The sequence below is a fragment of the Delphinapterus leucas genome, chromosome 3 (assembly GCF_059928025.1).
Source record: "Delphinapterus leucas isolate spDelLeu-1000000601 "Yukka" chromosome 3, BTC_Dleu_Yukka2, whole genome shotgun sequence".
Classification (NCBI taxonomy): domain Eukaryota; kingdom Metazoa; phylum Chordata; class Mammalia; order Artiodactyla; family Monodontidae; genus Delphinapterus; species Delphinapterus leucas.
The window spans coordinates 35,964,262-36,036,350 of NC_143131.1; the positions used below are offsets into that span (position 1 = coordinate 35,964,262).

At 38.8% G+C, this 72,089-nt stretch overlaps 1 long non-coding RNA gene across 1 annotated transcript; it reads right to left on the minus strand.

The window, feature by feature from the left end:
- Positions 1 to 19,557: 19,557 nt before the first annotated feature.
- On the minus strand, positions 19,558 to 53,492 carry LOC149749539 (uncharacterized). Its single transcript, XR_016392635.1, has 3 exons — positions 52,429 to 53,492; positions 48,981 to 49,059; positions 19,558 to 25,962 (listed from the first exon to the last, which is right to left on the minus strand). It is a non-coding gene; the product is annotated as an uncharacterized LOC149749539 (long non-coding RNA).
- Between the last annotated feature and the right edge of the window lie 18,597 nt (positions 53,493 to 72,089).

Here is a 72,089-nt window from a genome sequence, read left to right on the forward strand (position 1 = left end):
GTGGTCCAATGGTTAAGATTCCACACTTCCACAGCAGGGGACACGGGTTTGATCCCTGGTTGGGAAACTAAGATCCCACATGCCGCATGGCATGGCCAAAAACAAACAAACAAACAAAACTTAACCAAGGATGTAAAAGACTTGTACTCAGAAAACTGAAAAACATTTGTGAAAAATTAAAGAAGACTCAAATAAAAGGGAACACATCCCCTGTTTGTGGATGAAAGACTTAGTGTTGTTAAAACACCCAAACTACCTAAAGTAATCAGATTCAAAGCAATCCCTGTCAAAACCTCAATGGCATTTTTTCTACAGAAATAGAAAAAACAATGCTAAAATTCATATGGAACCACAAAGGACTCCAAATAAACAAAACAATCTTAAGACAGAAGAACAAAGCTGGAGGCATAAACCTTTGTGTTTCAAAACATATTACAAAGCTAAAGCAATCAAAGCAGTATGGTACTAGCACAAAGACAAACGTATAGACCAACAGAACAAAATGTAGAACCCAGAAATAAACCCACACATATACAGTCACCTGATCTTCGACAAGGGTGTCAAGAGTACACAACGATGAATGTTTAGTCTCTTCAACAAATGTGTTGGAAAAATGGATATCTACATGCAGAAGAATTAAACTGGACCATACGTCATACACAAATAAGCTCAGAATGAACTAAAGATCTAAATGTAAGACCTAAAATTGTAAAAGTTCTAGAAGAAAACATGAAGGGAAAGCTTCTGGACATTGACCTTGGCAATGATTTCTTGGTTACAACATGAAAAGCACAGACAACAAAAGAAAAAGTAGACAAGTGGAGCTATATGAAACTAAAGAACTTCTGGATAGCAAAGGAAGCAATCAACACAGTGAAAATGCAACCTATGAAATGGGAGAAAACATTTACAAATCATATATCTGTAAGGAATTAATTTCCAAAATATATCAACTCCTACAACCAAATACCAAATAACCTGACTAAAAAATGTCAAAAGACTTAAATAGGCATTTCTCCTAAAAAGACATACAAATGGCCAACAGGTACATGAATGGAAGTTCAGCATCACTAATCATCAGGGAAATTAAAATCAAAACCACAATGAGATATCAACCCACACCTGTTAGGATAGTAATTATCAAAAAAAACCCCAGAAATAACAAATGTTGGTGAAGATATGGAGAAATTGGAACCCTTGTTCACTGTTGGTAGGAATGTAAAATGACGCAGCTGCTACAGAAAACAATATAGCATTTCCTCAAAAAGTTAAAAATATAACTACTATATGACCCAGCAATCCCACTTCTAGGTATTTAATCAAAATAATTGAAAAAGGCTATTAAAGAGATATTAGCCCTCCCATGTTCATTGCACCATTATTCCCAATAGTCAAGATACAGAAACAACCTAAATGTCCACTGACAGATGAATATATAAACGAAATTGGTATATATACATGCAATGGAATATTACTCAGCTGTGAAGAAGGAAGGAAATCCTGACATATGCTACAACATGAATGAACCTTGAGTACGTTATGCTAAGTGAAATAATCCAGTCACAAAAGAACAAATACTACATTATTCTACTTACATGAAGTAGGTATCTACTTCATCAAAGTAGAAAGTAGAATGGTGGTTGCAGGGCCTAGTGGGAAGGGAAAATGATGAGTTGCTATTTAATGGGTATAAAGTTTCAGTCATGCAAGATGAAAAAGTTATAGGGATCTTCTATACACCTTTGTGCTTATAATTAATAATACTGAACACTTAAAAAACCATTAACAGGGTAAATCTTATGTCATGTGTTTTTTAACCACACACACACAAAAACAGTGTCTTAAGAAACCAAAGGAAGAACATGTTTCAAGAAGAGGAGTGTGGTCAGTCACATCAAACGATGCTGAAAAGTCAAATAAGATGATAGAGAATTATCCATTAACTTTAGCAAAAAAAAAAAATCTTTGGCAACCTAGATAAAAACTATTTTAGTGCAGTGGTGGGGAAATAATGAGATTAGTATGCAGTAGGCAGAGGAAAGGAAATAACCTGAAGACAGAGGGGATATTTTTACAACTATCAGAGAAATAGTGCAGTGGATAGAGACACAGGTGTGGAGTCAAGGGGGATTTTTATTTCTTTAAGAGAGGTAATATTGATAGTAATATATGTTTGTATAGCGACTGAAATGATCCAGTAGTGGCAGGAAAGAGAGGGGGTAAATTTGAGATCAAACGTAGATTTGAATGAATGGGATCCAGACCATGAGTAGAGAAGCTAGACTTAGGTAGGATCAGGTCATGACTTCTTCTTACCTAAAGAAAATACAGAATATGCAGAAATAGATGCAGGGGGGTGATGGGTTAATTGTGGGAAACTGAGAAAGTTCTTATCTGTTTGCATCTATTTTTTTCCTGTAAAATAAGAGGTGAGGTCATAAGTTTAGAGTGAGGTGGGAGGGATATATTGATTTGAGAAGCAGAAGAGTGTGAAGTTATTATCTCAGAGAATAGGAAAATGAATTTACTAGGTATATGCAGTCAGATTACTAGGGATATGCAGTAAGATTACTAAGGATGTGCAGTAAGATTCATGGTCAAAAATGTCTAGTTAATGGAGCCATCCAGGCTGTGTACCCTTTCTTCAAAAATATTTAGCCACTGAAGTTTTCTGGGATTGGAAAATGTAGAAAGATGAGTTTAACTGAGTTGGAGTTTCTTCCAAGTAAGCAGAACAAGAAAGAGTAAGATGAGAATTAAGGACATTTTCAAGAGTGAAACTCTAATGCTAGACCCAAGGAATTTGAACTGATGCAAAGAGAAATGAGGACATGAGGGGTGACAGTTCTGCAGCCTTCCTTTCTAGCAACTTTCAAGGTGATACCTTTATATCTCCTTGACCAATTTTTTTTTCCTGAGAAAAGCCCAGAGCAGGTCATGGCAGGAGTGTGTTTAGGGCTAATTCTGTACTGAGACAGCCCTGTTCCTCCTTCTTCTCATCTTCCTCCTCCTCCACATGGCAACAGAGGAGTATAGTCAGAGTTGTGTATTGAAATAGGTTCCCATTTGCCCATGAAGGCCCCTTCAAGTACATCTTCCTCTTCACCAGCCAACAAGACAGAGGGGACCTCCAGGGAAGCCTACAAGGCAACTAAGATTGTCATTCATTCATCAGAGTCCACTTACCTTCATGAAGAACAATTCTCCAAGTGAATCAAGGAACACAACCATCATTTATAATGTTGACCAAGGATAAACATGGCTGCTTCATAAAAATTAATTCACAAGAAGAATTCTTCTATGTGAAACGTAACATTAGCTGACATTTAAGATAGAGTGGTGTAAGAGTTGTCCACTCCCAGGATCTATAATGAAATATAGGAACATAACAAGAGCACATCTAACAAATCAATGGACCATCCATTTCAGTACCTGATCTCCAGAGGTGACTAATCCTGGCAGCTTCTCAAGCATGTTTAACTGTCTCCTTCTGACCCATTTTCCTCTCTTAATAGAGCATAATAAAAGCATATGGTGCTGTAGAAAGCTTCTGGTTGCCGAATTTCATTTGAACCATGGTAATTTTCTCTCTCACTTTCCCCTGCCTTCTAGAATATATGATTTTTATAATTTTCTGGTCCCCAATCTTCTGAGACTGATCCTAACCCTACACAGAGAAAGAGAACTAAGAGAATCTATAAGCTTCTTGAGGATAACAAATTCCATGATTGTACCTAGAAGTTCCTTGAGTGCCCATGGGTAATGGTTATGGATAAACCTCATCGGTGGTAATAGGTAAAATTTCCAGATTAACAGAGCTGACCCCTTTAACCAACAATAGTTAAAATGTGTGCATATGTGTGTATGAGATTTAACCTTCTCTTGAAGGCTCAGAACACATCAATTACTCTATTAATGTGCTTTAAAGCAATGAAGGTGTTAATAACTACCTTAGGTCTATCAGATTATTTGGCTCTATTTACATTGTCCCAGGCTGTTCACTGGGAACAGTATGGACCCCAGCTTCTGTTCCTACTCTGGGCCTGTCTGGAGGAATGATTAATTAGGTAGCACCAGAGGTCTACTTAATGGAAATATCAAGAAGCTTCTTGGAAAAGCAGTTATCTTAAGAGAAAGTTGATACACCTATGGGCATGCACACACACACACGCACATGCACATGTGCATGCAGAGAGTGAATGAACATTGAGAATGATGCAGAGTACAGAATAAAACCTATTGTCCTCTGTCCGGCCCTCATACCTGAGTCCTAGGGCAAGGTGGCAACACCAAAAGAATCAACATAAATTCAAAGAGCTCTTTTGTTGGCATCCACACAAAAAGCAAAAGGACTGAAAGGATCTGGCAGTGTTGGCACTCATGGCTTAAGCAGTGACAGCGTAAGCAGTAGAACTGGCATCAGCACCTTCCACAATGGGGGAAACCCAGTTCTGAGAGCCTTTGACCATAGTGGAATCCAAGGCCCTTGTTACTCATTAACATCCTCAGTGTTGGGCCTCTGCAGACTTAGCACAAGCCCTGGTGGGTCTGCCAGCAGCAGTGGTGTTTTGGGTATAAAACTATGGAAGTACAGTTCCTCTACATGTCAAAGCAGCAAACATGACAACTTCCCATAGGTTCCCCCAAAACAGGAAAGAAGGAAAATTGCTGATACTATGTGTGTTAGCCCACAAAATCGGTTCATAAAACATATTTAAGAATTTTTCCAGAGATTTCTGGAACTATTTGGGGTTTTTAAATTATTTTATTTATTTATTTATTTATTTATTTATTTATGGCCACGTTGCGTCTTCATTGCTGCTCATTGGCTTTCTCTAGTTGCGGTGAGAGGGTCTGCTCTTTATTGCGGTGCGTGGGTTTCTCATTGCAGTGGCTTTTCTTGCTGTGGAGCACAGGCTCTAGGCACAAGGACTTCAGTCATTGTGGTGTGCGGGCTCATTAGTCGTTCTAAAGAGCAGTCGTTCTAAAGAGTGGCCCACGGGCTTAGTTGCTCCGCGGCATGTGGGATCTTCCCGGACCAGTGTTCAAACCCGTATCCCCTGCATTGGCAGGCTGATTCTTAACCGCTGCGCCATCAGGGAAGCCCTCTAGAACTATTTGGAAGTCCATGAAGGAGGTACTTGAGAGCGGTCAAAACTGACAATGAACATGACTCCGATTTTACTTTGGGGCTGATAGAGTTTAGGGACCATTACATTTTGTGTCCCTGTATCCTCATTTATTAGTCTTTCCTCATAAATATTTCCTATTTTTATTGCTGATGTATGTCACTCAACAGTTTTACTCCTCCTCTTTGTAACTTATTCTTTCTATTTTCATTAGGTAGGGTTGGAATTAAATAGGATACAAGAAACTAAGTAATGATATGAGAAATCTTCATATGAGTAAAGTGTGTGAGCCTTAACATATAAACGTATCTATTTTAACAACTTGAAGGTTCTTTTTAAAATTTTAACTCTTTTAGCACACTGATTATGCTAAAATAACTAAAATTCAAGCAAGTGAGTTATAACCACATTTATGCATGTTTCTATTCCATATAAACCGTGATTTAAATAAATGAGGTATGGTTTGCAAATACGAAGATTGATCTTCTTTCCATCAAAACTCAAGTTACTGTTGACCTTTGTGTCTGAGATCTTTCTGATGCTGATTATTACTACAGTTTGCAGTTATGATGCCACTATTACTTCAGAGCAATATTGAAAAGTTTTAGTTTATAGATAAGGTGAACAAATCTGTGACCTATAAATATAACAAAAGTAGCTGGTCCTGTAACACGCACAAAAAAGTGGGATTAAATGGACAAGAAACCAATATGGAGTGTCTCCTAAATTGTCATTAGTGACCAGTAGCATCACCAGATGGTCTGATTTTAAGTGCTGTTGACGGCTGGTATCAATGAGCATCAGGACTTTAAGGAAATGAGGGGGAAGATTTTACATTTATCACAGTGACCTAATTTGAACACTTAGGTAGCAATTAAATCACTTTTATTGTGATTTTATTGAACTGTAATGTCAGTTATCAGAAATGTTCCCAACCTGGGCCATTAGCCTTGAGTCAGATATGGGGGCTCTGGATCTAAGCCTGATTGTAAATTTTAACACTCACAGATAGACTGCATGGTCCATTAGAAAGAACTTAGTCAAAGATGTATATTTAAATTTGGTTCTGCCACTTACATAAAGGTTCCTCTTAGAGATACCCTAAGCAGTGTTTCTCAAACTAAATGGGTATATAAATCACCCGGGGACCTTGTTAAAATGCAGACTGTGATTAAATCGGCCTGAGGGCTGGGGTCCAAGACGCTGCATTTCTATCAAGCACCCATGTATGCTGATGCCGCTGGTCCCTGGATCAACGTTGAGTAGCAAGGCCTGAGGACACTATTGATAGAACGTGTGAAAAGCATGTGTGTTCATGAGAAAACACTCTGTAAATTGTAAAATGACGGAAGTGTCATTTTATATTGATTAGTAATAGTTGGTGATTCCGTTCAATTCATCAAGAAAGAGCCCCAGTACGATAAATTATGTTCCAGATATTCAATTTTTTTCTTTTTAGCAAAATCAAAAACAAAACTGGGAATTGGAAAGGCAACACAAGAAAGATAGTCATTCTAAACAATTTTGTTGTTTTTTGATTGCTTTGAAAAATTAACTTCCATATCACTATCAGAACTAAAATGATGAAAAAGAATGCCCTGTGTTTTAAAAGAAACTTGTACAATTAGACCCAGTCCCAGATTTGCTCTGTAGATTGTCTCATCCTAATCAAAATAGAAATAGTAAATTATAAGGAAAAGGAAGATAGTTGGCTCCAGGAACAACAAGAAGAGATCACTGTGAGGGAAGAAATTTAAAACTAATAAAAGCCAACACAAGAACACAGAAACCGGAGCTATATAAACATCTAGTTTCCCTAAGTAAGACGGTTCTTTTTCATTGGTGTTAGCATTTTCTGGAAGAGTGTACAAAATCTACAAGAACAGTGATCGATTTCTAAAGCATTTCTGTGTCCCTTATCTAAAGTACAATTAACAATTCCTGTTCAAGTTTTGATTTGAAAACTGGCAAGGGAGAGACCAAAGAAAGGCATATCACTTCCAGATTGGTAGGTGGCAAGTTTAATAAGCAGGGAACTTACCTAAGAAGCTTGTTTTAAGGCAGCTGCAAGATGACTGGATCTCCGCACCTACCCGCCAGAATCTTAAAAGTTTATATAGAGGCCTTAAAGAGGTTCAGCCACTTACACTGTCCAGATGGTCTCAGTAACACATTGCTCTCTCAAGGCTGCATCCTTGAAAATGGTTCCCACTGTGTGAACAGTGGGCAGAAAGTACATTCCAAAGACAGGGGATGGGGTAAGCAAACTCTGCCCGGGTCCAGCTCGAAGGCCAACTGGTGGTCAACTCAGTAATCAACTCTGACACCAAGGAAACATACACTCTTTCTGAGATTCTAGTCCCACAACATTTTAGCCAATCTTTCATTATTACATGGTCAATTTACTGTATTATGTGAAGAAGACTTTCATCACATATCAGAAAATGCATAACGGACCCCTCCCATGGAGTAAAAACCCTTCCTGATCTTTTAGATTTTGGACAGAATGACTCCCTGTCATAGATCCAGATCACCAACAAATTACAAGCAATAGCTTGCTTGCTCCCATGATGGATCTTTTTACAATGGTTCTGGCAGCACTCTGATTATAGAGTTAGAACTCGGCTTCAAAGATGCCAGAAATTCATCAGACCTCACCTGAATTTGATACTTTGTCTCCCTGCTTCCATCCCTGTTTATCCTCTCTCAACTGTTTGTGGTGACAGGACACATTATTCATAAACCAAAATGCCAGGATATTGTTAAGCAAACATGTATGAATGAAAACTTAGCTTGGTGTCATCAGAGATAGGAAGAAAAGACAAATGAGACCGAAATCCGAATAACTGTCAGTGTGTTACAACACTACCATTCCTTTGAAAAATAAAGTGAAAGTAAAACTACTAATACCGATTACTAATTTAATTCCTTAGGCCAGTCAATACCAAATCATGAGGCCATTTCAATGCAAAACAGCCACTGAGAAATTTGGTTATGAAAGCAATCAAGATGCAGACACTTGAGAAACATTTAAAGATGCCAGAACTGCACACCTGGTGGGGAATATCACACACCTGCAGATTGTTCTTTGCACTAGCTCTGGGTGATCCAGATCAGCTGCCCCAGGTGGATGGCTTCATAATTAGACAGCTCTTCTCTCTCCAGTTGCTCCACCTAAGAAAACCTGAAGCTTTGAGGATGACCGAGCAGCCGTTCCCTTCTACAGAAAAACACTTGTGTGGTACATCAGGAGTGGTTTTAAATGGTGGAGATAATTACTTAATTCAAGCTGTAGCAACTGGCCAAGTAAACAAGCAGCAGCCAGGAAGCTATTAGCATGATTTTAAGGCAATTATTCCATTAGTGTTTAATAGTCTCCAATTAGTCTTCCCTGACTATCGAAGTTTGAACGTCTTTTTTCCTCCAAAAATTCTCACAAGTTGAGTAATGCGGAAAGGTACCAAGCCCATTTTTAAACCTGGATTTATATGTGCGGATCTGCCAAATGTACATTACAGAATCATGGAGAAATTCAGGCGTGTAGATTGGTGAAATAGGGGTTTATTTTTTCTCAGAAGTATTGAGGGTGAGAATGGAAGGCTTTGCAGGGGATCCACTTTGAGTATAAAACTAAGAGGAGTTGGGAAAGCAGTGGAAATTCCCACTGCATCCAATGCCATCATCAGTATGTCTCTGCTGTAGGACTATCAGAATATCAAAGCCTCTGACCTCAGGTTTTCACTTTGTCCTGTGGAAAGAAAATTCATCCTGTTCCTGCTAATGCCTATTCCCTTGTCCTCTCACCCTGATTAGTACTTGTTGTTGCTGAATCATCCAGATACAAACCCCAAAGCATTTCCCTCCAAAATTCCTAGGAGATTTTTTCCTAAGGACCATTTTAAGGGTTATATCACTGAACTGATTGTAGGTCATTTCCCTTCACTGAGGTGCAATTTTCACATCTGTGAAATGGAGTTAATACTTATCAGCATCGACTGCTTCACAAGGTTTGGGGAAGGATTATGTGATCTGGGTTACATACTAGGGCTTTGAAAAGTGAAGTATTATAAAAAAGTAAGTTAGGTTCAGACATAGTATCATACCATCCCTCAGAACTTGCAGTGTGAACTTGCGCTTTTAACCTCCCTGTGTCTCTGGAAAGTCACCTATCAGGAGGCTGGCAACAGAGTCCTTGCCCTTCTTACCTTTTATGTGAACACAAATTCTCAGGTGAGACCATGTAAAAGTAACCTTCTAAAAACCAAAAAATAAAAAGGAAGGAAGGAAAGAAGATAGGAATGCCTGTGGAAGTGAGAGTGGAATTTTCCCAACAAAGTTCTGTGCTTTCTATGGTCTCCTTCAAAAGAGCGATCCCCAGGCTCACCCAGGGAGCAGGGTAAGTGCAGAGTGGAGAAGCTGTCTTGTTCTTGTCCTTGGAGACACCTGGGCTCTTGGGAAACTACCTCTTGAAGAAGGACAAAAGTAGATGAACCCTCCCCTTCCAGGGTTGGCTCTCAGAGTGTAGCCTGTGCCTATAATAACCACCAAACATCCACTTGATGAACGACCATTGATTTGAGTTACTGATCAATTCCAGGGCTACTGGTTAGAGACTCTTGGGATTTTCAAGAAAACCCATCTTTTCCTCTTTTTTTTTTTAAGTATGATTTCCCCCAGTGGCTGAGAGGGGGCGCCGGATAGGGCAGATCTAGAGAAGGCAGGCCAGAAGGTTGAACCTGATAACACGGCACAGCTTGGGGCAGGGTATTTTGCCCTCTAAGCTGAGTCCTGGAAGGGTCAGGCACCTGCACCCTCAGCCCAAGCGAAAAGTCAACGAAGTATGGCTGTGTCCCCAGCTGCCACCGTGGTACACCGTCCTGAAACGACCCTCCCTCCTGCACATCCGAACTAGGGTCTGCTGCGCTGCCGTCCCAAAAACCTGCCTCGTCCTCTGGTCCCAGTCGTGCGCGCTATGCTGAAGCCTCTGGATGCCTCCAGTCTCTTCCTCGCTTTGCCCAGGCTTCCGTCCTGCTAGCCTGTCCGGACACCGCCGCAATCATCTTTTCCCTAAGATTTGCCTATTAATCCCACCCCTCCACCGCAGCTCACGCAGGTTCCCCTGCCCAGCTTCTGTCCCGAACAACAAATGCACGGTCCACGAGGGTTTGCTTTCCTGACCCGCGCGCTGTAGGCTGCTAACAGCCCTTGGACCAAAATCCAGACGGCGGCCACCCGGCCAGGCCCTCTATGTCCACGCAGATCAGGAAACTGCTCCCTCCTCTCCTCTCCCCCTTCAGCTCCCGGTCAAGGGCAGCGATCACGCCGCCGCCGCGGGTCCCTGAACTTTCATCACTCTTCGGGAAGCGCTTTGTCTCTTTAAAGGAGACTAGGGACGAATATTAATGACTCGGGTAAGGTTCTAACAGAGAAATCCACCAGATCCGCTTGATTCCGTGACAGGGATGGAGTGGGAGGTCCACGGGCCGGAGCCGAGCCCTTAGGACAGCAGCTCGCTCTCGCCGGTCACTATCACCCCACAGCCCCAGAAATCGCCCCCAGCCCCAAGTCTTCGGGGAAAACGTGGCAGGGGGGCACGAGGGGCCGTCCTGGAGCCAAGCCTTTCCCCTGCCCCAGCCCTCTCACACAACCTGCTTCAAAAACCCATGGGAAATCAGTCACCTTGACTCCCCGCGCCGCGGTCCCCAGACGTTTGGAAAACGCCAGGAGCCCGGAGGCTCCCAGGTACGCACTCTCCTGGCCGAGACCCACCCCTGGAGACGAGTTTCCCTCCCGCGGGCATCGTGGCAAGTTACCACTTCGTGGCAGATAAAGCAGGGCGGGGCAGGTGGAGCGGACGCCGAGCGCCCCGTCGGCAGCCTCAGCGCGCCTACCTGGGATGGCTAAATTGGTGAGGGGGATGCTGTGGATGCTCTCGGGCAGAGTGGCCATCCAGTCGGCGAATTTCAGCTCGTTCTTCCCTTGAGACGAGGCCATCGTGCGGTCGCTGTGCCGCGCGCTGGTCCTCACGCTCCTCGGGCAGGCTGGCAGGCTGCTGCCGCTAATCGAATGTTTGCTCCAGCCCCGCTAGAGTTTACACTCCGCTGCGCGCCACACCCACAGGATGGCGCAGACACATGCTAATTTTAATAATTATTCAAAACACCCCATGCTCCCTTAGTGCCTCCGCCAGACTCCGCTGGAGCTTTTGTTCCTGACGTCCGCGCTCAGCTTTCTCCTCTCTCCCCGCCCTCCCCGACTCCCTCCTCCTGTCTTATCCCTCCTATGCGTCTCTGTCTTTTCTCGCCATTTCTGCAGCGTTCCTTGGCTTCTTACTGTATATTTTTTTCCTTTTTCTTTTTTTAACTTGGGTCACACAGCTGCTTTGCCCATGACCTTGCACGGTCCTCTGATGAGACTTCCTAGCCCTGCTTGTATAAAAGACAATCTTGTGGCTGACCCTAAAATCCTAGTAGACTTTGGGATGCTATCACCTCCTGGGGAGCTGACTCTCATACTGGCTTTCAGGACTTTCCATTCTTACAGAAGAGCTTTTCTTTTTGTAAGCTACAACAGGTTATTTTCTTTCCTCAGTCGGGACCTAGAGCCCTGCTTATAACAAAATGGTGGTCTTTCTTCACCACTTTGCCTCATTTTTGGAGAAGTTGACAAGTGTGCTGTCAGCAAAGAACAGTAAGTTCCAGGTGGTTCCTACTTAATCCCTGGCACCCTGTTCTAGACATTTCAAGGTAAGGAAGCACATCAACCCCTTCATTTCCCTGATTATGAGAACTGTATGCTATATCTATGGAGAAAGCTGTTTATGTCCTCTCTGTGTCATTTTCGTGGCACCCAGGACAAGGCTGAAGCCTGATGCCAGAAGAAAATCACCACATTTCCCAGTGACATGTTGTAATTATTGCCAGTAGCATTTGGTGGAATTTACTTGGCAGCATTCAAAATGATCTATGTGATTGTCTGAATTTTCATTCCTTGGCAGACTAGAGAGGTGTGCCTCTCTCAAGAGAAATCACTTGTCGAGCCTCCAAAGAACTGTCTTGGTCCACCTGCTCTCAGATGAGAAAGAGGAGAAAAATCAAATCTCACAAATGTGATGAGTCCAGGGATGGCCTGAATAGGAATGATAAGCAACGGACTGAAAATGTGCAGGGTCTTTGCAGCCCAGTGAATGTAGATGCAATAAAGGTGCCTCTGTTCTTTGCGCCAGTGATGTAAAATCCTTTTCCTAAAGTAAATGCTGTTAAGTTGGGAAAATGAAACCCAAGGTAGGAGAGAGAGCTGTAAAATATGGGGATTTTTTTTTCAATTCAGTAAACCATATAGCATTTTTTAAAAACAACCACAGCTAAAGCCTGCTTATTGTACAAGGATGCAGAACTCAAAGAATATTCACTCCAAATAGGGAGCACTGTGGGAAAGGTGGAGAGAGGAGAGAGAATACCTTATCCATGTGATCAAACTTTCTGTTCTCCCATAGAATCAATTCATAATTGCAAAAGAGCATGGTAGGGTTATATTTAAGAATGAGAAAGGATGTACTGGGATTTTTTTTCCCAAGGTAAATCTTAATATTCCTGTTAGCACAGTAGAACTCACATATCCTTTTTTTTTTTTTGTAGTACGCGGGCCTCTCACTGCCGTGGCCTCTCCCGTTGCGGAGCACAGGCTCCGGACGCGCAGGCCCAGCGGCCACGGCTCACAGGCCCAGCTGCTCCGCGGCACGCGGGATCCTCCCGGACCGGGGCACGAACCCGTATCCACTGCATCGGCAGGCGGACTCCCAACCACTGCGCCACCAGGGAAGCCCCACATATCCTTTTGATTAGGGTGAGAATTCAGCTCACTATAGGATTGTTGGTCAAGAGACCTACAAACCACCCTCTGGCTAATGCTGGTGCTCTGTGGGCATCATTGCAGGGCAATGAGGAGAGCTCAGATCTGGGAATTGGCTGCTCTGTCTCTGAGTCATTTAGGCAAGTCTTCTAGTCTCTGTCAGCCCTGGTTGTCTCCATCTTAAAATGGTGAGAGTAACTCAGAGATTTGTGGTGAAGCTTCCGGAAAAGAGTGTAATGAAAGAGCTTTGTTATCAGCACAGCATCAGACAAAATGTGAGACCTATGTTTATTAAGATAACAATGTGTATTATCTCTCTTTGTCACTTCTATCTTTATAAAATATTCATTTTCAAGAGGATGAAATAATTATTGAATCTTGGGATTTTGTTTTTTAGTAAGATGCACTTTAAAAACATGCCCTGTTCAATTGTGTTGAACCTATGTGTCCCTGAAAGTTTACAAAGCATTTTTAAAAAATGAAACCACCTTAAATGTTGAGGAAATATGCCTCTCTAAAGAATAGTACACTTTATCTTTTGGTAAACCAGCAAACAATCCCTCCCCTGTTTTATCTGCTTTGAACTTCAGATTTTTTACTGTATTGGTTTTTCATGAAACTTTACATTTCTCTGCATGCGAGCCACTAAAAAGGACGGTGCTGAAAGTGGATAGTTTATGAATTTCTTTCCCAGAATTATAATCAATATTTTAGGCAATTTATGACCCGGTTTCCCCATCTTTCTATTATAGCTTGGTCACCATTTACTAAATGATATTAGAAAAATCATATAATTTCTCTGGGCTTTAGTTTGCCCACTGTATTAGTCAGGGTCTCCCAGAGACACAGAAATATGGATATAAATATAGACATATAGAGAGATTTATTTTAAGAAATTGGCTCATATAATCATGAGAGCAGGCAAATCTGAAAGGCAGGCCAGCAGGCTGGGAACCCAGGTAGGATTTCTGTGTTGCAGCCTTGAAACAAAATTCTTCTTCGGGAAACCTCAGTCTCTGCTCTTAAGACCTTCAACTGATTGGATGAGACCCACCCACATTATAGAAAGTAATATCTGCTTTATTCAAAGTCACATAATTACATATGCTAATCACATCCACAAACACCCTCACAGCAACATCTAGACTAGTGTTTGACAAAACTATTGGGTATCATAGCCTAGCCAAGTTGACACATAAAATTAACCATCACACTATTATTCTACCTTTCTGTTTCCTTTATGATTATTTCTTAACATATAGCTGCTGGCAATAGCAGGAGGAGGAATGAAAATATTTAGTTGTTTTACTCTATTCAGAGAATTCAAGGTATGGATCAACATTTTTATCATTACAACAGAGATGAAAAAATACTAATGATTTTTAATTGTGCTGTTGAGAAAAACTTAAAAAAACTTATCCTTAAAAAAAATTTTAAGCATAAATGGAAAGAGGAGAAGGACTTATTGCAGTGGTTTCCTGCTCCTATTAAAACTTACTCATGTAATCCTCAGCTCTCGATGAAAATGACACTATACACAGTTTATAAACATTCTACTCATTTGGAACATTTCCTTACTTCATATCCTCCTCCACTCAAAAATACATGGCTCTTTACTACATGTTTTCTTTCATTAGTTCATAATATTTCTCAATTGTTGGAGATATATACTTTTATTTTTTATATATTTTTTATTTTTTCAATTAAATTGATGTTGAATTATGTTCCGAAAAACAAGGATTCTTATATTATAGCTCAGAAAACTTTAGAACACATTTCAGCTGAATAATATTTTTAAAGAGGAGCTCTGTTTAAAACAACTCAGCCAAATCATTAAAAAACATGGTGTTCATAAATATGTATTATAGTCAAACTTAAAGAAAACGCATACAAAAGGGGAATAAAGAATCTTTGTAAAAACTAACTACTAATAATCAATGCTTTCTGATCATTCTCTGCAACCTCTACCCAGATCTTACATCATAAGATGGAATTATTGTATTTTAAGCATATAAAAATGCTTTTTACACTTAAATTCAAAGTAGAAAAAAGTGACAACTTCCACTTCCCTCCACCATTTTAACCCTGCAGAGTTTTTGGTTGTACCCCTCTCTCTTCCTCTACATCTACATCTTATATACAAGTCCAAACTAAGCTAATTAATACTCACTAAATACAATCTAGTGGTCGGAATCATAAGCTATGGAATCTGAAGGCCTGGATTCAAATTCAGGTTTCCCCAGTTAACTATTATGTGTTTTTTGATTTCCTTAACTGAAGCATGAAGAATGATTATTCCCTCCTGAGGGTTAGGAAAACCGAAGGTGCTATGAAGCTTAAGTCAAGTGAGACTTTAAAGTTTATTGAACAGAATGGAAGCTCTATAAACTATAGTTCATCCTTATGCTTCTTGCAACCACCAGGCCTTGCTCATGCTATTAACTCCACATGGAATATACTTTCATGCTTTCACCTGTAAAAATCCTTTCCATTCTAATTCATCTTTGCAACTTCTGTCACTATTCATAAGCAGAAGTAATTTTTCCTTTTTCTGAACACCCATTACAGTTTGTTTATAGCTGTCTTGTAGTGTGTTTCTAATTCCCTAGTTAGCCTTAAAGCATTATGTGGACAGTGATGGTGATATTTGATACCCAGTCATGCCTCTCACAGTGCCTAAGACATAATAAGGACTCATTATTATCATTCATTTACTTATTTCATAAGTATTTATTGAGTGTCTATTATGTGCTCTGTCCTAGAGAGGGAAGATAGAGCACAAGTCCCTGAACTCACTGAGTTTATGTTTCAGGCAGAAAGTGGCAAATGATAGCTTAATGTCTGAATAAATAAATGACTTGGCTGTATCTCTCACCTCAATGTCAAAAGCCCTCCTTTAGCATGCTTGATTTTTAGTACTTCACTATGTAGCAAACAACTTATAACTTAATTTTGAAAATATATTTTGAAAGAAAAATTGTTTTAGAATTGTTTTGCCTGTCTATACTGGCTCTTCTAATTCTTTCCATCCTATTGCTATTTTGGTAAAGTCAGTGATCACACTTGGAAATAACATGGTGTACTCTTCCAGATTTCCAGAGGTCATCACTAGCAAACTGTTTGATTTCTCAGAGCATGAGGATTCCTGTGGGTGGAGGTTAGCCAGGGAAGGAAGAAGGAAAATGTTTTAGGTTTACTTGTAGAATCAGAAAAATCCTGGAACTATTCTACTTCTCATTGCTAAAAAAATTATGACCAGGGCTTCCCTGGTGGCGCAGTGGTTGAGAGTCCGCCTGCCGATGCAGGGGACATAGGTTCATGCCCCGGTCTGGGAGGATCCCATGTGCCGCTGAGCGGCTGGGCCCGTGGGCCATGGCCGCTGGGGCTGCGCGTCCGGAGCCTATGCTCTGCAGCGAGAGAGGCCACAACAGTTAGAGGCCCGCGTACAGCAAAAAAAAAAAACAAAAAAAAAACAAAAAAAACCTCTGACCATAATTATACCAGTGCTCATTATTCACAATGGCAAAAAGGTGGAAACAACCCAAATATCTATTGACAGAAAAATGGATAAATATAATGTGGTATAATCATACAATGGAATATTATTCAGCCTTAAAAAGGAAGGAAATTCTGATAACTGCTACAACATGGATAAACTCTGAAAACATTGTGCTAAATGAAATGAGCCAGACATAAAAGGACAAATATTCTATGATTCCACTTATGTAAAGTACCTAAAATAATCAAATTCGTAAGGACAGAAAATAGAACAGTGTTATGAAGGGTTGGGAGAGTGAAGAATGACATTTTAATTGATGCAGAGTTTCAGTTTAGGATCATAAAAATTCTGGAGATGGATAGATAGTGGTAGTAGTTGTACAATAATGTAAACATTATTCAGTGTCACTGAACTGTACACTTAAAAATAAGATGGTAAATTTTATGTTATGTGTATTTTGTCACAATTTTAAAAACTAATGACTCAATTGGACAGAAGAATCATACTTGTTTTATCAATTATAAGGCTCCCATTGTAACCCTTTAGTACTAGTTTATCCTCCAGCCAGTGATCGCCAGAAACACACCTGAAATTATACAAATTGGATTTATCACTTTTTGTAGCAAAAGAGAATGCAAATCATGGGAACCCTGGGCCATATCAGTAAGAAGATGTTAGCAAGACATTATTATAGGATTTGCCCTTATGTTTTGTGATTTGGGGAGGATTTAAGGAAGTGGGGCTTTGCTCTGATTTGGATGCTGTTAGGAAGTGGTATAAGGGGTAATTCAATGAATATCTTCATAAATCTTATCTAGAAGGAGGAGAGACTATACTAACGCTAGAGCTATAAGAAGTAAAGAAGCAGGAGTCACTCATTAGAGTGGGGTATATAAGATCATTTTTGTGGCATGGACAATACTGATGTTTTGTCCATTTTCAGCCATGATTACAGAGGGCTTATGTTGTTTTTTGTTGTTGTTGCTCAAGGTCTTGGGGTGACCTTGTATAATGTTGATGTTCCATGTGTTTATGTTCAACAGATGAACACCAAGGCCTGGCTGATAATACCAGAAATCCTAGATGTCAGGGGCTATTTTTCTCTTTCCCACCAATAAGTAGAAGGACACAGCCCAACCTAAGTTTTCTGGAGCTCCAAGAGTCCTAGCCTTGTAGACCTTTGCAAATGATAAATGTCATTGGCAACTTTGATATGTACACCCCATCAATAAGATTTTCACTTACATTTTATGGCATGAACAGATTGGCGCAATAAAGCAAATGATACACCTGCATGTGCCACCTCATGAGTGTTCATGCACAGTTATGCCCTGAAAAACCATTTGTGTCCTGCCATTCTCAAATACTTCCCAAGGTACACAGAAACAATGATAATCCTTGTTGCAGAATAACTCACTCAATTTGCATTTCTTTTCAGTCTCTTCTTGCAAACCCCAAAGGCAATCATCTGTAACTAGGGCTGTCTGACAGGCAAAGATAATGCTGTGGTACACCACTAACACCTTAGAGAAAGAGATTCTGAGAAGAAAAGTCAAATAATGAGCTCTCAGTCTAGCCGTAGCCCTAGAACTGCAGATCAGCTGTGGAAGATAGTGTCAGAAATCTGGACACAGTGTGTGAGGCAGGACAAATATCTGACTGTTCAGGGAGCTTTGAGCAATGCTCAGCACAGAAAAACAAAGAATTAGATACAATGACTATTTGTGCTTATTCATCTTTCTGACTACCATTCTAGCATCATTTAAGACTACACCTTTGTCCAAATCCTGCATTTGTCTTAGTCAATGCATAAATTTAGGGGATCCTGCATCTAAGCCATAAACTACATTCGCTCAGAGTAGCTGTCCGTAACTTTAGTGCTGAACATGAACAGATGCATCATTTGCTCTGAGTGTATGTTTATGATGGCTAGCTGTTGTAAACCTGTGACTATACTGTTCTGGTGGTAAATAACAAACATTTTTTGGTAGTTTACAGCCACAGCTATCTTCTCACTTGGTTTCTTTTAAAACATTTCATCATAAAAAATTTCACACACTTGCAAAATTGGAGAGAACAATTAATAAACCTTCACATACTCATCCCTCAGACTCAATAATTATCTGCTAATGGACAGCTTTTATTTTTACACACTGCTCCTTCAAATTGAATGATTTTAAGTAAATTCCATATGTGATAATATTTAATCCATAATATTTTGATATGTTATTATCTAATATAGTCAATCAACCACTCAATTCAGATTTTAAAAGTCACCAATTAATGAACGAATTAACTGAGATTTTTCTCAACTCACTGATTAGTAGCCTAGATACAATATAAATTGGATGCTTTAAATTCTGTTATTTAACTCAAGTTGTATGTAGGGAAATATATATATGTATTTGTTTATACAACTTGTAGGGAAATTGTAAAAAGTAAAATTAAAACTTTACAAACATAGACTACCTTAAGTTAAAGGTAACCACACCCTCTGGTTGTATAATTACTATGTGAATACACTGTTGAAGAGAGAATTAATTTCCTTGAAACTATATGTGCTGTAATCACTGCATTTATTCTTTATAGTCTAAAGACTTTATCTTTTTAAATGATTGAAGTTTGTGTATTTTTTTATCAAAATGTTAGTCTTTTATTTTGAAAAAGCTAAAGAAAATGCATATATCTCTAATAAAAAAGTCAAGCCTAAGACCTAGGCCTCATTTTGTCCACTACACACAAAGTAACCCAAATGACTACTAAATTATTTTATTATGTACCACATTTATATAAGACATATTTTTTTACCTTCCCATAGAGGCAATACAATAATATAATTTCGGGGGTTCCCTGGTGGCGCAGTGGTTGAGAGTCCGCCTGCTGATGCAGGGGACACGGGTTCATGCCCCTGACCTGGAAGATCCCACATGCCGCGGGGCGGCTGGGCCCGTGAGCCATGGCCACTGAGCCTGTGCTCCGCAACGGGAGAGGCCACAACAGTGAGGCCCGCGTACCGCAAAAAAAAAAAAAAAAAAATAATAATAATAATAATAATATAATTTCATTTAATTATTACATATAGTTTGAAAATACCATTTGACAAAAATACTAAGAACACTTTCAGATGTCTCTGCAAATACATATAAAGACTTTTACAGCTACTATTGAGAAATAACATAATTCTAAGATATAAGAACTCTTTCTATTTAATAATTATCTAATATTTGCACTGAGTGCTAAATGGCTATGTATGGAGTCAGAGTATCTTTGAAAGCTTATATACAGAGCTTGTAAATAAACATGACTTTACAAGCACTGGAGAAAGTGTTACAAAATTTACACTACATAAAATAAGGACAAATTATCATTAATACAAAATGGCTAAGGAGCAGCCTTCCTGGCCCAGCAAAGACAATTGTGGACCTGGAAGAGATGAATGCCAAAATCTATAATAAGTCACATAACAACTGATAAAAATTTCTGGAAGGAGACTGCAAATGCCTAAATGCCTTATTTCCCAGGCTGAGTGATTCTAATTTGTAAAGCACATGGAAGAGAATAGGAGCTAAAGAAATATAATCCAAGAGGACACCCACACATAAATATCACTGGGGAATGAGAAATTATAGTGCTACCTTCCTAAAATAGAAAAATTAGTAAGCATGCAGCCTCCAAATTAATGGACTTGGCAGAAAACCTATGTGGTCAGGACACTGAAAAATGGCCCAGTTCTCAAAGTAAATAATACTGGTTTGCAGACACAAAGAGTCACAAGACTAATTTTGATTTTGTGTGGAAATTCAAAAATGCAATATTAAAAGTTATGGCTCCATTGTATATTCTTTTTTTTTTTTAAGATGTTGGGGGTAGGAGTTTAGTAATTTATTTATTTATTTTTGCTCTGTTGGGTCTTCATTTCTGTGCGAGGGCTTTCTCTAGTTGTGGCAAGCGGGGGCCACTCTTCATCGCGGTGCGCGGGCCTCTCACTATCGCAGCCTCTCTTGTTGCGGAGCACAGGCTCCAGACGTGCAGGCTCAGTAGTTGTGGCTCACGGGCCTAGTTGCTCTGCGGCATGTGGGATCCTCCCAGACCAGGGCTCGAGCCCGTGTCCCCTGCATTAGCAGGTAGCTTCTCAACCACTGCGCCACCAGGGAAGCCCTCCATTGTATATTCCTGCCTCCTTTGTCAAAGATTAATTGACCGGTGCTGTGTGGGTTCTCTATTCTGTTCCACCGATAAATTTAAAACCTCTCTCCTTTGAGCCAGAATCAAACCAGTGACCCAAGGATGGCCACAGACAGGCATCTACAGTCCTTCGCTTTACCAGCTGAGCTACCAAAGGGAACACACATTTGATTGAATATATAATGAATATACTATAGAGAAAAGACAGTCTCTTCAGCAAGTTGTACTGGGAAAGCAGGACAGCCATATGTAAATCAATGAAGTTAGAACACTCCCTCACACCATATACAAAAAATAAACTCAAAATGGCTTAAAGACTTAAATATAAGACATGGCACCATAAAACTCTTAGAAGAGAACATAGGTGAAACATTCTCTGAAATCATAGCAATGTTTTCTTAGGTCAGTCTCTGAAGACAATTGAAATAAAAACAAAAATAAACAAATGGGACCTAATCAAGCTTATAAGCTTTTGCACAGCAAAGGAAATCATAAATGAAACGAACAGACAACCTAGGGACTGGAAGAAAATATTTGCAAACAATGTGACCGACAAGGAATTAATTTTCAAAATATAAAAACAGCTATAGGGCTTCCATGGTGGCGCAGTGGTTGACAGTCCGTCTGCCGATGCAGGGGACGCGGGTTCGTGCCCCGGTCCGGTAAGATCCCACATGCCGCGGAGCGGCTGGGCCTGTGAGCCATGGCCGCTGAGCCTGCGCATCCAGAGCCTGTGCTCCGCAACGGGAGAAGCCACAACAGTGAGAGGCCCGCATACCGCAAAAAAAAAAAAACAAAAAAAAAACAGCTATACAACTCAATAACAAAATAACTAACTAACTAAATAACCCAATAAAAAATGGGCAGAAGACCTAAATAGACATTTCTACAAAGAAGACATACAGATGGCCAAAAGGCACATGAAAATATGCTGAACATCGTTAATTATTAGAGAAATATAAATAAAGACTACAATGAGGTATCACCTCACACCAGTCAGAATGGCCATCATCAAAAAGTCTACAAATAATAAATGCTGAAGAGGGTGTAGAGAAAAGGGAACCCTCCTGTATTGTTGGTGGGAATGTAAATTGGCACAGCTACCGTGGAAAACAGTATGGATGTTCCTTAAAAAACTAAAAATAGAGTTACCACACTCCTGGGCATATATCTGGAAAAAACTCTAATTCAAAAAGATACATGCGCCTCAGTGTTCATAGCAGCACTATTTACAATAGCCAAGACATGGAAGCAACCTAAATGTCCATCAACAGATGAATGGATAAAGAAGATGTTGTACTCATATACAATGGAATATCACTCATTCATAAAAAAGAAAGAATGCCATTTGCAGCAACGTGGGTGGACCTAGAGATTATCATACAAGTGAAGTAAGTCAGACAGAGAAACACAAATATCATATGATATCACTTATATGTGGAATCTAAAAAATGATACAAATGAACTTATTTACAAAACAGAAACAGACTCATAGACATAGAAAACAAATGTATGGTTACCTAAGAGGAAAGAAAGATGGAGGAAGGATAAATTAGGAGTTTGGGATTATCAGATGTAAACTACTATATATAAAATAAACAACAAGGTTTTACTGTATAGCACAGGGAAGTATATTCAGTATCTTGTAATAAACTATAATGGAAAAAAGTATGAAAAAGAGTATATATACAACTGAATCACTTTGCTGTATACCAGAAACTAACACAACATTGTAAATCAACTATACTTCAATAAAAATAAATAAATAAAGTTATGGCTAAGTAATGTGGCCACCTGCAGGCTGTTAAGGAAGAATGTCCCAGTATGCGCTGGCTAATAACAGGGAAGTAAGTTACTTTCTAGTTAAAATTATTTATAGCACAGAAATTATTATCCAGCATAATCTTATACTCTTTGTAGTTATAAAACTTAAATTCTTCATACATGACAATTGTTTGTATAATTTTCCATAAGATATTACTCATTATTCCTCATTATTAAATTGATTAGTGAGATTAAAAAGAATACATCCATTATGATTATTCATGCCTTTCTTATTTTGTTTCACCAATATTTTAAAAAGCTGAGATGTGGCTCCTGGCTTATGCCTAAGAAACCCAGGATTTGGAAAATTCAGCATTTGAAAAGAATGGGTTTGAACTGACTAAAGTTTATTACAATGGCTCTAAAGGGGATTGGGAGGCCTTCACCTAGTTAAAAATGATTTTAAAATAAACTATACAAAATAGCTGTTGGAAACGATAGTAAGGTAATATGAAATAAACACATTTTCACCTGTAATGTATTTAGTGGTTTGATTTGATGGTAGGACATTTGCTGAAGTTAATAGTTATAGGAGTAATTGAAATATAAACAATTTAAAAATTATGCAGACAGATGCCACGTGAAGCAAATATTGGCAGGTCAGCTAATTGGTCACATGGAAAAATGGTTTCAGACTAACAAAGGATGATTTTAAGTATCCGTCACTGATAAGTATTAACCATTTGAAGATTAGGCTATAGACAAGTCTGTATAATCTATTCTGCAAGCAATGAACAAAGAAGGAGAAGAAAAGCAGAAACCATCATGGGCTGAAAGTAGGGAAAGCTAAGAAGAGAAACAAAAACAAAAGTTAGATGAAATTTGGAAATTATCCAGTTAATACAATTACTGTAGAAAATTTGACTGATTAATTTGGATGAAGATACCAAAATTGGCACATCTAGACTCTTGTTTATTTGACAATACTAATTAGCTTGTTCCTCTTCACTTCACTTTCTATTGCGTAGTTGTGCCTAAAGCTACCCTCTAATACAACACCAGATGAAAACGGGGTGATTTATTCAATTATTCAGATGTTTTGTCTATATTAGTGAGGTTTGATTTTTTTCTTTTTTCATTTAACTATTTTTGCAGTGTATATCATTTCAATAGAAATTACACCCAAGTGGTAGATTTTTGTTTAATCCCCAGGGACATAAGCCAGGCCAAAAGATAATGAAAAATAACATTTAAAAAATAATTTAAAAATTTTTAAAAATAGTGTTGGAAAATACATCTTCATCTGACAATGATTAAAAGAGAAATTAGGGATTCCCTGGTGGTGCAGTAGTTCGTGCCCCGGTACGGGAGGATCCCACATGCCGCGGAGCGGCTGGGCCCGTGAGCCATGGCCGCTGAGCCTGCGCGTCCGGAGCCTGTGCTCCGCAACGAGGCCCACGTACCGAAAAAAAAAAAGAAAAATTAATAAGCCACATTTCTCTCAGTGACTCAGACTCCCTACCATCTATTCCCTGAAAATCACTCCCAGAGAAGAGGGCAGGCACAGTAATAATATTAGGTACAGTTGCTGGGTCGTTAGTACATACTGTAGGCACAGGGATAAGCAACACATTATGTATATGATTCTATTAGATCCTCACATGAGGATTAAGATGCATTAACCCATTAATGCCCAAGGACCCCTCTTTAGGTTTGAACTTTCAGTTGAGTCATCAGAGAAATGCAAAGGTTCCAATGAATAAATATATATCCATTCAAACTGATTTGTCATTTGGCTCACTGTAGCCATATTCTACGTCTTTCTTCTGCTGATGTACTAAGTATCCTCAGATCTTCTCTCCACAACCATAGCCTTTTTATATCCCTTAATATATGTTATTCCAATAATTCCACTTTTCCCATGCTCACTGTCCTGTGACATTAAGGTGAAGGACTTATTGGAGTCTGGGCCCAGCACAAAGGTTGCCAGTTAGACCTTTGCCCATAAATTTGAATCATGAATCTGGTTTATAAAGTTAAATTTAATTTCTAATGGGTTTTGCTCTTCTGTCATTTGATTCCTCCTTTTAATCCAGATATCTTTAAGTTTGATATTATTCCTCCAGAATTTAAACTCCAAGGACAATTCTTGTTCTTACTTCTATATTTTCAAGTTAAAATTACTATTTTTTCATAGAATTTCTCTTTTCTAACTAGCATATATTTGAATCTCTTATATTGCACAATAATTCAGACTGTTAAAATAATTTCTATGGTGGGTCAACGTATTGGACAATGGCATAACTAATTTTATCATAAGAGCCCATTAAGTTCTCAGTAAACAAGCCTTTCTCAGGGTAAGGAGAGCTCTCTGTTAACCCTGAGGCTCTGTGCTTTAAGAAGGAGGGTACAGCAGAAGGATGGGCAATGACTCACTCAGCAGCCAGTAGGAAAGAATCTATACATCTGAACCTCTATTACAGTCCCTGGGCTTCTTACTACTAGCGCTAGACATCAGATTGGAATGCAAGAATATTATCCACCTTCTACACCACACACACACACACACGCACACACAAACACACACATCACTTCAGTTTTTCCTTCCAGGAAATATTTTTCCCTTTAAACTCCATTGTTCATGTAACCCATCTTTAGATATATGGTAACTTTCAGTGTGACTTGCTGTAGGTTGCAAACTCCTTCTACCCAACCCCCAAGGTGTTGTCTTTTTATTGCATGTACACTTGATTGTTTTGACTTCTGGTAGACTGATATCACATCACCTCCTCCCAGTGTCTTGATGACCTTAAAGAGCTCTACAGACCACTGAGGGTGAGCAAGGGGGTGGGGAAGAAGGGGATTGTGGTCAGGATCTGGACATTTGTAAAATAATTATATTAAGTCCATTAAGAGAAGTGCACTCCTAAACAAACATCATTCCTATCTGATGAATAACCTCTTCAAAGACTGGGTGTGGAGGTTTAGAAGGGGCTCTGGGTTGCTAATTAATGTCAGAGTATAAAAAGCAGACTTAAACAGGATTAAGATCACATTTCCATGATTGAAACATTACTATTTTATGTCGAGTGCATTTACTCTCTGGCAAGAGTGTAATCGAAAGGATATTCAAACATGTAACAAATGAGGTCATAAATTGTGAGTGTGGTTTTACTATAGCACACACATCTAGAAATTCAGATGGATTGCTTCTGTTGGCAGCTTATTTGAAGACTGTAAGGTTTTATGACATAAATCTCCCCCTCTCTCTCTCATACACGTGTGCACACGCACACATGTGCCTATGAAATTTTATTAAGATCTTCACTGAGATGGACTATTAAACTACTGGTATTAAACATTACATAGTTGAGAGTCCGCCTGCCGATGCAGGGGACGTGGGTTCGTGCCCCGGTCCGGGAAGATCCCACATGCCGTGGAGCGGCTGGGCCCGTGAGCCATGGCCGCTGAGCCTGCGCGTCCGGTGCCCGTGCTCCGCAACGGGAGAGGCCACAGTGGTGAGAGGCCCGTGTACTGAAAAAAAAAAAAAAAAAACAAAACATAAATATTGAATTAAATCTGGCCAAACTAAACCATTTTTTGCATATTTTTAACTTTAAGATGGATTAAGATTTTCGAGTAAGCCAGTATCTTATTCCTTTAAATGATTTTTCTGTTTCCAAAAAAAAAAAATCAAAACCAGTGTGAATGTCTTTTGGGTTTTTGTTGCTTCACATTAAGAAGAAAAATTTAACCTTATAATCCTGTGAAATGATTTTGTTGGGAAGATAGATTTTTCTTTCCATACCATAATGTTTCCTACAAAACAGCCAGCATCAGACAGGCTTGATATCATTTGTCTTCCCTCACAGCTATTCCTATTCATTTCTTCAAAGGCTATTATCACTCTTTAATTTCATACCCATTTGTTAGGAGATTTGAAAAACTGATCACAGTGCAAATATGTCGGGGAACCAAAAGTGTACTGGGTATTCCAAACAAGAGATTTTAATGTAGGGAAATGGTTAAACAGATGTTGGAGAACTGAAAAGTCTAAAAATGAACACTGTAGTAATTATTGCAAGAAGTACTGTCATCTCTAGGGTTGGAGAAACAAAGAAAATAATTTGAGGTTATCAGGGAGCCCAGATGCTTGGAGCAGTGGCTCTGATGAGTTGAGATTTGAATCTATGAAGAGGTCCATTGCCCAGCCTCTGTGGGTAGTCTGAGGGTAATGAGACTGATTCTGAAAGTGTGGCCATTCTGGAAACGTGGAAAAAGGCTGTGATCCTCACCATCTGCTGCTCCCTGTAAGGACCATTGCTGGAGCAATGCCAGTAAGAGCATCAAGCTGTACAGAAAGAATTCAGTCCCTTCTTCTTCTTGCCTTCCGATATCTTTTAATGCCCCCCATTGGCATAACCTAACAGAGAACCAGCTACTAAAGCAGAAATATCGTGTGTAAAGTCCATTATCTCAAATCGGCGAAATAGAAAAGTGGGTTTGTCACCAAGGAAAAAGCTTAGCAACTGGCATATCGGGTAGACAGACTAATGGCTCCCGCGAGGTTATCCACATCCTAATCCCTGAAACCTGTGTGTGTACTACCTTATATGGCAAAAGGGACTTTGCAGATGTAAATATGTTAAGGACCTTGAGATGAGGAGATTACCTTGATTTATCTGAGTGGGCTCAATGGAATTATGAGGGTCCTTACAAGAGGGAGGCAGGAGTACAGGAGCATCAGAGTCAGGGAAGGAGATAGGAAGACAGAAGCAGAGGACAGAGAGAGCTACTTAAATATGATGTACAGTAATAGATATAGTGTTGGATTCTTTTTTTAAGTTTTTTTTTTTCTGATGTGTACCATTTTTAAGGTCTTTATTGCATTTGTTACAGTATTACTTCTGTTTTATGTTTTGGCTTTTTGGCCACAAGGCATGTGGGATCCTACCTCCCCAACCAGGGATCGAACCCACACCTCCTGCATTGGAAGGCGAAGTCTTAATCACTGGACAACCAAGGAAGTCCTTAGTATTGGATTTTAAGTATACACTTATGAGTAGTGAATAAAGTTTTCATTCTTTTAAAAGCATATTTGCTCTACTAACAATTTCTCTAATATTTTGTAATCAATCAGAGTTTTAACCCAAGACAATTTAGAAAATAATACTTTCCATTCTCCTCTTCAAAGACAGGCAGTATGAAGCTTAGAGAAAATTGTACAGACACTGTGCGTCAAGTGCTCAGTAAATATTGTCAACTAAATAATACCACTTTTTACATTGCCATTACTTCCTCTAAGAAGGTTGAGTTTAATGGATTTTTTTTTTCAGGAGAGTTCTGCTCACTAAACTCAGTAACATTGTTCCCTGCTGTTGGGAGAACAGAAACATATCCATCATAATCCTTCAGTTCTGTCGCTTGTGTGGGCTGATCCTTGAACCAACTCTAGAGTCAGTTCTTAAAGAGAAAGGAGTAAACAGTCATGTGATGGCTTTTAACTTTGAAAAAATGTGCCTGTATAGGAAGTAGGAGAAATGCAAGAGAAGTAAAAAAAAAAAAAAAAAAAAAAGTTACATTGAATTAATTCTAATTGAGGAGTTGACTGGTTTGTCAGCAGTCTATGTCTTTTACAGGAGATGTTATTTCATGTTGTTGGCACTATGTTACTTTCAGCCAAGATGGTAAAAAGAAAACAGGATACTCTAGATTCCTCCACCCAAAGAAAACAAAAGGAAGGAATCTTGCTCTATATTCCTTTTCTCTCTTTTCGTCCTGTTCCCCTACCACTGAAGTCCCAAGTAAAGTTCCCAATGAATATTGGGTCAATTTTCACAATCTGATATGGACCATCTGGAGTCTGAGAGAGATTGGGCTTTACTGCATTCACGTAGGTGGTCTCCTTTAATATTTTAAATTAGTTTTATAATTATCAATATAAATATTACATTCACAAAGCAACAACAGGGGACTCTACCCTGTGGAGTTAATTAAATACCTATAAATTAGCTCAGCTCATCAGCTAAGTCTGCATAACTTCATACTTAAGTGTGTGCTTTAATTGCAAATGGAATTGAATTCCTTTGAGTTTTACTTTCACTATAAATTTCTATCTCCTTTTTCTTCTGATATCCAATGGATAACTATAATTTTCATTTCATCATTGTTATCATGTAACTCTATCTTGGATCTAATGGAAATATTTATGTAATCTATGGTTCCAAGGAGGAAAAAATGACATTAAATCTAACTTTCAGAAAAATTTACTGTATTTTTAATGGACAAGGGACGGTGCCTCTTGGCTACTTTATTAGCACTTTATTAAGTATTGTGCGGTATGCTTTTCTTTGAACTCTCAGCGTGTCACTGCAGATTCAGGAAACAAGAGCGGACCCCACAGCATCATCCCTTTAAAAGGGAATTTTTATTGACTAACGTTCAATCAAGGCGAGTGTTCCCAGCATGTTAAAATATAATGATGCTTGCTCTACACACAGTTGGAGGATGCCAGAAGCAGCAAATTCTTACTTGTCCGATTAATCATCCCTTCTTCCTCTGTGGGGTTTCAGTCCAGGATAGCTTGCTCATTGATAAAATTCACATCCCTTACTTTATGGCCAAGTTGCAGCTAGAATCATAGAATTGTGGAATTAAGCATTTCTACAAGTACAGCACAGTTCTGTAAATTCTGTTCTGTAATAGATTTCTCCTGTAAATCTAAGAGCAGTATTCATACAGGGGAGAAAAATCTCACACTGGGCTAAGTCAAAAATTATTGATGAAGGGTTTGTGTTGTTGTCAAAGAAAAGAAGAGCAATATATTATTTCCTTATAGCCAGGGAGCTGGAGTCCACCTGCAGCAGGTTCCACTTTCCTGACAAAGGGTCTTTCTTAGTTCTCTCTCTATAGGTTAGGGTATTCCTTAGCTTTATAGCTCCAGACCTCAACCATGTGTACCCTGGAATAATGGTAAGAGTTACAGAGTCTGACAGACATAGCTCCACACCACTTAGGGAAATTATTTACATATTTAGCATATGCACACATAGCTTAACTTCTGTTACTGGATTTCATGGTTTGTCAACACATTTTAGGTAATTGTAGAAAGTCATAAAACATACATGATATAGGACTTTAGGGGGTGATAGCATTATTCTATATCTTGATCGGGTGGTTGTTATAAATTGCATGTGTTAGCCAAAATTTGCAGAACTGAACACTAAAAAAAGGAGGAATTTTGCTAAATATAAAATTATACCTCACTAAAACAATGGAGAAAAATAACATGGATAGTGTAGGAAATAGTGACAGTTCATGAATTGTATTTTTAGTCATTTCACATGCTGAATGAACTTACAGAGCGCTTAATTTTTCTAATTAGCCTTCTTCTTAGAGTTAAGTCCTATATGTTACACTTTGTAAAAGAAATTAGGGACACTTATGTGTTTGAGATGGCAGCTCTGCATTTGTTTGCCTGCTCTAATGATTTAATAAAATTTTGTCTGACACTCTCTAAACCTAAAGCAAAATGTGAAGCTTTGTTTATCTTTTTTTTACAAGCTCCCTACTTTCATCACAGTGTCTATTTGTTTGGGAAAATATAACAAGATCTCCGTGTGGTCCATGCTCCTTGCATGACCTACTTCAGAGAATGGTGTGTTGAACACCTCCTGCATAAATGTCAAGAATTGAAAAGTTTTGTGCTAATATGAGAAGAAAAAAAAAAGGGAAAAGAACACTTGCTAGATCAACCTCTCAAGTTTGAGAGCTCAAGAGCAAAAGACCTCACTTGTGAAAGTCCAGCCTTACCAATCACAGAAATTGCAGTAGAGCAACTAAAATATATGCATTCTAATTTCATCTCCACTCACTTGGTGACCTTGAGTGGATCCCCAGTGGATATGGCACCTATTTTATAGAAATTTATGAGGATCAAATGAGACAATCTGTACAGAAGCATGTTGAAATTTTAATGTCTTATATAAATAAAGATAATATTAGTAAGTATGAATGTATGCTGGGCAAAAGAGCTACCTATTACAATGCTATATCACTCTTTCCAGTACCTCATCTCTAAAAATCATTTTTTACTTACTTTTGAAAACAATCTATGAGATTTCAGTTGGTCAACATACGACCACAAATACTAACTGTGCCTCCCTTTACAGCTTGTGATGAATAAAAGGCTGAGATGGTCACTATCAAACAGAGCTCTTACTTTAGTCATTATACTTTATGAAACCAAAGACTAGAAGTTTTTGGTCCAGCTCAGCATCTGGGCCAGCATCTACACAGAGCAAGCTTAGGGCAACAGAAAGCAATGATTTAGACAGAGCTCTTTGTTAATCTCAACTATTTTACACAGAAAAGTTTGAGAATATGATAAGAATTCCAAACATCAGGATTGAAATAGTCTTTCAGTTATTGAACAAATTTTTCCATCAGAATGGATTACAAGTAGTTTTCCAATGTCCTAAAATAGATTACCTAGTGGTAGTCTACTGACAATGCCTAAAAACCCATCATGAGAAACAAGGATGGAACTACTTTTTTGTGGATAATGGACAAAAGGCAAAGGATGGTGACTGTACTCCAGGGGTATACTCCAGGGGTCTGCTGGTGAGAAAAAGAAGGTCTAAATGCCAAAAATTCTCTTCTGGTTGCCACAGGCTACTGGACTGCAGACAGTTCAGCTGGGTGCCTGAGGCTGCTTAGAGCCCTGCTCTCTTTGAGGTGTTAATGCCTGTTTGGTACCAGTTGACCCATCCACAGGAGCCAAAGGGCTGGTATCTCTGAAGCCTGATGCTCAGAGAATTAGCTGACCTCTAGTGAACCTAAATTCTGCACAGACCTCAGTATACACTGCCTGCTGTTTCACTGCAGGGAGCTGTAACCTAGTGGTCTGCTCCAGAGATGTGAGAATTTGTGACCTGTGTTCTCCTAGTTGTTGCCTTACCTCTTATTATTTTATCCTATTTGATTATGTTCTTTTAACTGATGCCTTTTACTTTCACCAAAATCTAATTTTTAATTTTGCTTACTTTTGAATTTGTACTATAACATACATAGAGTGCATTCATCTTAATACAGCCGGATGTGTTTTTGCCTATGTATCCACCTGGGTAACCACTACTGAATCAAGGCATAGAATAGTACCAGCACTGGAGGAATTTCTCTCATGGTCTCCCAATAATTGCACTCCCCCAAGATAAAAACTATTCTGACTTCTGTCACAAATACATTGGTTTTACCTGTTTTGGACCAAATGTAAATAAAATCAAAACTATGTACTTTTTTTGTCTGGTTTCTTAGAGCATAATTATTTTGATTTTCACCCCTGTTATTCACCAGTACTTGATTGCTTTTTATTGTCTGTATTAATTCCATTGTATGAATGCACAATGGTTTTTTATCCATTCTCCTGACATTTTGTGATTTCTTGTTTTTAGCTATTATGAATAGTAATTCTGTTAACATTCTTGTAGTGGTTTTGGTGAACATATGTATACATTTCTATTTCTTATGTAACTAAGAGAAAAATTCCTGAATTATAAGAATGTAGATTTCATAGAAACTGTAAGTTTTCCAAAATGTTTGTTTACCCTTCCACCAGCAGTATTTGACAATAAGACTTCATACTGTAAATCCTCTAACTTTTTGCCATTTTAGTGGATGTAAAGTGGTATTTTATTGTGGTTTGAATTCACATTTTTCTGGTGAATAATAATATCGATTAGATTTTGATATGCTTATTGGTTATTTGTATATACTATTTCATGAAATGCCTGAAATTTTTAAAAATTTGTATGGTTTGTTTATGTCATATTAATTTACATGAACTCTCAATATATTCAGGATACCAGTCCTTTGTCAGATATATAAATTACAAATATCTTCTTCCAGTACGTGACTTGTCATTTTATTCTTATAACGACTGATATCTTTCGATGAATCAGCAGTTGTAATTTTATTGAAGTCCAGAGTATCAGGGTTTGAGGGATTTTTATTGAAGTATAGTTGCTGTACAATACTATATAAGTTACAGGTGTATAATATAATGATTCACAATTTTGAAAGGTTATATTCCATTTATAAAATATTGGCTATATTCCCCATGTTGTACAATATATCCTTGTAGCTTTTTTTTTTTTTTTTTTGCGATACGCGGGCCTCTCACTGCTGTGGCCTCTCCCGTTGCGGAGCACGCTCCGGACGTGCAGGCTCAGCGGCCATGGCTCACGAGCCCAACCGCTCCACGGCATGTGGGATCCTCTTGGACTGGGGCACGAACCCATGTCCCCTACATTGGCAGGCGGACTCTCAACCACTGCTCCACCAGGGAAGCCCCTTGTAGCTTATTTTATACCTAATAGTTTGTACCCTTTACTCTCCTACCCCCATATTGCCCCTCCCTTCTTCCCTCTCCCCACTGGTAACCACTAGCTTGTTCTCTATGTCTGTGAGTCTGCTTCTTTTTTGTTATATTCATTAGTTTGCTGTATTTTTTAGATTCCACATATAAGTGATATCATACAGTATTTGTCTTTCTCTGTCTGACCTATTTCACTTAGCATAATGCCCTCCAAGTCCATCCATGTTGCAGCAAATGGCAAAATTTCATTCTTTCTTATGACTAAGTAGTATTCCATTGTGTGTGTGCATGTATATATATACATATATATATATATACACACACACGCACACATACCACATCTTCCTTTTTTAATTTTAATAATACATTTTATTTAATGTACATATAAAACATGGTATTTCAACATATATCAACATAAAAAATTATTAACAGTACGTTTTATATTCTTTTTCTCATTTGAAGTCTTCAAAATCTGGTGTGTATCTTACACTTTCAGCATCTCTCAGTTAATTCTGGCCACAGTTCAAGTGATCAATAGCCACATGTGGCTAGTACCACATCTTCTTTATCCATTCATCTGTTGATAGACACTTAGATTGCTTCTATATGTTGGCAATTGTAAATAATGTTGCTATGAACATTGGGGTGCAGGTATCTTTTCGAATTAGTGTTTTTGGTTTTTTCAGATATATACTCAAGAGTGGAACTGCTGGGTCATGTGGCAATTCTATTTTTGTTTTTTTGAAAAAACTCCATACTGTTTTCCATAGTCGCTGCACCAATTTACATTCCCACCAGCAGTGTACAAGGGTTCCCTACATCCTTGCCAATATTTGTTGTGTTCTTTTAGATGATAGCCATTCTAACAGGTGTGAGGTGAGATCTGATTGTAGTTTTGATTTGCATTTCCCTGATGATTAGTGATATTGAGCCTCTTTTCATGTACCTGTTGGCCATCTGCCCTTCTTCTTAGGAAAAATGTCTATTCAGTTCCTCTGCCCATTTTTAAATCAGGTTGTTTGTTTTGGGGTGTAATTTGGTTTGATTTTTGTTTGGGGTTTTTGGTGAGTGTTTTATGTATCTTGTTTAAGAAATCTATGCCTACCCTAAGGTCAGAAACATATCTTCTATTTTCTTCATGAAGCTTCATTTTTCTATCTTTCACATATAGACCTATACTCCATCTTAAGTTACTTTTATTGTATGCTGTAATATAGGAGGCGAGGTTCATTTTCCATATGGATATTTAAAACTATAGCACCATTTAATGCAAAGGCCACCCTTCTCCCACTGAACTGCAGTGGCACCTTTGTGATAAATCGAGAGACTGTATACATGTAAGTCTATTTCTGGACTCTTAATTCTGTCCAATTAGTCTATTTGTCTCTCCTTGCATAATTCCATACTGTCTTAATTACTGGAGCTTCATAGTAAGTCTTGAAATCTGAGAGTGTCAGCCCTCCAGCTTTGTTCACCTTCAATATTATCTAAGTTTTTTAAGGTCCTTTCATTTCCATATAAATTTTAGAATCAGCTTGTCAATTTCTACACAAAAACGTGCTAGAATTTTGATTGGGATCACATTGAATTTATAGATCAATTTAGGACAAATGATACCTTAAAAATATTAACTCTTCCAGTCCACAAAATTGATATGTCTCTTTATTTCCTTGTCTTCTTTAATTTCTTTTAGCAACACTCTGTAATTTTAATTATAGATGTCTTATACATCTTTCGTTAAATTTAATCCATAAATACAGTTTTACGGTGCGATTTTAAATGGCATTGTTTTTCTAAATTTTTTCTTTAATTTTCAGCTGATGTATAGAAAAAAGTACTTTTTCTCTATTGATTTCCCATCCAGCAAATTTGCTAAATTACTCACTAATTCTATAGTTCATAACTTCTTTTGGAATTCTCAAGTGGCTAATTATGTCATTTGTATATACAGGCAATTTTATTTCTTTTATTCTTAAATATGTTTATAATTTTCACTCCTTTCTTCCCTATTGACTGAACCTTCAAAACTACATTGAGTAGACATGGTAGCAATGGACATTCCAAGACTTAGGGGGAAAGAGTTCAATATTACACCATTAAACATGTCAGCTCTAGATTTTTGTAGATGCCTTTTATCACATTAAGTTCTCTATTTTCCCAATTTATTCATATTTTTAAAAATCATGAATGGTGCTGAATTTTGTCCAATAACTTTTTTGTATCCATTGAGATATGATTTTCTCTGTTTTACAGTTATTTTTGAAATTGTATCGACTAATTGATTTTTTTTTTTTTTTCGGTACGCGGGCCTCTCACCGTTGCGGCCCCTCCCGCTGCGGAGCACAGGCTCCGGACACGCAGGCCCAGCGGCCATGGCTCACGGGCCCAGCCGCTCCGCGGCATGTGGGATCCTCCCGGACCGGGGCACGAACCCATGTCCTCTGCATCGGCAGGCGGACTCCCAACCACTGCACCACAAGGGAAGCCCCGACTAAATGACTTTTAAAGATTAAAACATCATTGTATTCATTAAATAAACCTTACTTGGTCATGAGGTATTATGCTATTTCTATATTGTTGTATTCTATTTATTAATATTATGTTTAGGAATTGTGAGCCTAAGTTCATGGAAGATAAAGGAATATAATTTTTACCTATAATGTCCTTATCATGTTTCAGTGTCAGGGTTATACTAACCTCACAATGTGAATTGGAAGTGTTCCCTTTCTTTATTCTCTGAAAGAATGTGTGTAAACACAGCATTATTTCCTCCTTAAATTTTGGAGAGATTAGCCAGTGAAGCCATTTACACTTGAAGTTTTCTTCATAGGATTTTCATCATGGATGCAATTTCTTTGGCAGATATAGACCTATTCAAATCTTCTATTTTGTGTCAGCTTTGATAAGTTGTGCTTTTAAAGAATTTTTCTACTTCATCTAAATTGTCAGCTTCTTCACATAAATTTATTTACAATATTCTTATTATCATTTTATTGTCGGTAGGGAAAATCTTTAGGGCTTATTAGGGATGTGGATTTCCTCACCTTGGGAGCAGATATCAGAATTGAGTCCCCTAAGACCAGAGGAACCATGTACAGCAAGTGCAACATCTTAGACTGGAGGAATGGGGAGAAAGAGAAGGAGGAAAGAAGAGAGGAAAAGATAAAGGGAGAGAAAACTAACAAAAAACATAGCACAAAACCATAGAAACAAGTTTATGGGGGGCCAACACCTGAGGCTATATTTAAATGAAACAAAGTTTGACTTAGCAGGCATAACTTACCTAATATAAACATATTTTTTAAAATTTATTGCCAGCTTTATAAACGTTTTCACACTATACTGAAAGATATATATATATATATATATTCATTTTTTAAAAATCTTTATTGGAGTATAATTGCTTAACAATGGTGTGTCAGTTTCTGCTTTATAGCAAACTGAATCAGTTATACATATACATATGTTCCCATATCTCTTCCCTCTTGCATCTCCCTCCCTCCCACCCTCTCTATCCCACCCATCTAGGTGGTCACAAAGCACAAATTGATCTCCTTGTGCTATGCAACTTCTTCCCACTAGCTATCTATTTTACGTTTGGTAGTGTATATATGCCCATGCCACTCTCTCACTTTATCCCAGCTTCCCCTTCCCCTTCCCCATATCCTCAAGTCCATTCTCTAGTAGGTCTGCATCTTTATTCAGGTCTTCCCCTAGGTTCTTCTGACCATCTTTTTTTCTTTATTTTTTTAGATTCCATATATGTGTTAGTATACGGTATTTGTTTTTCTTATTCTTACTTCATTCTGTATGACAGACTCTAGGTCCATCCACCTCACTACAAATAACTCAATCTCGTTTCTTTTTATGGCTGAGTAATATTCCACTGTATATATGGGCCACATCTTCTTTATCCATTTATCTGTTGATGGACACATAGGTCACATCCATGTCCTGGCTATTGTAAACAGAGCTGCAATGAACATTTTGGTACATGAATCTATTTGAATTATGGTTTTCTCAGGGTATATGCCCAGTAGTGGGATTGCTGGGTCGTATGGTAGTTCTATTTGTAGTTTTCTAAGGAACGCCCATACTGTTCTCCATAGTGGCTGTATCAATTTACATTCCCACCAACAGTGCAGGAGGGTTCCCTTTTCTCCACACCCTTTCCAGTATTTATTGTTTGTAGATTTTTAGATGATGGCCATTCTGATTGGTGTGAGATGATATCTCATTGTAGTTTTGATGTGCATTTCTCTAATGATTAATGATGTTGAGCATTCCTTCATGTGTTTGTTGGCAATCTGTATATCTTCTTTGGAGAAATGTCTATTTAGGTCGTCTGCCCATTTTTGGATTCGGCTGTTTGTTTTGTAATATTGAGCGCATGAGCTGCTTGTAAATATTGGATATTAATTCTTTGTCAGTTGCTTCATTTGCAAATATTTTCTCCCATTCTGAGGGCTGTCTTTTCGTCTTGTTGATGGTTGCCTTTGCTGCACAAAAGCTTTTAAGTTTCATTAGGTGCTATTTGTTTATTTTTGTTTTTATTTCCATTTCTATAGGAGGTGGGTCAAAAAGGATCTTGCTGTGATTTATGTCATACAGTGTTCTGCCTATGTTTTCCTCTAAGAATTTGATGGTGTCTGGCCTTACATTTAGGTCTTTAATCCATTTTGAGCTTATTTTTGTGTATGGTGTTAGGGAGTGTTCTAATTTCACTCATTTACATATAGCTGACCAGTTTTCTCAGCACCACTTATTGAAGAGGCTGTCTTTTCTCCACTGCATATTCTTGCCTCCTTTATCAAAGATAAGGTGACCATATGTGCGTGAGTTAATCTCTGGGCTTTCTATCCTGTTCCATTGATCTATATTTCTGTTTTTGTGCCACTACCATACTGTCTTGACTACTGTAGCTTTGTAGTATAGTCTGAAGTTTGGGAGTCTCATTCCTCCAGCTCCATTTTTCTTTCTCAAGATAGCTTTTGGTGTTCGGGGTCTTCTGTGTTTCCATACAAAGTGTGAAATTTTTTGTTCTAGTTCTGTGAAAAATGCCAGTGGTAGTTTGATAGGGATTGCATTGAATCTGTAGATTGCTTTGGGTAGTAGAGTCATTTTCACAATGTTGATTCTTCCAATCCAAAAAAAAAGTATATCTCTCCATCTATTTGTATCATCTTTAATTTCTTTCATCAGCGTCTTATAATTTTCTGCATACAGGTCTTTTGTCTCCTTAGGTAGGTTTATTCCTAGATATTTTATTCTTTTTGTTGCAATGGTAAATGGGAGTGTTTTCTTAATTTCACTTTCAGATTTTTCATCATTAATGTACAGCAATGCAAGAGATTTCTGTGCATTAATTTTGTATCCTGCTACTTTACTAAATTCATTGATTAGCTCTAGTAGATTTCTGGTAGCATATTTAGGATTATCAATGTATAGTATCATGTCATCTGCAAACAGTGACAGCTTTGCTTCTTCTTTTCCAATTTGGATTCCTTTTATTTCTTTTTCTTCCCTGATGGCTATGGCTAAAAATTCCAAAACTATGTTGAATAATAGTGGTGAGAGTGGGCAACGTTGTCTTGTTTCTGATCTTAGTGGAAATGGTTTCAGTTTTTCACCATTGAAGACGATGTTGGCTGTGGGTTTGTCATATATGGCTTTATTATGTTGAGGTAAGTTACCTCTATGCCTACTTTCTGGAGTGTTTTAATCATAAATCGGTGTTGAATTTTGTTGAAACCTTTCTCTGCATCTATTGAGATGATCATATGGTTTTAACCTTCAATTTGTTAAGATGGTGTATCACATTGAATAACTTGCATATATTGAAGCATCCTTGCATTCCTGGGATAAACCCCACGTAATCATGGTGTATGATCCTTTTAATGTGCTGTTGGATTCTGTTTGCTAGCATTTTGTTGAGGATTTTTGCATCTATGTTCATCAGTGTCATTGGCCTGTAGTTTTCTCTCTTTGTGACATCTTTGTCTGGTTTTGGTATCAGGGTGATGGTGGCCTTGTAGAATGTGCTGGGGAGTGTTTCTCCCTCTGCTATATTTTGGAAGAGTTTGAGAAGGATAGGTGTTAACTCTTCTCTAAGTGTTTGATAGAATTTGCCTCTGAAGCCATCTGGTCCTGGGCTTTGGTTAGTTGGAAGATTTTTAATCACATATTCAATTTCAGTGCTTGTGATTGGTCTGTTTAGATTTTCTATTTCTTCCTGGTTCAGTGTCGGAAGGTTATGCATTGCTAAGAATTTGTCCATTTCTTCCAGGTTGTCCTTTTTTTTTTTTTTACATCTTTATTGGAGTATAATAGCTTTACAATGGTGTGCTAGTTTCTGTTTTATAACAAAGTGAGTCAGTTATACATATACATATGTTCCCATATATCTTCCCTCTTGGGTCTCCCTCCCTCCCACCCTCCCTATCCCACCCCTCTAGGTGGTCACAAAACACGGAGCTGATATCCCTGTGCTACGCGGCTGCTTTCCACTATCTATTTACTTTACGTTTGGTAGTGTATATATGTCCATGCCACACTCTTGCATTGTCTCACCTTACCCTTTTCCCTTCCCATATCCTCAAGTCCATTCTCTAGTAGGTCTGTGTCTTTATTCCTGTCTTACCCCTAGGTTCTTCATGACATTTTTTTTCTTAAATTCCATGTATATGTGTTAGCATATGGTGTTTTTCTTTTTCTTTGTGACTTACTTCACTCTGTATGACAGACTCTAGGTCCATCTACCTCATTACAAATAGCTCAATTTTGTTTCTTTTTATGGCTGAGTAATATTCCATTGTATATATGTGCCACAGCTTCTTTATCCATTCATCCGATGATGGACACTTAGGTTGTTTCCATCTCCTGGCTATTGTAAATAGAGCTGCAATGAACATTTTGGTACATGACTCTTTTTGAATTTTGGTTTTCTCAGGGTATATGCCCAGTAGTGGGATTGCTGGGTCATATGGCAGTTCTATTTGCAGTTTTTTAAGGAACCTCCATACTGTTCTCCATAGTGGCTGTACCAATTCACATTCCCACCAGCAGTGCAAGAGTGTTCCCTTTTCTCCACACCCTCTCCAGCATTTATTGTTTGTAGATTTTTTGATGATGGCCATTCTGACCAGTGTGAGATGATATCTCGTAGTTTTGATTTGCATTTCTCTAATGATTAATGATGTTGAGCATTCTTTCATGTGTTTGTTGGCAGTCTGTATATCTCCTTTGGAGAAATGTCTATTTAGGTCTTCTGCCCATTTTTGGATTGGGTTGTTTGTTTTTTTTGTTATTGAGCTGCATGAACTGCTTGTAAATTTTGGAGATTAATCCTTTGTCAGTTGCTTCATTTGCAAATATTTTCTCCCATTCTGAGGGTTGTCTTTTGGTCTTATTTATGGTTTCCTTTGCTGTGCAAAAGCTTTGAAGTTTCATTAGGTCCCATTTGTTTATTTTTGTTTTTATTTCCATTTCTATGGGAGGTGGGTCAAAAAGGATGTTGCTGTGATTTATGTCATAGAGTGTTCTGCCTATATTTTCCTCTATGAGATTGATAGTTTCTGGCCTTACATTTAGGTCTTTAATCCATTTTGAGCTTATTTTTGTGTATGGTGTTAGGGAGTGATCTAATCTCATACTTTTACATGTACCTGTCCAGTTTTCCCAGCACCATTTATTCAAGAGGCTGTCCTTTCTCCACTGTAAACTCCTGCCTCCTTTATCAAAGATAAGGTGACCATATATGTGTGGGTTTATCTCTGGGCTTTCTATCCTGTTCCATTGATCTATACTTCTGTTGTTGTGCCAGTACCGTACTGTCTTGATTACTGTAGATTTGTAGTATAGTCTGAAGTCAGGGAGCCTGATTCTTCCAGCTCCATTTTTCATTCTCAAGATTGCTTTGGCTATTCGGGGTCTTCTTGGATTGATCCCTTGATCCTTATGTAGTGTCCTTCTTTGTCTCTTGTAATAGTCTTTGTTTTAGAGTCCGTTTGTCTGATATGAGAGTTACTACTCCAGCTTTCTTTTGATTTCCATTTGCATGGAATATTTTTTTCCAACCCCTCACTTTTACTCTGTATGTGTCCCTAGGTCTGAAGTAGGTCTCTTGTAGACAGCATATATATGGGTCTTGTTTTTGTTTCTATTCAGCCAGTCTATGTCTTTTGGTTGGAGCATTTAATCCATTTACATTTAAGGTAATTATCGATATGTATGTTCCTATTACCATTTTCTTAATTGTTTGGTGTTTGTTATTGTAGGTCTTTTCCTTCTCTTGTGTTTCCTGCCTAGAGAAATTCCTTTAGCATTTGTTGTAAAGCTGGTTTTCTGGTGCTGAATTCTCTTAGCTTTTGCTTGTCTATAAAGGTTTTAATTTCTCCATCAAATCTGAATGATCTCCTTGCTGGGCAGAGTAATCTTGGTTGTAGATTTTTCTCCTTCATCACTTTAAATATGTCGTGCCACTCCCTTTGGGCTTGCAGAGTTTCTTCTGAAAGATCAGGTGTTAGGCTTATGGGGATTCCCTGATGTGTTATTTGTTGTTTTTCCCTTGCTGCTTTTAATATCTGTTCTTTGTATTTAATTTTTGATAGTTTTATTAATATGTGTCTTGGCGTGTTTATCCTTGGATTTAGCCTGGACTTGATTAAGTATTTTCTTTCCCATATTAAGGAAGTTTTCAACTCTAATCTCTTCAAATATTTTCTCTGTCCCTTTCTTTTTCTCATATTCTTCTGGGACCCCTGTAATTCGAATGTTGGTGCATTTAATGTTGTCCCAGAGGTCTCTGAGATTGTCCTCAATTCTTTCCATTCTTTATTCCGCTCTGCAGTAGTTATTTCCACTATTTTATCTTCCAGGTTACTTATCCGTTCTTCTGCCTCAGTTATTCTGCTATTGATCCCTTCTAGAGAATTTTTAAGTTCATTTAATGTGCTGTTCATCACTGTTTGTTTGCTCTTCAGTTCTTCTAGGTGCTTGTTAAACTTTTCTTGTATTTTCTCCATTCTATTTCCAAGATTTTGGATCATCTTTAATATCATTATTGTGAATTCTTTTTCAGGCAGACTGCCTATTTCTTCTTCATTTGTTATGCTTGGTGGGTTACTGCCTTGCCCCTTCATCTGCTGTATGTTTCTCTGTCTTCTCATTTTGCTTAACTTACTGTGTTTGGGATCTCTTTTTCACAGGCTGCAGATTCGTAGTTACTGTTGTTGTTGATGTCTGCCCCTAGTGGCTAAGGTTGATTCAGTGGGTTGTGTAGGCTTCCTGGTGGAGGGGACTAGTGTCTGTGTTCTGGTGGATGAGGCTGTATCTTGTCTTTCTGGTGGGCACGTCCACGTCTGGTGGTGTGTTTTGGGGTGTCTGTGGCCTTATTATGATTTTAGGCAGCCTCTCTGCTAATGGGTGGGGTTGTGTTCCTGTCTTGCTAGTTGTTTGGCATAGGGTGTGCTGCACTAGAGCTTGCTGGTTGTTGAGTGGAGCTTGGTTTTGGCATTGAGATGGAGATCTCTGTGAGATTTTCACCGTTTGATATTACGTGGAGCTGGGAGGTCTCTTGTGGACCAGTGTGCTGAACTTAGCTCTCCCACCTCAGTGGCACAGCCCTGACGCCTGGCTTGAGCACCAAGAGCCTGTTCTCCACACATCTCAGTATAAAAAGGATGAAAAAAAGAAATAAAGAAAGAAGAAGATAAAATGAAATAAAATAAAGTTATTAAAGTAAAAAATAAATATTAAGAAAAGAAATTTTTAAGTGAGAAAAGAAAAAAAAAAAGGACAGACAGAACCCTAGGACAAATGGTAAAAGCAAAGGTATACAGATAAAATCACACAGAGAAGCATACACTTACACACTCTCAAAAAGAGAAAAAGGGAAAAATAAATGCATATATCGTTGCTCCCAAAGTCCACCTCCTCAATTTGTGATGATTCGTTGTCTATTCAGGCATTCCACAGACGCAGGGTACATCAAGTCGATTGTGGAGATTTAATCCACTGCTCCTGAGGCTGCTGGGAGACATTTCCCTTTCTCTTCTTTGTTCTCACAGCTCCCAGGGCCTCAGCTTTGGATTTGGCCCCGCCTCTGCGTGTAGGTCGGCCGAGGGCGTCTGTTCTTTGCTCAGACAGGACGGGGTTAAAGAAGCAGCTGATTCGGGGGCTCTGGCTCACTCAGGCCAGGGGGAGGGAGGGGCACGGAGTGCGGGGGGAGCCTGCGGCGGACGTTGCACCAGCCTGAGGCCGCCGTGTGTTCTCCCGGGGAAGTTGTCCCTGGATCCCGGGACCCTGGCAGTGGCGGGATGCACAGGCTCCCGGGAGGGGAGGTGTGGATAGTGACCTGTGCTTGCACACAGGCTTCTTGGTGGCAGCAGCAGCAGTCTTAGTGTCTCATGCCCGTGTCTGGGGTCCGCGCTGATAGCCGTGGCTCGTGCCCATCTCTGGAGCTCCTTTAAGCAGCACTCTGAAGAAAAAGTCTCTTGCCTCTTTGGCAGCTCCATACTTTTTCCCGGACTCCCTCCCGTCTAGCCGTGGCACATTAGCCCCTTCAGGCTGTGTTCACGCCGCCAACCCCAGTCCTCTCCCTGGGATCCCGCAGTCTCCGCCCACGAAGGGGCTTCCTAGTGTGTGGAAACCTTTCCTCCTTCACAGCTCCCTCCCACTGGTGCAGGTCCCGTCCCTATTCTTTGTCTCTGTTTTTTCTTTTGCCCTACCCAGGTACGTGGGGAGTTTCTTGCCTTTTGGGAGGTCTGAGGTCTTCTGCCAGCGTTCAGTAGGTGTTCTGTAGGAGTTGTTCCACATGTAGATGTATTTATGATGTATTTGTGGGGAGGAAGTTGATCTCTGTGTCTTACTCTTCCGCCATCTTGAAGCTCTATTTTACTTAATATTTAGTACTCAGTTATTTTCCTGAGTCTTAGCACTGTCTAGAGTGGGTATAAATAAAGATTTTCAATCTTCTTACCCCATGAAAATACAAGATGGTACAGCTTCCTGTCCTGGAGGGACTATACCCATGACTGCGACCTAGTCTGGTGGGACCTCAATCTCCAGTCTCCTCTCTGACACCCACTTAACAGACAAGCAAACCAATTTCAGTGACGTTAATGAATAGTCCAAAGTCGCACAGTTAACAAAGTGTTGCTAATCTCAAAATATCTACGTTCCCTTCCAAGAATCTGATTGCATGATAATGATGACATGCTTTATTGAGACCTTTGCTTGTTTTAAATTATATGACATTCCAAAATATGGCTCCATTCCCTGGATCTCTACAGTTACAGAATAAGACAAGGTATGCTCAGAACTCTGGCATCAGGGAACTTTTCCTAGACCTGTGTTTGATAAATTTGCTTTCTTCATGCTCATTACAGCATTTGAAGTTTCTTCCATCCTTAATACTGCCTGGAAAAAAATCAAACTGGAAAAAAATTTGTAACCAACCTTTCAACCACAGATAATGGGCAGCTCATTCAGTAAATAAAAGAACAAACTATATTTTAACGTCCCTGTCCCTTAGCTCCAAATCTTATATTTCACTTCTACCAGAGGGAGTCATCTGCTATCCCACTAAGAAAGGCAGAGGGAAAGAGAGATACTAATATGGAAGAAAAGCAACAAAGGAAGGCCTGAATGAGGTTTAGGAGTGAGAAAGGAAAGTAGGAGTCATGGAGAACAGGGGAGCAAGTCAGTTGCCAATGCATCAGGCTATTGTCACCAGCCACCTGAGAGAAAGCCTCGACACTGCCACTCACACCTAGCCTTCGCCAGCCCCAACACAGCCTTCCCTCACTCTCTGATGCTCACCTAGCTCAACTCTTCTCTCTTCTGCCTGGGGTCAGGGAAAATGATGCTCGAAGCTCTTACAAGTAGAATTAGGTTTTTATAAAAATTCTTTGCAATTAGGACCAATAGCTCCCAGCTGGGAGTTGTGCTCATTTCATCATTTTACACCACGAGTCTTTAACTACATTTTCCCACCACGTCTTTCAACTCATTCAACTTTCATTCAGCCATTATTGACTAGAGGTGAAGCAGTGATCATCTCAAGTACCTGCTCTTGTAGAATTCATGTTCCAGTTGAGGAAACAGACTATAAATAACCCTACCCAAATATAAAATGCAATGAGAAGTTTGGAATATGTGCTATAAAGAAAGATAAAGGAGGGGGCATTTGAAGAGAGACCTAAGCAAAGTGAGGATAATACCACACATTGACGTGTGAATTCCCTGCTGAGGGCACAGCAATGATCTCACACTCCATTTCTAAAATATTTCTGAAGAGGGGTAATTTTTCTGTAATTTCAAAGAATCTGGTTATTTTCTTAACCACTGTACAAGCCAAAGAAGATAGCCCATTTTCTTTCTCATCATCTTCCAGAATGGCAAAAGTCAAATTCTGATGAAAGTCTCATAGCAGGAGAGCCTCCCTAAGCATCGAAAATAAAATCTACAGAACCACAATGTCTTTACTCTCTGTGATGATGTAACAAAAACTCTTAATTAAAACATGCCTCATTTGTTGACAGCCAAGCTCCCTGCTCAGATTGCCAGCCAAAGCTCAGCTCCAATCAATTCCTGGTTCATTTTCAAATTGATGTTTTCCTTTAGCCTGGTAGTTTTAAATTCACAGTTATCCAATAACCAGTTCCACCTAGTTAAGAGGAAAATGAAACACTCAGCTAGATCATTATTTCCATGGTATGAAATAAGAAAAGTGAAGGTAATGCTGGGGAACCAGAATCCCCATGATACCAGGCCTTAAAGAGGAAGATAATTGAAATACGGAGGCAAAGTTTCCAAGAGGTCGAATTGTCATGCTATGTACTGTGGTCAATTCATGCATTTGAGAAAAGCTTTTCATGGGAACTTGCAAAGAAACATTAGTAAGGCAATAGTAATAAAGTTAAATCATTGTGGAAGAATTTTTCTCCTCCTCTATTGTGACGTTTTGAAATTTGTGAGGCTGTCTCTCTGACTTCTCTGGAAAAATCAGGGGGAATTTCCTATTCCCCAAAGTTCTTCAAGTGTCTCAGTGATAGGCTCTACAAAAATGGGTGGATTTGTCTAATTAATGAGAGGCTAAAAAGTACTTTGAAAATCCCATCATCAAAGGAGTGATTTAAGTGAAAGGATCATTAGATTATATATTTACAGTCAAGTAAGATGAAAAGGATAATGATGGGAAGTGATACAGTAATTAATCAGGAAGACTGTGAATGATTCCTTTTCCAGAGTAATAGTTACTGTCAACAAGCACATTCAGATCATTTCCTGAAAGGAGATTCTGAGCAGCTCTACAGCAGTGAGCTGAGTCTCTTTCTCAATAGATGTTTTTTCATAATGTGTTAAAATAAATCTCACCTACAGGTAGTAGTTGCATTGGGAGACATAACAACAATGGGTACCATTTTCTGAGGACTGAACTAAATATTTTCCATGTGTATTTCATTTATAACCCACAACAACACTCTAAGGCAGGTATTATCCTGGGAAATTTAGGACTAGTAGTGACCATCCACAGCTATTGAGTCTTGGAAACAGAATATAAATCCAGCTCTAACTCCACAGTCTATTCCCCCAAACACTGTACTATATTGCCCTAAGAGTCCTCCTTTTCTTTTTCAATTCCTTACTTTTTGTCCCCATAAAATTTTCTATCAGACCAGGGACAAAATATAGGGCATATCCTGGGTGATGGACAACATTTCTCTTTGGTGTCATTCTAAATGCTTTAAAACATTCTAGAGAATGTTTTGTACATTGCTTTTCTAACATGCTAGTTTCAGAATTCAATAATGCATACAATATTGTGTTACAAAGAAAATACATTTTCCTTTGGGGCATAGTGTTATTGAGACACTTTGTTGTGAAAAAAATTAAAAGCTATTAAAACTAACAAAATGAGGAGAAAATAGAGGCAAGTAAATTTTTGGCAAGATATTTTCATAACTGTCAGGAATTCTCTGTGATATGTGCCCTTCTATGTTCAACAAACTGATCAGCATTTTCTTCACCTAGTATGCAAGCACTTATGAAATCCTTTTCACCACTCAGTCTGGGCACATGATCAGTATTAGATGCGAGTCCAAATGGATGATTTCCTATGTGGTAGCACCACAGTTCATAGAGTCTCCAAGTTCTATCTAGTGCCAAATTACTCTTTTACTATCTTTAGCTGGAACTAGAGTGTCACTTTTTGTTTTTAGCTCTTATTTTCATGAGATTCCTTTGCAGGTTCACACATGAAGGACCAATCAATCTTTAGACCAAAGTCAGATTGGGTAGAACCCAGCAGAGATCAGAGCAGTGTGGAACAGAGTCAGAACTGCTATATCCTCCCTGGAGCTTGCATTACAGCATTGGGGAGACAAACAATAAACACAAAAACTATGTTGTAGTATATCAGATGGCATGAAATATTCTGTATTCACTTTCTAGGGCTGCCATAATAACATACCAGAAACTGTGTGGCTTTTAAGAACCACCAGAAATTTGTTCTCTTATAGTCTAGAGGTTGCAAGTCTAAAATCAAGGTGTTCCTTGGCTTGCAGCTGCATCACTCCAATCTCTGCTTCTGTCATCACAAAACATTCTTCCTGTGTGTCTCTGTCTTCCTATGGTGCCTTCCACTTCTCACAAAGACACAAGTCATTGGGTTAGGGCCCATTCTAATGACCTCATCTTAATTTGATGAAATCTACAAAGACACTATTTCCAAATAAAATCACATTCATAGGTACAGTGGACTTTCAATATATCCTTTTAGGGACACAATTCAATGCATAACAGAGGCTAGGAGAAAAATTAAGCAAAGAAACTCATTATGACGTGTGTGTAGGTGGGGAATAGGGAATAGGGAATAGATGCATTATTAAATAGAGTAGCCAAAAGAAGTCTCACTGAAAAGGAGATTTTTGCATAAAGATCCGAAGATGAGGGAACAAGCTAATGGATGATTGAACAAGAACACATGCAAAGGCTCTGTGGAATGTAGCAGACATGTTCAAAGAGCAGCAAGGAGGCCAGAGTGGCTGAAGCAGAGTGAACAAGGGGTAAAGTAATGAGAGGAGTTTTGAAAAGTAACAGGGGAGCCAGATTGTAAAGACTTTGGCTTTTATTCCAGGTGAGATGGAAGCTCTTGAAAATTTTTGATCAAAAGATAACACTTGTATCTTAACAGGACTTTTCTGACCACGGTTAAAAGTAGACTCTAGGGGAGCAGGTGGAAGCAGGGATCCAGTTTAAAATGCTATTGAGAGATGATGGTGGTTTGACAGTGGAGATGGTCAGTTTCTGAATATTTTTTGAAGGTGGAGCTAACAAAATTTGCTGACAGATTGGTTGTGGGGTGTGAAAGAAAGAGAAGGGTCAAGGATAACACAAGATTTTTGGCTAGAGTAACTGAAAGAAGACAGTTGCAAATAACTTAGATGTCCAAAATAAAAAAAGAGCTGTACGAGAGGGAAAATCAAGAAATCATTGAACATACCAAGTTTCAAATTTGGGTGGGGGGGTTGGTACCCAAATGGAAATGTCCAGTGGAGAGTTGACTATGAGTCTGTATGTGTGAGAAAAAACCTCCCTGTTCCACATCTCACCTTGGCAGGTGCTGCGGCAAAACTGGCCAATGCTATAGTGTGAGCAGGAGGCTGAACAGAAAGCTCCGTGGTTTGTTTGGAAAAATATCCCAGAGGAAAAGTGGAGGAATTATAGTGTTTTCTCATGATACAACTTCAGAGTTTATTCATTTATGTAATAAAAAGATATTCATTATATAGCTTGGCAGTTTTTAGAACTATATATTACAAGGACTTCCAAAAGGTGAGAGGCCAAATTTGCAGATCTAACATAAAATAGGTTGGTCTCTTATTAGTAAAAGACCCCATAGATAAGAGAAATGATCTAGCCAGAAGACAGAAACAGACAAGCCCAAACATTCATGGAGGAGGGAGGATGTATGGTCCTTCATTATGTGGTGTCAGGAGGCTCACCTTTAACCCTTCCAAAGAAAAGGGCTACCATAGGCTCTGGGAGGGAAGGATCCACAAAGCACCCAACCCAGGCCCCATGTGGGACCCATCCTCAGTTTGGGACAGAGTGAAAGTGTTCTCTCCAACTTTGCCTGGGGAGCAGCTCTTTTGACAAGAGGAGATGCACCTACCAATTCATGCTCTCCAGGAAGTGCATTCCAGGAACTCCAGGAAGTTCTCCAGGCAGCACTGATGATCACATGACTCATTCTGCCAGGAAATGAGGCAAAAAAGTGTGTTTTTGTAGGTTTGTAAGGTGGAGCTGAAATTCAAGTACTTAGCCCAGGAAAAAGCTTCAATTTTCAGATTTCTTCCCATATTTTCATTTTTTCTCTTCCAGGCTAAGATGCCACTATAGAAATGTATCGTGACGTTGAGGTCCAAAGCTGGGATCCAGAGGTATTTTCAACCATGGCTATGTTCCTTTTCTCTCTATTCAACCTCTGGTTCTACACCACAGACACAACGAAGTCATATGGTGTGGACACACAGCTCCTCCAGAACACATTCTGAGTTGTTAAGAGACGCTGTGAAGCTCTAAGTGATGCAGGAAAATGTAAATTGTTACACAAATCTTAGTTAACTTCTTAATTAATGCTGCAGATTAATGGAAGGCTTTTACTTCTTTAGAAGAAGTCATGTAATCTGTCTATAAAAATTTACTAATTTTACAGAGGAGGAATAAGAGGACAAACTGGCTCGTGGCTTGCTCAAAGCCTTAAACTTTGTTACCCATGGAAATAAAGGTAGAATACTAGTCTCTCTTGACTTCTTGACCACTTTTTCATACACTACTCAGTATTTAACCATAAATAGTATGGCTGCCAGGATCTGCAATATTTGGCAGACATACAGCATCAACTTACATCTCTGCAAGGATCTCCAATGGTCCTCTCACTCCAGGCAAATTACAGTCAAATCTTCTTAAGATCTTAAAAATCTTTCCAGACACTCTGAGGGAAAAGGTTGCCTGATATAATGGGATGGCCGCAAATTTTGAAATCAGGCAGCTGTCTATGAACCCAGGCTGTCATTCACTAACTCTGTGACTTAGAGCTTCTAGGAGCTTCAGTTTCTTCACTACACAATGAAGACAATAACATTTATGCCAAAGACTTGTCTTAATGATTAATTGTGATACTGTATTTAAAGGTTGTAACAAGGCACAGAATAGTAATAACTGCTGAATAATAATTATTGTTATTAAAGGAAAGCTGCAAAGTAAAGTGCACTCAAGTTGACAAACAGGTAGGATGCAGTTATGAACTGCTAGGTAAAAACAAATGAGCAGACAATATACACAAATAGGTAAGTAAATATGATAGTGAATAAATAACTAGAGGCTTCTGATTAAAACAGTTGGCAGAACCAGTGATATTACAAGCCTGGAACCTTTTCATATCTTATTTTCATGAGTATCTTTAGCACATAGTACCAAGAATTTTGAAAATCTATCATTAACAAGAATAAGTTAGAAGAAGAAGCTGAGGAGGAGGAAGAGAAAGGAGGGATAGGAGGTGATGGAAGATACGCAGTATATAGAGACATATGTGCCCCTCAGAACTACTTGTACAGTACATAAGGGAGTCTTTTGTAATTGAAAAGGAAATACAGACACACTACTTTGTTGGTGTCTGTAAAATCACCCATTGGTCTTCTCATCCCTGCAGAAAAAAATATCTGAACATCAGTGCTTTTGCATAGAGGAGGATCTTAGGGGGATGGTAAGAAGAGCCTGGAGAACACTCAGGCCAGACACATCCCCTCTGCATGTCCCACGCACCCAGCCCCATTCCACCTGTGGAGAAACTGAAGCAAAGTATGACTTCCCATCACCATTATGGTCAGTGCTAGGAGCAGCCAAGTAGCAAACTTTTTGATCCTTTGTAGTCAGAAAGCTCACCAATATTATTTCCAAATACATGAAGACACTTATGGTAAAGGGGCCACTCAGGCAGTGGTTTTCTTCTAGACTCTTGTTGAAGCTTTCTTTCCTTCCAATTAATGCTCCTTCCAGCCAAAGAAAATCTAGGGTTCTCTCTGAAACGTTTCCATCTCCCTCAAGTTTTCATCCGTGGTGGCACAGTTGGCCTTGCTAATGAGGCCCTTGTGGGAGAGTTCATGGTTGCCAGTGCCTCCCTCGCCCTGGCTGCTGATTACAACCTGGCATCAAAGCTTCCGAGAGTTTATTACCATATGTTCCATTTCCCTTTTTAGCACTGTTTGGGCTCTGTGTTCAAAGACAAGGTACTTCCTACAGTCGGGCTACAGCAGTTTTTAGAAGATGATTTGAGCTATAACAAAACGCTGTGCTTTGTTGAAGACTCATCTGGAAGAGACCATTCTCCCTTTCGTGAGTAGCTGTGTTTCAGCACACGATTACATATACATATTAAAGGCTCTATCAGCTAGCCTGGGCAGGCAGGATTTTTCCTTCTATTCTAAACTTACCTTTCACACTGTCAGGCTCAATAATATTAAGGATGCCTGTCAGGGTTGGAATGGAAGGAAATCTCAGACAGGCATAAAATTTTCTTGTAGCTAGAGGATCAAAATAGATTCCTCAAATTAACTTCTTGTTTGTTTTTCTTGGAGGTAATTTTCCAGGAGGGTTGACATAAGCAAAGACTTGCTCCTGCAAATCCTGTGCTCTGATTGTGAAAGAGCGTTTGTAGAACTAAAATCCTGTCAGTGTTGTTCTTTAAAGCACCAAAGATTTTATTTTTAGCCTGTTCTATGGAATGTTTTACAAGTGTGGTTTGTGTTTTTATTTAAATACCCTGGCCACCCCCACATTCCATATAATGTGATCAAACTTACTGAAAAAAACTTATGTAGCAATATTTATACCAGAGGCAGAAAAAGGCTATGGAAACTTATACATATTACTTGTCAGTGTAGAAATACAATTAAACCATGTCTTACATATTTTCCTTCTTCTAAAACTCTTAATAGCTTTCTTTCCAGTTTGTAGTCACGATTCCCAAAGGAAAATTCCAAAGTTGCTCTGGTTACCCTAGTAATACAATCAGGTATAAATTGTGCTCCTATATTTCCAAACACCTGTATCCAAGCAACATATGAAAGTGTGCTGCCAGATGATGTATGTATAGTCAGTAGGTAAGCTTGACTTTACAGAAAAAAGTTGAGAGAAAAAAGAAATGAATAAAAAACAAAAGCAAAATAAAATCACAAGGAAAAGTAATACTGGTTTTCTTTTTTTTTAAATTTCTCTGTTATATCTGAAAAAAAAGATAGGCTATTATTGTTTAATAAATTACTAATTTCTGGGGGAATTCATAGTTTTGGATTAAATGATGTACCTTACTGGATTCTTCTATAGCTAGCCATTCTAGCCTGAAAAATATTTCAAGAAAGTTTCCCAGTGGTCATTAAAGGCCTTCTTACGTGGCAAGTAGAAGAGACTCATAAAGGCCCAAAGCATTTATCGTGACTAAAAGAGACTGTGGAGTAGGAAACTCATCAGCCAGTACTCTAAGAGTAACATGTTAACATTTTACTGGTCTCTTGTATTCCAGAACTCAGACTTACTTATATTCCTAGCACAATCCTTCTTACCTCAATGAATCCAGAAACTTAAGGCACAGACTGGCATTTCTGCCTGGAAATCCATATTCGCTCCAGATTAAACTCTTCTAGACACATAAATGCCAGACTCTAAACTTAAAGACACGTACCAGCTCTATGCACTTGGGAAATATTTATCACCTTCTTTAAGCCTATGTTGACTTATCTTCAAAGCATGAATAATAAGGGGAGGGGAATAGGGAGTTATTGTTTATTGGGTACAGTTTCAGTTTGGGAAAATGAAAAATATCTAGAGATGGTTGGTGGTGATGGTTCTACAACAATGTTAATGCACCTAATGCAACTTAAAAATGCTTAAAATGGACCAGGAAGATAAAAGAATGGAAATAACTACTGCAGAGCAGAATAAAGAAAAAAGAATGGAAAGAATTGAGGACACTTTCAGAGACCTCTGGGACAACATTAAACACACCAACATTCAAATTATAGGGGTCCCAGAACAAGAAGAGAAAAAGAAAGGGACTGAGAAAATATTTGAAGAGATTATAGTTGAAAACTTCCCTAACATGGGAAAGAAAATACTTAATCAAGTCCAGGAAGCACAGAGAGTCCCAGACATGATAAATCCAAGGAGAAACACTCCAAGACACATATTAATAAAACTATCAAAAATTAAATACAAAGAACAAATATTAAAAGCAGCAAGGGAAAAATAACAAATAAAACATAAGGGAACCCCCATAGGGTTAACAGCTGAACTTTCAGCAGAAACTCTGCAAGCCAGAAAGGAGTGGCACGACATATTTAAAGTGATGAAGGAGAAAAATCTACAACCAAGATTACTCTACCCAGCAAGGATCTCATGCAGATTTGACAGAGAAATTAAAAGCTTAACAGACAAGCAAAAGCTAAGAGAATTCAGCAACACCAATCCAGCTTTACAAGAAATGCTAAAGGAACTTCTCTAGGGAAAATACAACAGAAGGAAAAGATCTACAATAATAAACCCAAAACAATTAAGAAAATGGTAATAGGAACATACATATCGATAATTACCTTAACTGTAAAGGGATTAAATGCTCCAACCAAAAGACATAGACTGGCTGAATGGATACAAAAACAAGACCCGTATATATGCTGTCTACAAGAGACTCACTTCAGACCTAGGGACACATACAGAATGAAAATGAGGGGATAGAAAAAGATATTCCATGCAAGTGGAAATCAAAAGAAAGCTGGAGTAGCAATTCTTATATCACACAAAATAGACTTTAAAACAAAGACTATTACAAGAAACAAAGAAGGACACTACCTAATGATCAAGGGATCAATCCAAGAAGAAGATATATCATTGTAAATATTTATACACCCAACATAGGAGCACCTCACTACATAAGGCAAATACTAACAGCCATAAAAGGGGAAACTGACAGGAACACAATCATAGTAGATGACTTTAACACCCCACTTTCACCAATGGACAGATCATCCAAAATGAAACTAAATAAGGAAACACAAGCTTTAAATGATACATTAAACAAGATGGACTTAATAGATATTTATAGGACATTCCATCCAAAAACAACAGAATACACATTCATCTCAAGTGCTCATGGAACATTCTCCAGGATAGATTGTATCCTGGGTCACAAATCAAGCCTTGGTAAATTTAAGAAAATTGAAATCATATCAAGTATCTTTTCCGACCACAACACTATGAGACTAGATATCAATTACAGGAAAATATCTGTAAGAAAAAAAAACACATGGAGGCTAAACAACACACTACTTAATAACCAAGAGATCACTGAATAAATCAAAGAGGAATTCAAAAAATACCTAGAAACAAATGACAATGAAAACACAATGACCCTAAACCTATGGGATGCAACAAAAGCAGTTCTAAGAGGGAAGTTTACAGCTACACAAGCCTACCTTAAGAAACAAGAAATATCTCAAATAAACAACCTAACCTTACACCTAAAGTAATTAGAGAAACAAGAACAAAAAACCTCAAAGTCAGCAGAAGGAAAGAAGTCATAAAGATCAGATCAGAAATAAATGAAAAAGAAATGAAGGAAATGATACCAAAGATCAGTAAAACTAAAAGCTGGATCCTTAAGAAGATAAACAGACCTGATAAACCATTAGCCAGACTCATCAAGAAAAAAAGGGACAAGACTCAAATCAATAGAATTAGAAATGAAAAAGGAGAAGTAACAACGGACACTGCAGAAATACAAAGGATCATGAGAAATTACTACAGGCAACTCTATGCCAAAAAATTGGACAGCCTGGAAGAAATGGACAAATTCTTAGAAATGCACAACATTCTGAGACTGAACCAGGAAGAAATAGAAAATATGAACAGAGCAATCACAAGCACTGAAATTGAAACTGTAATTAAAAATCTTCCAACAAACCAAAGCCCAGGACCAGATGGCTTCACAGGCAAATTCTATCAAACACTTAGAGAAGAGCTAACACCTATCCTTCTCAAACTCTTCCAATGTATAACAAAGGGAGGAACACTCCCCAACTCATTTTACGAAGCCACCATCACGCTGATACCAAAACCAGACAAAGATGTCACAAAGAAAGAAAACTACAGGCCAATATCACTGATGAGCATAGATGCAAAAATCCTCAACAAAATACTAGCAAACAGAATCCAACAGCACATTAAAAGGATCATCCACTATGATCAAGTGGGGTTTATCCCAGGAATGCAAGGATTCTTCAATATACACAAATCAATCAACGTGATACACCATATTAACAAACTGAAGGAGCAAAACTATATGATCATCTAAATAGATGTAGAGAAAGCTTTCGACAAAATTCAACACCCATTTATGATAAAAACCCTCCAGAAAGTAGGCATAGAAGGAACTTTCCTCAACATAATAAAGGCCGTATATGACAAACCCATAGCCAGCATCGTCATCAATGGTGAAAAACTGAAAGCATTTCCACGAAGATCAGGAACAAGACAAGGTTGCCCACTCTCACCACTATTATTCAACATAGTTTTGGAATTTTTAGCCACAGCAATCAGGGAAGAAAAAGAAATAAAAGGAATCCAAATTGGAAAAGAAGAAGCAAAGCTGTCACTGTTTGCAGATGACATGATACTATACATAGAGAATCCTAAAGATGCTACCAGAAAACTACTAGAGCTAAGCAATGAATTTGGTAAAGTAGCAGGATACAAAATTAATGCATAGAAATCTCTTGCATTCCTATACACTAATGATGAAAAATCTGAAAGTCAAATTAAGAAAACACTCCCATTTACCACTACAACAAAAAGAATAAAATATCTAGGAATAGACCTATGTAAGGAGACAAAAGACCTGTATGCAGAAAATTATGAGACACTGATGGGGCTTTCCTGGTGGCGCAGTGGTTGAGAGTCTGCCTGCTGATGCAGGGGACGCGGGTTCATGCCCTGGTCTGGGAGGATCCCACGTGCCGCGGAGCGGCTGGGCGCATGAGCCATGGCCACTGGGCCTACGCATCCGAAGCCTGTGCTCCACAACACGAGGGGCCGCAGCAGTGAGAGGCCCATGTACCGGAAAAAAAAAAAAAAAAAAAAAAGGCACTAATGAAAGAAATTGAAGATGATACAAATAAATGCAGAGATATACCATGTTCTTGGATTGGAAGACTCAATATTGTGAAAAGGACTATACGACCCAAAGCAATCTACAGATTCAATGCAATCCATATCAAATTACCAGTGGCATTTTTTACAGAACTAGAACAAAAAGTCTTAAAATTTGTATGGAGACACAAAAGACGCTTAGTAGCCAAAGCAGTCTTGACAGGAAAAAAATGTAGCTGGAGGGATCAGACTCACTGAATTCAGACTATACTACAAAGCTACAGTAATCAAGACAGTATAGTACTCACAGAAACAGAAATATAGATCAATGGAACAGGATAGAAAACCTAGAGATAAACCCACGCACCTATGGTCAACTAATCTATGAGAAAGGAGGCAAGGATATACAATGGAGAGAAGACAGTCTCTTCAATAAGTGGTGCTGGGAAAACTGTACAGCCACATGTAAAAGAATGAAATTAGAACACTCCCTAACACCATACACAAAAATAAGCTCAAAATGGATTAAAGACCTAAATGTAAGGCCAGACACCATCAAATTCTTAGAGGAAAACCTAGGCAGAACACTCTATGACATAAATCACAGCAAGATCCTTTTTGACCCACCTCCTAGAGAAATGGAAATAAAAACAAAAATAAACAAATGGGACCTAATGAAACTTAAAAGCTTTTGCACAGCAAAGGAAACCTTAAACAAGATGAAAAGACAACCCTCAGAATGGGAGAAAATATTTGCAAATGAAGCAACCAACAAACGATTAATCTCCAAAACATACAAGCAACTCATGCAGCTCAATATCAAAAAAACAAACAATCCAATCCAAAAATGGGCAGAAGACCTAAACAGACATTTCTCCAAAGAAGATATACAGATTGCCAACAAACACATGAAATAATCCTCAACATCATTAATCATTAGAGAAATGCAAATCAAAACTACAAGATATCATCTCACACTGGTCACAATGGTCTTCATTAAAATATCTACAAACAATAAATGTTGGAGAGGGTGTGGAGAAAAGGGAACCCTCTTGCACTGTTGGTGGGAATGCAAATTGATACAGCCACTATGGAGAACAGTACAGATGTTCTTTAAAAAACTACAAATAGAACTATCATATGACCCAGCAATCCCACTACTGGGCATATACCCTGAGAAAACCATAATTCAAAAAGAGTCATGTACCAAAATGTTCATTGCAGCTCTATTTACAATAGCCAGGACATGGAAGCAACCTAAGTGTCCATCAACAAATGAATGGATAAAGAATATGTGGCAAATATATACAATGGAATATTACCCAGTCATAAAAAGAAATGAAATTGAGTTATTTGCAGTGAGGTGGATGGACCTAGAGACTGTCCTACAGAATGAAGTAAGTCAGAAAGAGAGAAACAAATACTGTATGCTAACACATATCTATGGAATCTTAAAAAAAAAAAAGAAAAAAGAAAAAAAATGGTCAGAAGAACCCAGGGGCAAGACAGGAATAAAGATGCAGACTTACTACATAATGGACTTGAGGATACAGGGAGGGGGAAGGGTAAGCTGGGATAAAGTTAGAGAGTGGCATGGACGTATATACACTACCAAACATAAAATAGATAGCTAGTGGGAAGCAGCCGCATAGCACAGGGAGATCAGCTTGGTGCTTTGTGACCAACTAGAGGGGTGGGATAGGGAGGGAGAGAGACGCAAGAGGGAAGAGACATATACATATGGGGACATATGTATATGTATAACTGATTCACTTTGTTATAAAGCAGAAGCTAACACACCATTGTAAAGCTATTATACTCCAATAAAGATGTTAAAAAAATTTTTTTAATGCTTAAAATTGTAAATAGTAAATTTTATGTGATGTATATTTTACCACAATAAAAAACAATAACAGGAATAATGAGTACCCCATAGGATTGTTTTGAGAATTCCATTAGATAATAAACAGTCTACATGGTGTCTGGCACACAGTAGGTGCTCAGTAAATGTTCCTTATTAGTGTTGTGATTCACAGTAACATTAATAAAAATTGACTCGAACTCCTGCAGGAGTCACAACCAGTATCTGTGGTTATCGTTCCCTGTCTCATCACCTTTCTCCTCCCCACTGCACTGGCCCACCTTCACCCTTTGGTCTCCAGTCCCACTCTTCACTATTTCCCTTTTCCAGATCTGCATTCTCTCCAACATCCTTATATCATCAGAGCTAGTCATCACAAAAGCCCAAAAAATGTTTGGGAGGGTCAAGCTCTTTTACTAAAGTTGCATATAAAAACAATTTTAAAAAGAAACTATTTTAAATTCAGCTTCCAGTTGGTCAAAAGATCTTTAAAGTGACCCTAAAGCTTTGACATTTGGAAGACTAACCCTGGGTAAAATTACACAATAAATTTTGATTTCCATTTCCTCCTATTCTTTCTTAGATGGGAATAGAACCAATGACCAGCACTTCAGGATTCAGAGTAATTTTCACAGGTTTCCATTCATTCATTTCATCCCCCTACAGCTGACATCCCAGGAACACAGTTACCCCAAAACTATCATTCTTGACCCTACATTTTGACGGTGTCCTGCAGCCTTTATGCACCCATGATGCCTAATAGGATCTATCCTCCAAATCCTGTCCCTTCCTCCAGACACCCCAAAACATAAATGGTTAGAGTTAGAAAGAACCTTGGGAATCTTCAGTCAATGCCCTTCATCTTACCAATAAAAACTTGAAGCCCAACATGGTCAGATAATGAGAACTACCTTACATATCTGCTCTGGATCCCACCGTCTTCAGTCTTCTTACAGACCTTGCACTATCAAGGATTCCCTCTCTTCTGTAACTGCCATTTTGCTTCACAATTTGTTCTTTCCAATTGGCATTTATATATGCACAGATGTTTCCCACCTTTTAAAAAAATCCCTTTCTCCATCTCTACCTCCCTCCAATTCCTAGTCTATGTCTCTTCTCTCACAGTCCAGGGTCTCAAAGGCACAAGTTGCACTCACTCTTCTCACTTCCTCACCTCTCACTCGACTTCTGGTGGTCTGGTGTCTATCCTTACCACGCTTCCAAAAGCGCTCTCTCAGGCCAACAACTGAAGTCTTCTAGGTCTTTATATTCACCTTTCAAACATCTTGTCTGATCTTTCAATAGCATTTGATACTGTTCAAATACTTCCCTCTTAAAATACTCTTCCCTGACTTCCTTGCTGTCACTCTGTCTTGGTTTTGCTGCAAATTCTCTGGTCACTCCATCTCAGTATTTTTGGCTAGCTGCCCATCTCTGTCCATACATTCAAAGTTAGAGTGCCTCGGGGCTTTATCCTGGACCTTTTTCTTTAGCTTTTTCTCTATAAAGTCTTCCTGGGCAATTTTTTCTGCTTCGGTAACTTTAGTGGCCAATAGTTCTGAAATCATTTGCTTCTGAGCTCCATATGAGTACCAACCCGATGGCTTCATTTTTATGATCTTTAAGAAACCTCAAATTCAACCTGCTCATATCATTTTCCTTCCAAAATGTGCTCTTTCTCTTATTTTTTATTTTAATTAATGGTCTTATTATGCACCCAGTGGCTAAGGAAAAAAAATCTAGAAGGCACCCTTTTCCTCCCTCTTCTTTAATCCCACTTTACACATTCATTCTTTTATTCATTGAGACAGTTGAGTTCCTACTAGGTACCAGGCTCGATTTCAGTCATCTCTAATCTATTCTGTTTAATTCATTCTGTTATCTAAATAGTGATCTAGTTTGCCAAATTATCTTCTCCACCACACGCTTAGTTTATGCTCCATGTCTTCCCTGAACTTCTGCAATAACCTCTTAACTGCCCCACATTCACTCTTTCTTTCTTCATTTGTCCTTATGTTATAATATTTAATCCTCTTTATTACCACTTTTAATCATCAAAACCTTCAAAGAAGTCTTACAATGAACAACAAGCATGCATATATGTGCTTTCCACTTATATTCCACAATTGTTAACACTGTACTATATTTGCTTTATTTTACTCTTTCTATATCATGCTTTTGTGAACATAAAAATATTCATATTTTTATCTGTATTATTTGAAAGTAAGTTGTAAATAACATGACACTTCACCCCATGACTTCAGTGTACATATCTTAAGAATATGGAGAATGTCCTATATAACCACAATACCATATCTAAGAGAATTAACAATGATATCCCATAATATCCAGTCCATATTCGCAATTTCCCAATTGCCCCAAGAATCTCTTCTCTTGTTCCTCCCTCCACCCTCAATCAGGATTCATTCCATTGTTATGTATCTCTTTTACATTTTAGTTTAGAATTACCCCCAATCATTTTTTTTAATGACATGAACTTTTTGTTAAGTTCGAGATAGTTGCATTGTAGAGTGTCCCATATTCCGAGTATGCTGGTCTATTTCCTCCTTATATAGAGATGTTACGTCTTAACATTTGGTGAAGGTGCTAACAGCTCTCTGCTCTCTTCATCACAACCATATATTTTTCCCTTTTCAATTAGAAAGTGATTTATCAGGTGACCCTCTGGCACCATGCTAATATCTTGTTCCCTAACAAGGTTTCACTCAATGTTTTAGCACCCATTGATGATCATTGGCTGCATCAATTACTAAGTTGGGGTAATCTTTTCAAACTGTAAATCTGATCATCATTCCTCCTCAGTCATTTTCTATTACTACATAATAAACTCCAAAACACTTAGAATGCCTTCCAAGTCCCTTCAAGGCCTGTTTACCCCTCCAAACTGTTATCTAGTTTCTCTCATCTTCACTCTACACGTTCTCTCCAAATTGGTTTTCTATTGGAAATATTCAAGTTAGATTGAAAGTTCACATATTCTGCCCTTAGCGATGCATTTGACCTTCTAAAAATCTGCTTTTCTGCCTTTTGTGTTTATTTTTTTGGGGGGAAAAAAACATATGACTTGAAGCAAAGCTGAAAGTCTCTGTGAAACCAGATAATAATGTTTTCTTTTAAGCTAATCTCTTTTGCAAAGCTATGGATTCCAAAGGCTCTTAGCAGGCAGTAGAGGGTCTGCTTCTTGGAAGGGATAAAATGTCTCAAACAGTTTCACCCTGATTTTCGCTTAAGGGAAAGGAAAAGTCATCTGATGCACTTTCTGTGTAACTACTGTTGACAAAAATGTTCGGCCTGAAATTTCTGCCCCTCTGTTTCCTCCAGAGAAGGATTAAAAGGGAGACAAATGATAACGTGCTTAATTTTTCTTCCAGCAGTTTCAACTTCCACTAAATTTCACTTTTCAAGTTCTTTAGCTTTCTGAAGTTATTGCTGTTAACAGAAACAATAATTGCTATTATTATTATGACAGTAATATAGCATCTGTACTTTTATTCTGCCATGTGGAGGACATCAAAACTTGAATAACCCATTATCATCTTTTTAGGTAAGAGAACACATCTGTAGACTAACTGTTCTGGCCAACAGTCAGGGTGTGTCCCTCGGAGGTCAGTACTTTGGACCACTCAATCCTGCATGCCCATGGGTAGCCCTCATCCATGTTAATAACAGAGTGGCATGCAACCTAGAAAGTGTTTGTTAAAGAAGAGAGTACAGTCTGAAGCAAACTTACAACTTTTCTAATAGGAGACCACGTCTATACTGTGTACATTAACAACAAACGACAATTTTGGTCAGGAATAATCAGGACGTTCTTCTACAGAGTTCTCACTTTTCCCAGGTTCCTATGAGTCTTGAGGATGGTGTTCCAGTTTCAGAGTTTGCTTATCCTCCCACTTCATCAGGTTCACAAAGAAGACTTTCTCAGTTCCTGTCACTCCTACTTCAGTATTGTCTTTCTCTGCCTCATGGTCTTCTAGGGCAAAAATCTCAGCCAATTTTAATCATGTACTTTATACAAAGCCAGCCTGTGGGGTAAAAAAGAACTTTGGAAGGCCAACCAAAATAAGATCTTGGTCCAAAACAACTGGTCTCAGTCTAGATGAGCATGATCCTTGAGAAGCAAGAGGTGGATGCCTGAGGGTAAAGGGGCCAGAGGTTGTTGGCTTTTTCTAGCGGCCACATTTCGGGTTTATTGTCATGGCCTCTTATTGAGCTCATGCTCTCTGCAGTCTCCTCATGTCCTCTGAGCTCCTCTTGTCTCCTAGGAGAAGTCACTCATTCACAGCTGGCAGGTACTAGGGTATCCCTACTAAAATAATAAAGCTCCAGTCATTTGGACCATGATATTAAACAGTCACACAAAGGATACTTCCTCCATCATACTATTTAATCAAAAGCCACATGTCAAAACCCACTGAAGACAAAATCTGTAATCAGTGAGTTAAGATATTACCCTTATGGGAATCAGGTAGGCCCAGTTGCCTTCGTTATCAAAGGTTGAAAGTATATGGGGAAGTATAGATGAACTGAGCATAGAAATACTCTAACTATATTCATTATTTAGAGAATACCTACTAGGTGTGCGCTTGACTCTAAGGATAACGATCCTCATTCATAAAGGACCAACAGTCTTGTGGGGACTCAGATACATCAACAATTTACCAAGTATTAACACAGAAATAACTGTGTAATAACTGATACAGGGTCAAAATGATAAGGCAGTTATCTCTCTGGGAGCCAGAAAATAGTCCAAGCAGAAGTACAATATCAAACGTGACCTTAAAGAATCACTATGAGGTGATTAGGTATAGCAAGAACAATGGTATTTCAGGGCAGAGGGAAATGTAGCAACACATCCAATTTTCTCTTGGTGATACTTCTCTGGGAAAATTTTTCATTTCAATCTTGTTTCCCTAACCACAGCATATGTCACCTCCCACACACCATCAGGTGATTTTGGCTACTAGATTGAGAATGAAGTTTTCATACTCATTTAAATGACATGAAACGGAGACAGAAGGGTGTTACTTAGGAAAGTAAAATACAGATAGTTTACTAGATGGCATATAACTGAACAAAATAATTTATTGTTATGAGCTTCTCAGTCTTTTCCTGACTTCTTTTGCCTGATTATTTACTTCCTCTTTTCCTCTTCTTCAAGGAGAGAAAGGATGAAATTTTCCCCATGGATCGTTTCTTGAGAACACAGGGCAGAAGGAAGATTTCTATACTCCCAGTATACATTCTATACTGGGAGATTTCTATAGTCCCAGAAATCTGACTACATCTGGGGGAACTGAAGTATCAGGAACATGTCCTGGGGTCACAAATGGCATCCACGAAAGAGCTGGTCTTAGAACTAAGATGACAGGGATTGGATAGCGTGGCTGGCAATGTTCTTTTAGGTCAAAGAATAAGAGATTCCTAGTTTTAAGGTACAGGGGCATAGAAGCAGATAGGACAATTTAAAGTAGCTGCTTGGGCTTGACTTGTTTACATATGACCCTCCTTTGACCTTGAGTCAGATGGGGCATAGCTCCAAAAGTATTTCATTTATAACATATATAATTCTTCAGGGTTGATCTATGCTTAGCAATATGAGAGGGGGACTGGGATGAGAATTTATGTTTATTAAATACGTGTCACATTTATCTTGTTTCAGGCATTTTATTGGATATTTTACATGTGTTTCTCAATACTCATATTGGGTTTCTTCACCTTTCTTTCGAAACTGCCCACTCTTGGGAGCCTCCAGCTGCAATTAGCTGTACGTGCTGCACCAGGTGTGTAGAGGGAGACTCCCAATGCCAGCTTTACCCTCCATGCAACACTCAGGCCATCAGACATATTGCACATTCTTTTAATCTCCATCAAAATTTACCTGTGTGCCAGATCCCAGCTAGAGAATGGATATGCAGTTCATGTATTAATGTTTTCCCATATACCACTCCTCACACACATGCAATTTTTCTTAACGTGGCTGCATATAATGAGTTATTCACTTGGCTAGGTTTGCCCCGCCCATGCAGTAGTTATCTGCTTTTGATCCCTCTCTACTAACAAATGCGGTGTTTTCAATGACTGAGAAAGTCCATCTGTATATAGTCAGATGCAGTGGCCTCATGGGGATTTGCGTCCATCTCAGACAGTTTTACAGAGTTGTTTGCTCTTTGTATTTGTTTCCTAGAGCTGCCATACAAATTAGTACAAACTTGGTGGCTTAAAACCACAAAAATTTATTTTTCTCCCAGTTCTGGAACACAGAAGTCTGATATCAAGGTGTCAGGAGGGTCACACTTGCTGAAAGCTCTTGGGGAAGATCCTTCCTTGCCGCTTCTGACTTTGGTGCTCCCACACATCCCTTGGTGTGTGGCAGCATGACTCCAATCTCTGTCCTTGTCTTCACATGGCTTTCTTCTCTGTGTCTGTGTGTATCCTCTCTTCTTCTTATAAGGACACTAGTCATTGAATCCCCAAATCCAGGATGATTTTATCTCGACACCCTTAACTAATTACATCAGCAAAGACAATATTTCTAAATAAGTTCACATTCTGAGGTTCTGGTTGGACATGAATTGGGAGTGAAGTGGGGACATTATTCAACCGACTACATTCTTTTACATGGTCAAAGCAAGGGAGAAGGAAGTGCAAAGGAAAGCAAATTCTTCCCTGACCCTCCAGGGAAATGCTTCTTATTTTTTCATCTACCTATCTCAGGAGGTGGCTTTGCATCACAGCAGTTACCTCTCCCCTGGTTGTTATCCCTTGACAGCTTGACAAGAGGCTGCCTCCTTACACGCAGCCCACTTTGCCATCTTATTGCCTTTCATCACCTGTTTCCATGAGTCTATTTTTGAGATGGCCAGCATACTCATGGATAATTTAAATTATCTTTCGACTTGTGCCCCTTTCAGGATGACTGATGTGTGAGTTTCTCACCCATTGAGAATTGCTGTTTACAATTATTTCTCCCTAGTCCAATCTGCATTTTAATCAGTTGAATTCTAGATGTGGCTCCAGTACTAGCTGTTGTATCCATTTTAAACATGTTCCTGGTGTTCTTTAAGTCATTTTTCACTGTGTGACAGTTTTCCCATTCCAGCCAATTTGAACTAAGCTTTCCAAGTGAAAATTGGAAAATTGGTAAAATCTACACCGCTCTTGCTGTCTGCATGTAATGTCCATGTTTTCTGAACACTAAGCCCAGACACGTGGTCTAACCTGGATGAGTGCACTCACTGGAACTACAGATTTGAAATCCAAACTTCTCTGGAAAGTCAGCTTGTCATAAATAGAGAAGAGCTCAATGAATACTAAGCCAGGTTTTGTGAAAAACATACAACAATAATGCCCTTGCCTTCTGTGAAGACAAAAATACTTCCACAAAAGAATATTTTCTCATGTCAAATCTCAAACTTTGTTTACATGATTTAGAATCAAAATTAAGATAGGAAATAGAAAAGGCACTTAAGTTTTAGAATAATCTGTCAACAAAGCAAGATTTGTCTGAATATGTGCAAACTAAGTATTTGTCTTAATACGTGCAAACATAGCACTATTCCAAGACTCTGTAGATGAGTTCCAAACTTAATCATCTTACCAATGAAGGCCGATATGATTCTTAAGCTTCAGTGGTAAGGATAATCTAGACAATCAGTTTAGTAATGCATTATGCAAATTCTCCAACAAAGCAGATAGAAGTATTCTAATTCATTGCAAAATTAAATATTTTTGGGTTTTTTTGGTTTTTATAAACCATTTTGCAACTTCTCAACTCCTAATTCATTTAAACATGTTCATTTTATTGTCTTAGTAAAAATGATATTTTTGAATAAGGTGATTAGGCTATCAATTCACAATATTTAATTTATTTCTTGTAAAAAGAAATTTTTTAAATGTTTGCCTTATTTCACAGTTATTTTATTTTTTATTTTTTAATCATTTTTTTAATTGAAGTATAGCTGATTTACAATGTTGTGTTAATTTCTGCTGTACAGCAAGATGATACAGTTATAAATATATACACATTTTAAAAAAATCTTTATTGGAGTATAATTGCTTTACAATGGTGTGTTAATTTCTGCTTTATAACAAAGTGAATCAGCTATACATATACATATATCCCCATAACTCCTCCCTCTTGGGTCTCCCTCCCACCTTCCCGATACCACCCCTCTAGGTGGTCACAAAGCACCAAGCTAATCTCCTTCTGCTATGCGGCTGCCTCCCCACTAGCTATCTATTTTACATTTGGTGATATATATAAGTCCATGCCACTTTCTCACTTCGTCCCAGCTTACCCTTCCCCCTCCCTGTATCCTCAAGTCCATTCTCTACATCTGCATCTTTATTCCTGTCCTGCCCCTAGGTTCTTCAGACCTTTTTTTTTTGAGATTCCATATATATGTGTTAGCATACGGTATTTGTTTTTCTCTTTCAGATTTATTTCCCTCTGTATGACAGACTCTAAGTCCATCCACCTCACTACAAATAACTCAATTTCGTCTCCTTTTATGGCTGAGTAATATTCCATTGTATATATGTGCCACATCTTCTTTATCCATTAATCTATTTATGGATACTTAGGTTGCTTCCATGTCCTGGCTATTGTAAATAGAGCTGCAATGAACATTGTGGTACATGATTCTTTTTGAATTATGGTTTTCTCAAGGTATATGCCCAGTAGTGGGATTGATGGGTCGTATGGTAGTTCTATTTTTAGTTTTTTAAGGAAGCTCCATACTGTTTTCCATAGTGGCTGTATCAATTTACATTCCCACCAACAGTGCAAGGGCGTTCCCTTTTCTCCACACCCTCTCCAGCATTTGTTGTTTGTAGATATTTTGATGATGGCCATTCTAACTGGTGTGAGGTGATACCTCATTGTAGTTTTGGTTTGCATTTCTCTAATGATTAATGATGTTGAGCATCCTTTCATGTGTTTGTGGTCAGTCTGTATATCTTCTTTGGAGAAATGTCTATTTAGGTCTTCTGCCCATTTTTGAATTGGGTTGTTTGTTTTTTTGATATTGAGCTGCATGAGCTGCTTGTATATTTTGGAGATTAATCCTTTGTCCATTGTTTCATTTGCAAATATTTTCTCCCATTCTGAGGGTTGTCTTTTGGTCTTGTTTATGGTTTCCTTTGTTGTGCAAAAGATTTGAAGTTTCATTAGGTCCCATTTGTTTATTTTTGTTTTTATTTCCATTTTTCTAGGACGTGGATCATAAAGGATCTTGCTGTGATTTACGTCATAGAGTGTTCTGCCTATGTTTTCCTCTAAGAGTTTTATAGTGTCTGGTCTTTCATTTAGGTCTTTAATCCATTTTGAGTTATTTTTGTGGATGCTGTTAAGGAGTGTTCTAATTTCATTCTTTTACATGTAGCTGTCCAGTTTTCCCAGCACCACTTATTGAAGAGGCTGTCTTTTCTCCATTGTATATTCTTGCCTCCTTTATCAAAAATAAGGTGACCATATGTGTGTGGGTTTATCTCTGGGCTTTCTATCCTGTTCCATTGATCTATATTTCTGTTTTTGTGCCAGTACCATACTCTCTTGATTACTGTAGCTTTGTAGTATAGTCTGAAATCCAGGAGCCTGAATCCTCCAGCTCCGTTTTTCGTTCTCAAGATTGTTTTGGCTCTTCAGGATCTTTTGTGTTTCCATGCAAATTGTGAAATTGTTTGTTCTAGTTCTGTGAAAAATGCCAGTGGTAGTTTGATAGGGATTGCATTGAATTTGTAGATTGCTTTGGGTAGTAGAGTCATTTTCACAATGTTGATTCTTTCAAGCCAAGAACATGGTATATCTCTCCATCTATTTGTATCACCTTTAATTTCTTTCAGCAGTGTCTTATAGTTTTCTTCACAGTTATTTTAAAACCACTTCTCATCTCTTTAACTACTTTTGGTGTAAAAAACAGAAAACATATTCACCTTCATTTATACTCTATTTCCAGTCAGAGCTCTCCTTCCTGAGTCTGCTAACAACTTGAATCAAGTCCCGCTACTATCCTTGGGGTACAGTATAAGTAAACAAACACAATACAAATAAAACAGAATTACCTGCAGGAAATAACTGTTCTAATATCAGCAACAAACAACTCAATTTCAAGTTTGTGCAGTCTTCAAATGCTTATTTTTTAATATTTTGTTCTTAACAGATCTCTATAAATGGCCATATGGTCAAGATATGGGCCTGTCTGAGAAGAGTCCATATTGCTCTTCCCATTTGCCCCATTTTCTCTGAACTTGGGCATGTGTCCAGATGGGCAAACTCCTGCTTTGCTCTATTCCCGATCTCCCATGTGCATTCCTCACCACTTCACAGTCTCTCTCACCTGTACCTCCTCAAGGTCACTTGTAAATGGGCAATCTCAGTTGACTCAGAGAATCAGGCAAGAGTTGCAGATGCAACTTGGGGTGTCTCCTTTGTTCAAACCCATTGCCTCAGAGACGTTGCTCATGTCTAGACTATGCTTGGTAACAGGCCTCTCTCTCATCACAGGGCTGGGCGGTGAGCCCAAGCTGAGGCAGCCATAGCCCTTTACCCTGCAATGATTGCTTCAACTGGGCACATGCAACGATACTAGCAAGGAAACTCTTTTTCTTTCTCTGGTTTCCTGCTAAAAGAATATAAGCCCTGAACTCTGTAGCTTTGTTTCCTGACACACATTTATAGCAAAAGGAAATGAGAAAAGCTGAGTCAGGATCAGAAGATAGTCTTGTGGATCACTCCCATGATCCAGTTCCCCTAGAGGATGGTCCCCTTCCTTCTGTTGAGTAAAAAAGTAATAATAAATTCCCCCTTTTAGACTAAATGGGATTTAGTTGTATGTTTATCTCTTACAACTGAAATAATCTTGACTAGTATAAAAAGGATGAGATTCTGGGAACAAAGTTGAGCATAAGCCTTAGCCACACCGTCAAGTGGGACCAACCGGAGATTTACCCTTTTGGAGAGTTGGTGAGGCAGTGGTAATAACTGGAGAGGGACAGAGAGTGCAAGGATGAGAGGGGGCCAGTCCAAAACTCGGGACGTTGTTGTAAGTAAAAGTAGGTCAAGCAATCTCCAAATCAGAGGAACTGCAGAGGCCCCAGGCAGGTAAGAGACATGTGGCAGCAGGTATCTCGGATTTGATCACTGGGAACTGGGATACCAGGTTATGATTTGGCACAGGAAAATGAGCCATGAGTAATTAGGAGTTGGTACACAAGAATCCTAGTAGGCTCAGGCAAAAGAACAACTGATACAGATTCCTTTAGCCATTATATCCACCCTACCTAGGGGTTTGATTGCCCCCGGAATATGGGCTGGAACAAAACAAGTTGCAAGGACAGGTATCATATAGCCTCCACCACTCTCTTCCACAGAACCACTTCAATTGTCAATATCTTTTTGCAGGCTTAATTTTAAGTCATACACCCTGAGTGTAATTTTTGCCACTTCTTCACAGATATGAGACTCTTTCTCTCCAGTCACTTTCCAGATTCCAAATAGGTCAGATTCCAAATATTTGTTTGTGTGAGCTGGAAAAGTAATTCTTCAGAATGTACATGAGCTTTAGTAGGCTTTTGAGGGCTGAAACCCAAACACAAAGGAAATTGATGTTATGGGTAAAAGGACTTTGAGCTGAGACTCTAGACTCCAAGCATACATCTCCCCACCCCAGCTTCAAGCCTAAAGCCACAGCTACTGCAGAGAGAACATGGCAAGATCCAGAATAATCCCTTCCCTACTTGGCATCTAGTAGTATGAAAATAATGAAAAGCATTGAATGTTCTGGTTATCTACTGCTGTATAACAAGCCACTCCCAAAATTAGTGACCATAAGTTGAATAGGAATAAAGACCACTCTACTGTGCCTCATGATTCTGGAGGCCAGAATTAGGGTAAGGTTCTACTGTGCAATTCTTCTGTTCACTTGAAGTCTACTGGGATGACTTGTGGCTGGTAGCCTGGTTCCTTACATTCTGGAAGATCCCTGAGGGCTTCACTCACATGTCTGAAACTTCAGCAAGAATAGCTGCTAGGCTGGACTCAGCTGGGCCCCTCTCCCTCTCCATGGAGTCTCTGAGCCCCTCGTTATAGTCCTTCAAGTAGGGTAGTTGGACTTCTCACATGGCATCTCAGGACTCCAAGAGAATAAAGTAGGAGCTGCCTATCATTTCAAATGCTAAGTCCAAACTGGCAAAGCATCTCTTCTATCATGTTCTATTTGCCAAATTGACGCAGGCCAGCCCAGGTTCAAAGGGAGAGGAGACAGACCTTCATCTTTTCATGGGAAGAATGTCAAAGAATTTTCAGCCATTCTTAATCCACCACAGTGTTCTTCTAGGACTCTTAAAAGGGCTACACCCTCAACTTTTGTGGTCTTTTGTTGTTTTCATCTTCAAACTACTTTTAAAATCCACTGCTACAGATTTCTTCATGTGAGTTCAATAAGCCTTTATTTATGCATTACTCACTGGGAGAGAATAATGTGCCAGGAACAGTGCCATGCCCTGGGAATATAATGATAAAAAAGGCAGACAGATTATTTCTTCCCTTATGCATATTACATTCTGATAGATAATATAAGAAAGTAAAAGGCAATCACCATATCCTTTAACAAGTTCTACAATAGGGTATTTGAGCATGGAACCTGTTCTAGAAGAGGTGATATTAAAGGGTGACCTAAAAGATGAGTAAGAGCTAGTCAGACCAAGAAGGGGAGAGTATTCAAGGCAGAGAGAAAAATTTGCAAAGGACTGAAGTTTTTGTTTTTTGGGGTTTTTTTTCGGTACGTGGGCCTCTCACTGCTGTGGCCTCTCCCGTTGCGGAGCACAGGCTCCGTATGCACAGGCCCAGCCGCTCTGCGGCATGTGGGATCCTCCCGGACCGGGGCACGAACCCGTGTCCCCTGTATTGGCAGACGGACTCCCAACCACTGTGCCACCAGGGAAGCCCAGGACTGAAGTTTTTATAGACAGCCTGGTGTCAGTCTGCTTCTCCAATAAAGTTGAAAAGGGGTAAAGGGAGAGAAAGTATACAAAGAAAGAAGTAGCAGAAAGAGAAGGCTGGAGAACTAATCAGGAGCCAAATCAAGGAGAACCTTATAATCACTTCAAGAAATCAGGACTTTATTCTTAATGTGGGAACCCAAGACTGATGGAGAACTGAAGGCTCTAAGCAGAGAAAAGGCATAATTAGATTTCTGTTTCCAGTAGACTGCCTGGCTGCAGTAAGAGGAAGGCATTGGATGATAGCAAAGCTGGAGGCAAGGAGATTATTTAGCAGATTGTGCAATAATATTGGTAAATATTGGTAAATATTTGGTAAATATTGGTAAATATTGGTAAAAGGTCATGTGGCCTGAATAGAGAAATAGCAGTCATATAGAAAAAAGTGGACAGTAATTTTAAAAGCTATTCAGAAAGTCATATCAACTGGACTTTGTGATTCGTTGTAGACGGTGAAGGAGATGAAAGAGGAAAGGCTGCCATCCAACTAGTGATTAAGGGGTAGACTGATGGTGCCAATTCACCAAGGCAGAGAACACAGGAGAAGGCTCAGGTTTAGAGATGGGAGTGAGTATATTTTGGATGCATTGAATTTGAGGTACCAATGAGACATCCACATAGAGATGTCCCGTATGTGGTGAGAAGAAACACTTCAAAGGAGACTAAAAGGGCATGGCCAGAGTTAAAAGAAAAGGGTAATGACACAGAAACCAACAAGAGTCAATGTTCAAGAAAGAGTGAGTGGAGTGACCAGTAGTTTCAAATGCAATCCCCATGCACCAGGCACTGAGCTAGATAAAGGAACACAAAAGACATTCTTCCTGCCCTTGGAAACATTACTGTGTTATTTCACTGTGTCTAATCCCTAACTCGACTCTCTTGGTCCTGAGATTTTTATCTTCCTCTCCACAATTTTCCTGGAATCTGGAGTTCTGGCCCAAATGCCAGTTTATACTGCATGGTACCTAGTCATGCTAACTCATTACTTCTTACAAAATATCATTGATGTGGTACTTGACTTCCCACTGCTAAAAATTGTCTATATTCCTTTCTCTACTTGATTGGGGTCTGTTGTGTCTATGCCCCTGTTATGATCTGGTTCATTTTGTTTCTAATTGAGTGCCAAGACCAATTCTCCTTCCCATTGTCCCTACCCAACATGAGCTACCTGTTCTAATACATATATGGAATGACACTAAA